Here is a 72,089-nt window from a genome sequence, read left to right as displayed (position 1 = left end):
GCTGCCGTCCCTTGGGACGGACGTATGGGGTGCTAATACCTTCCCCGTGCGTAAATACAACTCCCGAACCTTTCACTTAAAAGTTCGTAGATCGCGTCTTTTCCGGTTTTTCCGACGTTTTCCTCGAATAAACGTTGGTGGCGACTCCGCGCGTATTCCTTTCGTGGAACACGCATCCCGCGAGTCTCGCGTCGCCCTCCCGCCGAAGGGTAGGTTGCGACACCTTGGGTTAGCATATTTCACTTAATATTGGTGAAAGGGAAGAGAAAAAGAGGAAAATCAAGTCTAAAATGTTCCCGTAAGGCTTCCATAACTTTTCCATAAAGTACGAAAAGGTAGGGTGAACTTAGTAATTGGGGTGCGCTCATAAATCTTCCTCTAGAAGCCTCTGGGAGGCAAGCACCTCCCTTTTTCCCTATAAATAGGGGAGGGGGGCTGTTTCAAAAATGTTCATGACCCCTAGGCTATGCATTTCAGCTGTTTTGGGTGAAAAAACGTGTTTTCGTGAAGAAAATCCAAGTTGAGGTGGTGTCGTAATGCTTCCGAGGCGTTTTCGTGAGCAAATCCGTGAAGATTTTCTGCCGTTCTTCACTATTCTTCGTCCATTCTTCGTTCATTCTTCGTTCTTCAACCGGTAAGTGTTCAAATCCAAGACTTTCAATTCATTTCTTGTTTTATTTTCTTTCATCTTCATCTCGTTCACTTTCGATTTTCTTTTCTTCCACTTTTAACGAGCTTTTTTCGTTATCTTGCCTAATAAATGATAAAATGAATTTCAACCGATCATTTGTGTTGTAATCTCGTTTAATCACTATTAAAATAAAATCCAACTGATCGTTCATGCTGTAACCTTGGTTAAATAAAAAAAGGGAAAATAATAATAAAATAATCAAAATATCTTGAAAAAATAATAATAAAATAATCGAAATATCTTTGAATAAAATAATCAAAAAAATCAATCGGACGTTTTTCTTTGGAAGTTTCCTTGAATGAATTGACTAATAACCAAAGTGAAACTAAGACTAAAATCAACTCACAAATCAAGCTTTATCCGCAAAAGTCACTTAAAACCGTTTTAAGGTTCAACGCCTTAAACGGTCCTCTTTGCTTTTATCGGTTAACATAGACCGTTCAAAAGCATAAAATCAACCCATAACTTTACCGCTTTTGCAAGAACTACATAGGTCTGATTTCCTCATCGCAATTGAGGATACGTAAGAGCAAAAGCCCCACTTTTGTCGACCACCCCAAGAGATTGTTAATGGTCCAACGCCTTAACGTTTCTCCCCTTTCAAAAAGCAAGAGATCGTTAATGGTCCAATGCCTTAATGTTTCTCTCCTTTCAAAAACCAAGAGAGCGTTAATGGTCCAATGCCTTAACGTTTCTCTCCTTTCCAAAAAATTAAAAGATCGTTTAACGGTCCAACGCCTTAAATGACTTTTGTTCGGTTAAAATATATCTTGCTAAAAAAGATAAAAACAACTTAACCAACGTTTAGTTCTGAAAGAACTACGTAGGTTTGATTTCCTCATTGCAATTGAGAAATACGTAGGAGCGAGGAAAACACCCTTGTCAACCACAAAAAGATAAAAAATACAAAAAGCCCATTTAAAACATAAAAACATAAAAAAGGGAAAATAAAACAAATCAAAGACATGATATTGCACAGTTGGTTAAAGGCTATCGTCCCTTATGACGGACGCGTGCGGTGCTCATACCTTCCTCGTGCGTAAAAACAACTCTCGAACCTTTCGCAATTAAAGTTCGTAGACTACATCTTTCCGGTTTTTTCGATGCACCAGTGAGTCCCGCGTCGCCCTCCCGCCAAAGGGTAGGTTGCGACACTAATGATAGAAGAAGGAGATGAAGATGCACAAAACAACAAAAAGGACCCCCAATGGTGCATAGATCGTATCCAAATCCTTAAAAACAAAACTAACCAGATGACGAATGAAGAACACTGAATGAAGAACGATGTAGAAGTCGATTGCGGTCGCAATTCGGTAGCGCCTTGACCTCGTTTTTCTCTTCTTTCTTCTTTTTCTCTCTGATTTATCTCAAAATCCTCTTAATATTGAATGTGCAACCCCTTCCTCAACCTCCCTCATGCCTATTTATAGGAAATGAGGGCACTTGGTGGACTTGGAGCTCGCCCAGGCGAGCTGGTTACTTCAACTCTAAGCCATTTGGGGGCCCAGGCTAGCCTGGGCGAGCCAGGGCCTAGAAAATTGCCTGAAATGACCCTTTTGCCCCTCCCCTTGGGTATTTTCCGCATCCTTGACCAAAACATCGAATGATCTTTCATCTTGCACGGTAACTGGTGTCGAACAACTCAATTTGGCTAACGAGAATCAAAATATCCATGAATGTTAGTCCCCAGACGAAATTAGGGTCTGACAATAGGTGAACAGTCTAAAACAAGCATTAAGATAATAATAATAATAATAATGATGATGATGATGATGATGATGATGATGAATAATTATTTTAAGAAAAAGTATTACATGAAACTAGGTCCTACCTTTGCAACCCTGACAAAAGAGGAGATTAATTACTCATAGCTTGATTACAATGGCCAAAAGCAATCCTACAAATGCCTAATCAAACTAAGCCAAGAGCCTTAGGAATGGTTCTATTCTTTGCCAGAAAGCTTATCTCAAAATGCATAATAATGTCCCTTCAATTAGACCTAATGCCTTTTATATTCTGATACGAGCTTCGGCTTGTCATGACCTCCTCGCTTAAGCATAAGTAACATCTTGTTTAAGCAAGACCTTCTGTACTTAAATTCTTTAGCTTTTGACTCTCCTTGCTTCAGCGACGTCTTCGTGTCCCTCCATTGGCTTAATTGCCTCGCTTAAGCACCTTGAGGCTTAGGCTTATGCGAGGACCTCCAGTGAATCTAAAGCTGCTCACTGATTTAGCGTGCTTAGGCACATAGCATGTCATGCTTAAGTGAGCTTAACTTCAACATAAATATTCTAAATTACTCTTTCTCAACAGTTGTGCTTAAGCGAGGCAAGTCACGGTTTCCTTAAATACCCTATGTCTTAGCTCGCTTGAGCGCATAGCAAGCCACGCTTAAGCGAGTAGAACTCCACTTGTCTTTCTAACTCAATTTCCTATAAAAACTCCCACAAAAAATCAAAAAGACCTAAAACTAACAAAACAAAGATCCTAAATGATAATTCCTAATCTACCCTAATTTTTTAGTCAAAACAAGGCTCAATGTATAAAAAATGTTAGATAATTGCCTCAAATTATATGTGAAATTAAATCATATTTGGTGATTATCAAGATACTCAAGACAACCATCATAGGTGATTTGCCTAAGTGCTACTGAATGGTTATGCAAACACTCCTCGTAGGTCACCATCTCATTTGTTGGTAGTGGCTGGATGGTGTTGATATCAGACATGGTGAAATTAAGGAATAGGTTAATTGATGGACGGACGGATGGATGTGTGCATTTACGTTGAGGGAAAGAGGCTTAAATAGAATGGTGGTGGAGGAACATGAGTGTATGTGTCCACTTGGAATATGGTTTTGATGCATGTTGTGATAGATCTCGTTTGAATCCTAAAATGTGTCTTATTAAACCATATTACAATTATAAAATGGATTCTTGAGATGTTAATTTATGAATCAAGGAAAAAAATGGTGCTTCAAATAAATAAATATTAATTAGTTTTACTTTATTTAATGATATTATCTTGAAAATATTTGTCATTTAATTGAAATTCTATTTTTATTGACTTTTCATTTTATTTTTAATATCAAGTTTTAATAAAAAAAATTAATCTAAAAAATTTTATTTTTTAAATGAGATTGGTAAAATTAGCAATGTTAACCAACTTCTTTAATTAATATAGTTTTTTTTTCTTATACTACTTTTCTTCTTTCATATAAGATTCTTTTAACTAATTCATAAGAACTAAGAAAGTTGATTAATATAAATATTAGCATTACATTGATTATGCTGTAAAAAAAATTACATTGATTAATAATTTATGTTATTACTTTTATACATTATCTTTAAGAATTTTAGCATTCATCTTTTTACTCTTATTACCAAATTAATTAATCTGAGTTAATTATCTTCTCTAACCTTCACAAGAGAGAGAATGAGTTTTGCTTAATACTTTATAACACACACACACACACACAAGGATAAAGGATACTTGAGTCTCAAAATCTTAATAAATTTCGAGGTTCATGTAAAATTTCAAGCCAAAAGATAAGGTGCATGCATATTGGGACTAAGGTTTTGGTGACTTAAATGCAAAGTAGAAGATTGCATTTTACTAGACGAAGCTTATTTGAATGGATACATTGAAAGTTGTTTTTGTTTCAATTTTTAAGAGAACTTATTTTTTATAGTTAGTGGCAATCTTCACTATAAATAGAGAAGAAAATTAGTGGAGAAACAACACATGAAGAGAGAGAGTGTGAGAAGAGAGATTGTGAAACAAAGTCACTTTGTTGAGAAAAAAAGTATTTTTGTGTAAGAGGGTTATCATTTCTTGTAACCATTGAGTGGGGTATTCGGGTTTGTAGAGTGATACACTATTTGGAGTGGGTTACAATCTTGTAATCATTTTTGTATAGTATAATACTTTTTGAGACGGTTCTGTGAATGTAGGCAAGAGGTGTCGAATCATGTTAAATTCTTGTGTTTGTTATTATTTTTCTACGGTATAATCTTTGTTGTATTCTCATGATCCTTTGCGGGTGTGGATAATTTTATCTATGAGAGCATTGATTACCCAACTGTTCACAATGAAATTAAGGGTAGAATTGAATTTTACTCATTGAATATATATGCATAGGAGTTGTACTCTAAATTAAGAATAAAATGATTAATCACAATCATATATAATTATTAAGGCTAAATAAACTTAAATTTAGTATTGATTATTCATTTGTAGTTTTAATAATATTTTAGTTTGTGTGTTGTAAAAAACAAATATTTATTTTATATAATTAAAATTTAGAATAAATAGTATTTTTAATATATAAATTATTTTATACTTTAAATTTAGAATAAAAATATTTTGAATGTATTAGTTATATTTTAAAGTTAAATTGTAATATAAAGTTATTTTTTTTATAAGTATTGACATTTTTAAAAGAAAATATTAAAATTTAATTTAAAAATAGAGATAAAAAAGTAGTTTTCAAATATAATTTTTTTTATTATTTGTAGAAATAATATGTGAAATGTACCTCTAAAGGAGAGAGAAGAAAAAATATTAAGAATGTGTAATTGAAAAATAAATAAGAGAGAGTTTGAGTCTTACTTTTTAAGTTGTGTATTTTGATTTATGATATTAGAGTAATGATAAAGAAAAATGTGTTAAAAGATAGTTTATATAAATTTAGCTATAAAATGTGTTAAAAGAAATATGTATTGGTAACATTCCTCTCAAAAGGTAGTTTATATATCTCTCATTTCTCTTCGTGTGTTTATGGTGAAGCTCCACGTTAAAATTGAAATTTGATGATCAAAATATATCTTTTAATTAATGAATTTGGTTTCTTATTTTTATAGTCGTAACCTTTAATAAATGAATTTGGTTTTTCTAAATTGCACGATTTTTTTAAGGAGAAAAAGTAAATGATAGAAGTTGTTGGTGACACAATGGTTTGACAATTAGGTCTCTTAAACAAAGTTTAATTAAAATTAATTATCGATGTTATACAATATATTAAAATATTAATTATTAATTTTATTAATTAAGAGTATTTATTTATTTTATACATCTTAAATTACAAATTATAATATCAAAAGGTTTTAGTTAAGTTAGTTAAACCGTACGCAAGAATTTTTATTTTATCAATAAATATTAATTATTAATTACCTAATGTTTTATCAAAAGGTTTTATTACTTCAGGTTTTTTTATTATGGTGATCGTTAATGGTTACCTAATGCAATATTTTTCATTAAATTATAATTCTTTTCTGTTTTATCGTAACTCCTATAATAATTATTTTTTCATTAAAATAATAAGGTGATAATAATATTTTTTTCATTAATTTTATTCAATTAACTAATGCAGTGAAAAAGTCAAAATTGAAGGTGGAATTGACGGTTATGGTATTTAATATTTTATTTTATGATGGTATATATATATATATATATATATATATATATATATATATATATATATATATATATAAAATTTTATAACTCTTTAATATCTTTTTTAAAACATAAAGAAATACTAAGTTTTATATGGGGCTGTTATAGACCCACTTAAAAACTTAAAAATTAAAAGATGTATAGTAGCATATAACACCCTTTCATTTGGAAAAAAAAAATCATTCTTTACTTGAAGCAGCATAATTTAAAGGACAACTATGTAATTGTCATTTTATTTTATTTTTTCAAATAACTTTAAATCCGTTCTATTCCACGTCTCCTTCTCGATCTCTCTTTTACTGGATCTATCTTTTGTTAATAACATATGCTTAAGGCCAAAAGATCAGAACAACAAAGCTACCTAATAAAAGTAGTTGTTGCTGAATCACAAAAAATGAGACACTAATTAAAGAGAAGGAAACATAATAAAAAATCTCTAAAATTTATTTCAAGGAACATATTCGGCTTCTTCTCTCTGCGTTGTGCAGGGACAGTTCTTTGATTTTTTTTGCAAAAGTTTAGATTTCTCTCGCCTCTCATTTTTGTTTTCAAAATTAATCCAGTGTGCTCTCCCTTTTCTCTTTAATATGCAAAAAATAACATATCACAACGGTTCTTAAGCACATTCAAAGATGATTTTGAAGCGTCAAATTGTTATTGAAGTTAATGTCATTGAAAGTTTTGATTTTCGACGACGGTTTTCAAAAAACCACTTTAGAAAAAGGTGTCATTCTAAGATGATTCTTAGAAGGATACCATCCTAAGACGGTTGTTAGTTAAAAATCGTCTTAAAAGAGTATCATTCTAAGACGATTCTTTGAATAACCGTCTAATAATTTTTTTTTAAAAAAAATAGAGAATTCTAAGACTATTCTTTTTTAAAAAACCGTCTTAGAAATCTAGTTTCTAAGACGATTTTTCAGAGAACCGTCTTAGAATATATTTTTTTAACAACAAAAATAAATTATATATATTATTAAAAAAATATTATTTTTCTTTATATAAGATTCGTACATATCTAGATTTTTTTTGTCCACATATATTTCATGTTTTAACATATATAACTCATTGTATATCAAATGCCTCCAAAATACTAATAATTACAATCAGTACAAAAAAATAAAAAAACACATATACAAATCCTAAAATAAACCACTTTAAGAAATGTGCATCCTATTCAAAGTTTCATTTAAGAAAATAGATCAACTTAAAAATATCAAAATTCATGTAATGATTCTATTCACAAAGCGTACCTGGGTTAATTGTCTAGTTTCATGATTTCCACCTAATAGGGTAATATTAGCTGGGTTAATTGTCATACTGAACCCTTGTGGTGGCGACATGATCAGCCTGAAATAGAACGACACTCAACTTGTTGGTGTTGGGGAGATTCGAGGGGTACACCTATGGACCAAGAGCTACCACATAAGGAGACCTGACACCACACTTTAACCCAAAACCTTAAGGCTCAGGTTTATGGGTCTTCTCCTCACTTATATGGTGTTCAACCTTTCCACTTCTACCCGATGTGGGACTTCACTTCACACTTGTAACCCAACACATCTCCCCCTCAAGTGTGAGTCTCTTCCACATGGTAGTCTCCCCTCGAGCGGAAGTCTTTATCATCCACGAGTATAGCCATGGCCACCTGCGGTACTTGCCCTGCCCGCTTAGCCATTCTGGCCACCCCGCTTCACCTGCGGGGCACGCTGTGCCGCTAGCCATTCTGGCCACCTGCGGCACTTGTATACTCGTCTGAGCCGGTCACCAACTTGAACCATTGGCTCTGATACCAATTGTTGGGGAGATTCGAGGGGTACACCTGTGGACCACGAGCCACCACATAAGGAGACCTGGCACCACACTCTAACCCAAAACCTTAAGGCTCAGGTTTATGGGTCTTCTCCTCACTTATATGGTGCTCAACCTTTCTACTTTTACCCGATGTGGGACTTCACTTCACACTTGTAACCCAACACATCTCCCCCTCAAGTGTGAGTCTCTTCCACATGGTAGTCTCCCCCTCGAGCGGAAGTCTTTATCATCCACGAGTATAGCCATGGCCACCTGCGGTACTTGCCCTGCCCGCTAGCCATTCTGGCCACCCCGCTTCACCTGCGGGGCACGCTGTGCCGCTAGCCATTCTGGCCACCTGCGGTACTTGCATACTCGTCTGAGCCGGTCACCAACTTGAACCATCGGCTCTGATACCAATTGTTGGGGAGATTCGAGGGGTACACCTGTGGACCACGAGCCATCACATATGGAGACTTGACACCACACTCTAACCCAAAACCTTAAGGCTCAGGTTTATGGGTCTTCTCCTCACTTATATGGTGATCAACCTTTCTACTTCTACCCGATGTGGGACTTCACTTCACACTTGTAACCTAACAGTTGGAAGATAAAATAAAATCTCAAAATCAGACTCTTTTGGTTAGTGGTAATACAGCAGTCTTTTAGACAAATTATAAATAATGCAAAAGTAACTAAAACCTTAGCAAATTGTATAACTAATTGGATGATCTTACAAATAAAAAAATGGTAATCATTGCAATTTATTTTTGCTAATATAATCTCCATGTTTCCTGTGATGCGTGTGTTGTCAGCCTGCTGGAATTCATATTTTCAGAGCTATCTAGGTTAAGCTCCCAAAAAGGGATATATGATGTTACATATATATGAGGTAAACACAAAAGGATCTTTCCAATACAGGGGAAAATAGCTTCTTTGCGACGACGTTAAGCAAAGGACATCATGACTTGAGTTAGATTACGATAGAAATAACATGTGATGTGATCCTTACTTGGAGCGGATCGCTTGATACAAGTCACATAGTTTGGATGATGCCACTTCAAGAGAGGGAAGATAAGTCAGGGTAGACGCCACAAGAATTACCTTGATAAGTCTGAGATTGGTTCAACAAGGAACCCAGAGAGAAGCTCTCACAAAATATTCACAAAATGTCAAAAGTCCATTCTATTGAAAACGAGTTCAATACATATAGTGTATATGAGGTGCAACAGGAAAGGCACCAGTTTTATTTAATTTAAAATTAAAACGAAAATAGAAAAAAACTGGCATAGGCCTTCAAATTAGTTTGGGCCATAATGACAACGAAAAAATAGAAATAGAAAAAAAACATATTTGGCATGGGCCTTCAAATTAGTTTGGGCCTTCAGCAATAATCAAGATTCTTGGTAGTGTCTTTGGGCCTTCATCATTCTCCACTTGGGCCTTGTTAAGTATGGCTCATACCATTTGTTGGATGGTATCCTTTGATTGTTTGGTCATACCCCTGGTCATGGGTCCCTGTATTTGGGCAGTTTTAGGATTCTCATCATTCCCTCCTTCTTGGAAAGCATTTGCCCTCAAATCTTCAGAATCATCACCTGCAAGTCTGCAACAAATGGAGTCAAGTCAACAATATTAAATGAAGAACTTACTCCATACTCACCTGGAATATCGATCTTGTAAGCATTGTCATTGATCCTCTCTAGTATTTGGAAATGTCTATTTCCTCTAGGTTGAAGTTTGGACTTCCTTTGTTTAGGGAACCTCTCCTTCCTCATGTGTACCCAAACCCAATCACTTGGTTCAAGTATCACTTTCTTCCTGCTCTTGTTGGTTTGCTTGGCATAGCTTTCATTCTTCTTTGCAATTTGAGCCTTCACTTGCTCATGCAATCTTTCCACATACTCAACTTTAGCTTGTGCATCCTTATGCTTAAAATTAGTAATGTTAGGCAATGGTAACAAATCAAGAGGAGTCAAGGGATTAAAATCATACACTACTTCGAATGGAGAGTGTTGTGTAGTCCTGTGTACATCCTTAGTGTATGCAAAGTCAACATGAAGCAGACATTCTTCTCAACTCTTTATATTATTTTTAATCACAACTCTAAGAAGAGAAGACAAAGTTCTGTTTACTAACTCAGTTTGGCCATCGGTTTGAGGATGGCATGTGGTGGAAAAGAGAAGCTTTGTTCCAACCTTATCCCACAATGTTCTCCAAAAGTGACTAAGGAACTTGGTGTCTCGGTCTGAAATGATGCTTTTTGGTAGTCCGTGGAGACGCACAACTTCCTTGAAAAATAAATCAGCAACATGGCACGCATCATCATTTTTCTTACATGGTATGAAATGTGTCATTCTTTAGAACTTGGCATGTCTGTTGTTCAGTTTGCTTTGGCCCTTAAGATGTGATGTAAGCTCCATTGGAGCTTGTAGGCCTAGGATCTTCTTCATCAATGGATTCCTTTGCTTCTTAGAAGATGAATGACAGTAGAATAGAGAAGGAAAGAGAGAGAGGAGACGCCACTTCAAGGAGAAGATGAGTCTAGAAGAAGCTCGCCACCATAGGAGACCATGGATAAGAGCTTGGAGGAAGAAGGAGATGAATGAAGGGAGAGGAAGAGAAGAGCACAAAATTTTGTGCTCTAAAAGAGCTCTAAAATCTGAAGTTTAATTTTCAAATGATCAAAGTTGAAAAAATGCACACACATGACCTCTATTTATAGCCTAAGTGTCACACAAAATTGGAGGAAAATTTGAATTTCTATTCAAATTTCACTTGAATTTGAATTTGAATTTGTGGAACCAAATTTTGGAGCCAAAATTTCACTAATTATGATTAGTGAATTTTAGCTATGGTTAAGCCCACTAATCCAAGATGAAGTCCAAGATTCTCCACTAAGTGTGCTTAGGTGTCATGAAACATGTAAAACATGAAGGACATGCACAAAGTGTGACTATATGATGTGGCAATGGGGTGTAGCAAGCAAATGCTCACCTCCCACTCTAAAATTTAATTGGATTGGGCTTCTCCCAATTCAATTAAATTTATTTCTCAACACACACACATCAAATATTCACTTAATGCATGTAAAATTACAAAACTATCCCTAATACAAAAACTAGTCCAGGTGCCCTAAAATACAAGGGCTGAAAAATTCTACATTTCTAGGGTACCCTACCTACATTATGGAGCCCTAAATACAAGGCCCAATAATTATGAAATCCTAATCTAATATGTACAAAGATAAGTGGGCTCATACTTAGCCTATGGGCCAAAATCTACCCTAAGGCTCATGAGAACCTTAGGGCCTTTTCTTGCATCTTTGGCCCAATCTTCTTGGAGTCTTTATATCCAATACCCTTGGGGGATAGGATTGCATCAAGATGCTTCAAGGATTCATGGTCACTATGTATGACAAATTGTTTGGGTAGAAGGTAATGTTGCCAATTTTGTAATGCCCTTACCAACGCATACAACTCCTCACCAATAGTTTTGGGAGTTGGCCATTCTTGAATGGCTTTCACCTTTTCTTGATCAACCTGTACTCCCTATGAACTAACAACAAAACCAAGGAAAACTACTTGGTCCATACAGAACACACATTTATCCATGTTAGCATACAAGCTCTCACGCCTAAGGGCCTTTAAAAATCTCCTTAAATGCACAAGATTTTCATCATGGATTTTGTTGTAAATCAAGATATCATCAAAATAAGCCACAACAAATTTTCCTAGAAATTCCCTTAACACATGGTTCATTAATCTCATGAAAGTGCTAAGAGCATTGGCCAGCCCAAAAGGCATAACCAGCCATTCATATAGCCCATACTTAGTTTTGAAAGTTGTTTTCCATTCATACCCCTCTTTAATCCTAATTTGATGGTACCCACTTTTCAAATCAATTTTAGAGAAAACACAAGCTCTATGCAATTCATCCAACATATCGTCTAGCCTAGGAATGGGATGTCTATACTTTACCGTGATGTTGTTGATGGCTCTGTAGTCTATGCACATCTTTCAAGTTTCGTCTTTCTTCGGCACTAGAATAACTGGGACGACACATGAACTCAAGCTTTCTTTCACCCACCCCTTCTGCATGAGGTCTTACACTTGCTTCTTAATCTCCTCAGTCTCTTGGGGATTGCTTTTGTAACCTGGATTGTTAGGCAATGAAGCTCCTGGAAGGAGGTCAATTTGATGTTCTATGCCTCTTAAAGGTGGAATTCCATGTGGAATCTCCTTAGGAAAAACAACTTTAAATTTCTACAATAAGGGTTCAACACTAGGAGAAGCAGAAATAGTTAACTCATTAGAATTATCAGTAGAAACTCCACTGTCTTTGCAGTACAATAGATAAAGCGAATCACGAGCAAGTAACACTTTCCTCACTTTACTCGCCTTTGCTACACGATTAAATTTTCTCTCATGTGTATCACTCTTTCTCTCATGTGTATCACTCTTTCGCTCACGTGTATCACTTTTCTTTTTCCTATTCCTTTTTGGTGTTTCACTCTTTTCTTTATCTTGTTCTCTTTTTTCTCTCATTCTGATTTGGTCATCACACACTTCTCTAGGGGATAGAGGCTTAAGAATAATTTTCTGGTCATGGTGCTGGAAAGAAATCTTGTTGGTGAAGCCATCATGCACTGCTTTGGTGTCATACTGCCATGGTCTTCCTAACACTATATGAGTCACCTCCATTGGAACCACACCACACATCACCCTATCATTGTATCTTCCAATGGTGGACACACCTCAACCTGCTGAGTAACTTTTACCTCTTCATCTTCACTAAGCCACTGAAGTCTGTATGGCCTAGGATGAGGCTTAGTATCCAAATTCACACTAACCTGGAACTTGCAACATTGGTACAACTTCCTTCATCAACAATTAAAAATCAAAACTTACCATTAATTGTACATCTGGTGTGGAAAATATTTTCTCTTTGGGTGTCGTCCAGTGGCTGCATTTGACTTCCCAAGAGCCTTCTCACCATTAGCATATCACCTTGCATAGCTTCCTCCTCAAGCTCTTCTTCCACCTCTTCTTCTTCACTAATTTCATATTCATTGGTGATTTCTCCATCTGCCTTTGTGATCATGGTCCTCCTGGTTGGACAGTCAGAAGAGATGTACCCTCCACTTGAACTGATCCACAAGAGATGTACCCTCTCTTGTTCTCAGTATAACTGTAGAAGCAAAGCTTCATGGTGAATCAAAGGTGATTCAAAGGTGTTTTGATGATAACAAAAGATGATGACAAAGGTGATGACAAAAAGCTTAAAGATCAATCAAAGTCAACTCAAATAAATCAAAGATCAATCAAGAACAATTCAAGAGTTCAAGATAAGAATCAAGAAGAATTCAAGACTCAAGAAGAAAGTCTAGAGACAAGAATCAAGATTCAAGGTTCAAGATCTCAAGAATCAAGATCAAGATTCAAGAATGAAGAGAAGACTCAATCAAGATAAGTATTAAAAAGTTTTTCAAAACTTTGAATAGCACATGAGTTTTTGACAAAACCTTTTACCAAAGAGTTTTTACTCTCTGGTAATCGATTACCAGATTGTTGTAATCGATTACCAGTAGCAAAATTGTTTTGAAAAAGTTTTCAAATTGAATTTACAACGTTCCAATTATTTTCAAAAAGCTGTAATCGATTACAATTTTTGGTAATCGATTACCAGTACCTTTGAACGTTGAAATTCAAATTCAAATATGAAGAGTCACATCCTTTCACACAAAAGCTTTTTGTAATCGATTACTCTAATTTGGTAATCGATTACCAGTGTTGTTTCTGAATAAATCAAAAGATGTAACTCTTCAAAAGGTTTTTGACTTTTTCAAATTAGTTTTAAGTTTTTCTAAAAGTTATAACTCTTCTAAATGGTCTTCTTGACCAGACATGAAGAGTCTATAAAAGCAAGGCTTTGTTTTGCATTTCAAGCATCTTGAATACTTTTCCAATCATTTCATTACAATCCTTTACAAGCCTTGAATCTCTTTGAACTTCTTCTTCTTCTTCTTTGTACCAAAAGCTTTTCAAAGTTTTCTGGTTTTCTAAACCTTGAAAACTTGTGCTATTCATCTTTTCATTCTCTTCTCCCTTTGCCAAAAAGAATTCACCAAGGACTAACCGCCTGAATTCTTTTTGTGTCTTTCTTCTCCCTTTTCCAAAAGAACAAAGGACTAACCGCCTGAATTCTTTTTTGTCTCCCTTCTCCCTTGTCAAAGAATTCAAAATGATACAGTCTGAGAATTCTTTTGATTCTTCCCATTCCCTAATACGTGTTCAAAGGACTAACCGCCTGAGAATTCTTTTGTATCCCCATTCACAAAGTATCAAAGGTTTAACAGCCTGAGATCTTTGTCTTAACACATTGGAGGGTACATCCTTTGTGGTACAAGTAGAGGGTACATCTACTTGGGTTTGACTGAGAACAAGAGAGGGTACATCTCTTGTGGATCAGTTCTAGTGGAAGGTACATCCACTAGGTTCAAAGAGAACAAGGGAGGGTACATCCCTTGTGGATCTTTGCTTGTAAATGGATTTTTACAAGGTTGAAAGAAATCTCAAGGACTGCAGGTCGCTTGAGGACTGGATGTAGGCACGGGTTGTTGCCGAACCAGTATAAAAACTCTTGTGTGTTTGTTTCCTTCTTCCCTACTCTTTTACTTTCTGCTGTGCATTTAATTTCCGCTTTTACTTTCTGTTAAGTTTCTCTTCTACTCCTTATTCTCTTAACAATTTAGTAAAAGCCTTAAAAGAGTAATTTTTTAATTAGTAAAGGTTTATGAATAATTAATTCAACCCCCCTTCTTAATTATTTTGAGGCCACTCGATCCAACAATAACAACCCAAGTAGATGTACCCTCTACTTGTGCCACAAAGGATGTACCTTCCAATGTGTTAGGACAAAGAATTCTTAGGCGGTTAGTCCCTTGAATTCTCTGTGAGGGGGATACAAAAGATATCTCAAGTGGTTAGTCCTTGGAAATATTTTGGATAAAAGGAAAGAGAAAAAGATATCTCAGGAGGTTAGTCCTTTGAAATCTTTTGTAAGAAACAAAAGATATCTCAGGCGGTTAGTCCTTTGAAATCTTTTGTCAAGATGGAGAAGGGAATAAACAAAAGAATTCTCAGGAGGTTAGTCCTTTGAATCTTTTGGCAAGAGAAAGAAGTGAATGAAGAAAAAGAATAGCACAAGTTTTTGGTCAATGAACTTTTCTTGAAAGAGAAAGTATTGAACAAAAACTCTTAGAAAGATGAAGAGAAATGAATGAAATAAATCATTCTTTTTGAATGAAAGGAATCAGTCTTAGTTGTATATGAAATTTGTGCCATGATCACATATTTATAATCATTTGATGACTCAAGTTAAAGTTTGTGACTCTTGGCAATTTCTTTAAAACTAGTCACCTTTTAAAAATTGTGACTCTTTTGAAAACTAGTCACTTTAAAAGTTGTGACTTTTGAAAAACTCTTCAGAAATAAGTCACTTTAAGAATTGTGATTTTTGGTAATTTATTTTTCGAAATCAGTCATTAGTAATCGATTACCATTATAGTGTAATCGATTACACATCAAAAGATGTGACTCTTTATGTTTAAATTTGAAAATCAAAACGTTTAGAAACACTGATAATTGATTACAAGTATTGTGTAATCGATTACACAAGTTTAAAATGATTTGAAAATGTTTTATCACTAGTTGTGACTCTTGAAATTTGAAATCTAACATTTTAAAACATTGGTAATCGATTACATGATTATGGTAATCGATTACATGATTATGGTAATGGATTACAACTTTGTAAATCAGTTTTGAAAACAATGCTGACTACTGGTAATTGATTACTACCTTTTGGTAATCGATTACCAGAGAGTAAAACTCTTTGGTAAAAGATTTTGTGAAAAATTCTTGTGCTACTCAATGTTTTGAAAAACTTTTTTAGTACTTATCTTGATTAAGTCTTCTCTTGATTCTTGAATCTTGAGTCTTGAATCTTGATCTTGATTGTTCTTGAATCTTAATTATTGAAACTGGATTGAATCTTGAGACTTGATTATTCTTGAATCTTGATTCATTGAAACTTGATTCTTGATGCTTTTTGACTCCTGATTCTTTGAAACTTGCTTAACTCTTGATTCTTTGGCATCATCAAAATAATCTTGGAAGGCATTGCTTCCACAAATATGTCCTCTGCCTATGCATTTGAAGCATTTTATGTTTTTGATATCGGTGTTGGATGATGAGGTAGAATTATGCTTGGTTCCACAACTGGGCGTTGCTGACTTTACATATGGAGACTGTGATAGGCTGGACAAGTTGCCTCCCTCCTTTCTTGGATTTGTTGGTCTAGTTCTGGTTGAAGGTGTTGGATGAGTTCCTTCTTGTTGTGCTTTTCCTCTTCAGCTGTTGTTCAACCTAAACTGTCTTATGCATGAAGTAATCCAATTCCACATACTTCTATAATTCAACATCTCTAATGTCAGGATTTAGGCCACTCAGAAAATGAGCCATTGTGTCCTTAGTTTCCTCTTCAATGTTTGCCCTCACTAGTGTCATCTCCATCTCTTTGTAGTACTCCTTCATGGTCAGACTTCCCTAAGACAGCCTCTGGAGTTTCTATCGTATAGTTCTATTGTAGCTAGTTGGAACATACCTCTTTCGCATAACCTTTCTCATCTCAGTCCATGTATCTATCTCCCGCCCTTCCTCTCTCATCATATCTTTTTGATTTTTATTCCACCAAACAAGGGCATAGTTTGAGAATTCAGCTGCTGCTAACTTCACTTTCTGCTCTTCAGTATAATCATTGCAGGAGAATACATGCTTAATCTTCACCTCTCAGTCAAGGTAGGCGTTGGGTCACTCCTGCCTTTGAAAGGAAGTGCATTGAGTTTTACTCCCTCGATTCTATTCGGCCCCTCCATTCTATTTTGCCTGGGTCCATCATTGCCCCTTCTATTCCCACCATAATGTCTTCCAGCATTCTGATTCAGTTGGTTCTCCAATCCTTCAATTTATCCATAGAGCTCTTCATCGTTACGGTTCAGCAAACGTTGCATTTGTGTAGTCATCATGTCCAGTAACAAACGCTGAGATTCGTCCAGTTGATGATATTCACTACCACCATCACTAGTTCCAACCATAATTAAGGAACAAAAAAATTTGCAATAATTTAAACAAAGGTTTCAAGACCTCACCACACTCTACTCATGTGTTTCTCTCTTTGATGGAAGCACACTCGTGTTTGATGCTCTCAATATAGGCTTTTGTGTGATGTTTTCACTCTTGCCTTTTACCACTCACTCCCTCTTAAGTTCCTGGATGAATCAAATTGGACAACAAGGTAATAGAACAAGAAAGACAACTTAATTATCATGAACTCAATAACAGATTTGGATAACAAATTTGGGTAACATATTTGAATAACAAATTTGGATAACAGATTTGGATAACAGATTTGGATAACATATTTGGTAACAAATTTGAATGACATGTAAATTTCAAATGGTCATAACTTTTGCTACGGTTGTTTGTTTGAGGCTCACTATATATCAAAATGCTCAGAATTGAGAGAAGAATCCCTCAATAGTTTCCAAAGGAGATTTGGTCCACGATTTTTTCCAAAAAAAATGCCTTTAATTGCCTCAAATATGCATTCAAAGATCAAACACCCGCTTTTTTTTTTTCAAATTTTTCTTAAACTTTCTGCAACTTTTTTTATAATGCTTTCTTTTCAAATTCGTCTAGGATAATTTAGGCGATTTGTTCAATAGGCAATTAGGAAATTTGATCTCCTAAACCCTAAACCCCAAATTCATCCAGCAAGCAAAATTGTCCCCAAACAGAATTCAAAACAGAATTTGAAATATAATTGAAACAAAATTTTGAAACATGATTTTGGAACAGAATTTTGAAACAAAACGAAGCAAGAACAAGAGTGAAGAAACAACGAAACAAGATCGAAACAAGAACGCAAATAGACACGCAAACAAGAACACAAATTACAAAACAAAACATGAACTTGAGACAAATTAAAATTGGATATGATAGAACCTGTATCAAGAACCGAAGCTCTAATACTAGATGATGTGATCCTTACTAGGAACGGATTGTTTGATACAGGTCACAGAGTTTGGATGACGCCACTTCTAGAGAGAAAAGATAAGTCAGAGTAGATGCCACAAGGATTACCTTGATAAGTCTGAGATTGGTTCAACAAGGAACCTAGAGAGAAGCTCTCACAAAATATTCGCACAATGCCAAAAGTCCCTTCTATTGAAAACGAGTTCAATACATATAGTGTATCTGAGGTGCATCTGGAAAGGCACCAATTTTATTTAATTTAAAATTAAAATGAATATAGAAAAAAATGGCATGAGCCTTCAAATTAGTTTGGGCCTTTAGCAACAATCAAGATTATTGGTAGTGCCTCTAGGCCTTCATCATTCTTCACTTGGGCCTTGTTAAGTATGGCTGGTACCATTTGTTGGAGGGTATCCTTTGACTGTTTGGTCCTACTCCTGGGCATGGGTCCCTGCATTTGGGCAGTTTTAGGATTCTCATCATATATATGAGGTAAACACAAAAGGATCTTTCCAATACATGGGAAAATAGCTTCTCTACGATGATGTTATGCCAAGGACATCATGACTTGAGTTAGATTATGATAGAAACAACATTTCAGCTCTTAGATGAATCTCGTAAGGAGAGAAATCTATGCAAAATTGTGTAAAATATAAGTAATCAACAATTCCATATTAACTGATTGCCCATATTAATTCATAAAATTTTAATAAAAAAAATAACAGCAAGTGATAGATTAGTGCATGGTCAATTTGTAGTAGATTCCCTTTGAGCACCCTAGGGTGCCATAACTATTCAGCAACATATGAGCCAAATTAACTTAATGCAAACATGAAAAGAAAGGAAAAATGATTCTACTACTGAGCACCATTCTCTATATATAACTTCCAAATGCTAAGGTGATAACCAAATTTTTTTAGGCATGTAGAAGGTGAAAAGGTTATGATATTTTATTTCTTGTTGGTTCAAGTTTGATGCATCAAATCTCAAATTCATCTCTAGAAAAAAAAGGGTTGTATAGGCACCAAAAATCATTGAAGTGAAACAGAAAATGCCAATAGCCATTTTAGGACTGGAATTCAACTCGATATCCCTAGAATTATCCCTTTATCCCCATTAGAGCTAAAAGCAGAATCAGACAAGATGCAAGCAAACTTTCAAAGCAAAATGGTGTTTTGCAACACACAAGCAACATCATAATATGCATATTGGTTAGAACATAACCAAGCATAAGATTTGTTGAGGCATTAACTAAATAGAAAGCTTCCTAAGTATTATTAAATCTGATATGTCAGCAATATCACCCAATCTAACTTATTATGATAGTTTCACCACCCAATCTAACTTTGCATTTTTTAGTTATTCAGGCAAGTGATTGAATTTTTATTTAATTTTAATTTCTTCATAATCTAACATACAAGAGATGGCACCACGGTTAATAGTATACTTGTACATACAAATGTTTACAAGTAGAAACTGAATATGATCGAGAGCATATATTGATAAAAGGTATAATCCAAAAATTACAATACCTTGTACTGTGAGACGCTTAGCAAGTAAAGGGCGTATAATCCAAAAATTACAATATCTTACATTGATCATTCTATATCTCGATCATTCAAAAGAATCACAAAATGGTAGATCAAGACGTAAAGGAGTTTATGATTGCATTAATACTCCTATTGATATCTTCTCTATGAGCTCAGATGAAGCTGATCTTTAAATTGAATTAGCTATTAGCAGTGACTCTCCACATACTTCTTTTTACCAAGAAGTTTGTCACATACAAAAATAGTAGTTATGGTGGCCAAAGGAAAAGGATTGTAAAAGGAGTAATACTCATTATCTTAATCATCTTATCAACACTTATTTTTTTCTATTTCTCTTCTTATCAAATCATAAAACCTACTATACTTTTATATATATATATATATATATATATATATATATATATATATATATATATATATATATATATATATTCTTTCTAGATATAGAATAGCATATAAGATATTTATGAAACATTTTTCTTGTGAAAATAAGGTAAACTAGTAATCATAAATTATTATTATTATTATTATTATTATTATTAATTAATTAATTAATTAATTAATTAAAAGATAAAATTTTAGGTGATTTGAAGGGTTAATTGAGATATCAAACCTGCGTCAACAAAGATCTTCGTGTTCATCAGATCCTGCATGTGCTGATCATGGAACACAATAATCCCCTCCAATATAATCAAATCAGAGGCATTCACCTAGGCCAAAAGCACCACATTAACATCCTAGTAAGTAGTAATAAACCAATAACAACAAAACGACGTCGTTCAATTGAAAACCTAGCGAAAATTATCAGAAGAGCCTTGGTGATTCTTGAAGTCATATATAGGAACATGCACGCCTTGACCACTAATGAGCTTCCTCGTGCACTCTAACAATTGCTTCGAGTCAAAAGCATCTACAAAGAAACGAAACTGTAATCATCCTTAACTCAACCACACACACACACACACACAGAGTGAGTTCCATTGAAAATTACCAGGGTGGTCGAAATTGTACTCGTGAGCACATTCCAACTCTTCAGGATTCAACCCGCGATAAAACAAGTCCTATAATTATAAAATATAAATTCAAACAAAAAGTACTATAAATAAATAAATAAATTTAAATTGAAAGAAGAAAAGAAAAAGATACCTGATTTACAAGGACAACGCAATGATCGTGGAGTTGTTGAATGATCATATCGCAGACGGTGGTTTTGTCCAAGGCAGTACCTCCAGAAACTCCTACATACACGTGTGAATCACATTTTTTTTTTAATTTTGGAATTAGAACATTGAAGGAAAGAAAAGCATGAAGACGAAGAAAAAAAATAAGAGTAGTGACTTATGATAATGGGTTGATTGGGAAGGGAATTGAGGGTTAGGCTTGAATCGAGAGTGGAGGACGCGACGGTGGCGGAGGATAGGACTCGACCGTCGAGTCTCAGGGTGGAGAAGTGGGGCCTAGATGCAGCCTCCATTACGTAGTCAATCGACGTCGTTTCTTTCAGCATCATCGCTCTCTCGGTAATGTTGTTTTTCTGTTATGGTCATTGTCATTTCGTATGGGTGTTGCAGACTCTAAATCAAAGCCATTATTGTTCCCAAAAATGCTTTTCCTCCTTCATCGAGCTCCACCATGCGGCCACGCAAGTGCACGATCTCCTCCGTCCTGGCGTTGATTTGGTGCCGGAGGCGTTTCTCCTCCGCCAGCCACACGTTCCAGTGTGAGGCGAAGAACGAGAGGGGGTTGTGGAAGCGCATAAAGAAGAAGGCAGCGACGGTGATGAATGAGGTTAGGGTTTGGAGTAGTTTTGGGGGGGGGGGTGAAATACGGGGTTATTTTAGGAGGAGGCTCTGATGGAGTGTAACCTAAACGACAAGGAGGAAGAAAGAAAGTGAGGTGGCGGTGAAGGAGAAGGAAGACGGTAACAGAGTGAAGGAGAAGGTCTTGTGGAAGGAGAAGTAGTGAATGTGAACAGTCTTTGAATACTTGAAGACTGAGCGTGACAATGAGGATAAGGCTCATGCACGAGAATGACACTAATTTCAAAGACGATTTCAAGAAAATCATCTTTGAACAATCATTTTTAAGACCGTCGTCATATGTATTTTATTATTTACAAAAATGCCATCGTTTTATATATTAAGATGGTTTTTCAGGAACGTCTTAAAAAGTGCGTTGTAAAAAAATTACTTTTTTAGTAGTGTTACCACCATATAACACACATTAATTGAGAAAGTATTGTTGTTGTGTTCCTCTGGACATTGTCACTAACAAAAAAAACAGAAGAGGATGAATAAAGAGAAAGAAATGTAACTTAATTTATTCAAACTAAGATTATGAGAAGGTGAAAAGTAAAAAAGATCTGAAAAGAGAAATTATACGGTTAAGAGATAGAAATGTTGGAAATAGAAATGTGTAATTTGTATTTTTAAAATTAAATTAAAATAAAATTACTTAGTAGTCTTTTAATTTTTGTTGATGTAAAAGAAAGGATGAATGATAGTTTAGTCTACATAAGGTGTTAGTTGTTAATATATACCTTCTAATTTTTGTGTGGGTGTATGTTAGCATTCTTCATATATATACCAGAGATCAGCGGAATAAGATCAAACGGACAAATAGGAAGTAAGAATGCAGTATGATAAATGAAAGCGAAATATAAACTGTAAAGCAGATATCAAGGGCACACCGAAACGACTTACAAACCCAGGTTTTTGAAAACAAAGAAACCAAAGCGGCGGCAGAGCCGCACGGGATCGGTGAGGGGAGAAGGGAGATATAAAAAACAGAACTTGAAATTTATTGAAACCGAAAGAAAAGCTTACAAAGAGTTTTTCCCTAGGCAGAGCTTCTCTCTCTAAAAACCTGATTCTGAGACTATCTGAAGGGTGCCTCACAAAGGGAACGAGGACTCCTTTAAATAGACTCAATTTTTACTGTTTCTACAGTGTCGGTAATGTTTACCGGAACTGTTACAAAACTTTTAAAAATTACATTACTTAAAAGAAATTGACAAATTAGTTACAATAATTCATGATTACTACAACTAATTAATCGTCATCTAATGATATACCGAAACAGTCATCTTCATTCTGGTAGAATGGATCATCTTCTTGGTCATCATTAGTCTCTGATGATTCAGCTTCCTTCTTGGAAGGTTCTTCTTCCACTTCCTGTTGAAGTAGTTGGAGAACTTCTTTGAGATTCTTAGCAAGACTCTCTTTAGATTTTGAGCTTGCTAAGAATGCTGCCAGTTGCGACTTCTGATTCAGGAACAGAGATGTCTCTGGGTCAGCAGGTTTAAGGAACTCAGGATTGCTCTGGAACCAGTTCTTGACTTGATCTGGAGCTGCCTTTGAAGTATCGAATTGTGACCACCATTTTACAAAGGCGTGTCTCTGTAACGGTGGATATTGCTTGCTGTTTTCAGTTTTTCCGTATCTGTATTGCCATGAAAAAATCCATGACAAGGCAAAACTGGAAAAGTATTTTAAATCTGCTAGAATACGTGATTCCTTGCTATTATAGAGCTTGTTGAATTGTTGGAATCCCTGTTGGACTTCTTCTGGGAATATCTGTGGAATTGGTCCGAAGTAGTTCCACCATTGGAGGAACCAATTTGGAAAATTATACACAGTATTATTTTTGAAGTAAATTAGCCATGAATGCTTGAATTTACTATTTTGATGCCAGAACACATTGGTCCAGGCGTCGATGTAATCCCAATAATTATATCCTGCGGGGTCAAATGGAGCAGAAAATTTTTTGGGTTGGTTTAGGTTTGAGCCATAATGTCGTGGCTGCATAACCTTTAGGATTTGGATTGTGGAATGAGTATTTAGATTTGGATCTTTGGGGTCTTTGAAGTGTTTAATAGATACTGAGTTCGTATCTATTAGAATGAATTCATAGAATTTGCGGGTTTTGTTTGTGGCTATTGGCCTGTAATGGAATCCTGGGGGGAATACTTTGGCGGTTGCCTTGAAGGGATTCTTGTCCCTGTATTCTGGTTCCATTTGTAAAACATTGAAAAACTTGTTTTTTGAAATATAACTGTTGCTGGGTTGTGATGTTGATTCTTGTTGAGTCAACGATTGGCTTGGTCTTTGGTTGCAGACAATTTTGGTCTGTTTGGCCTTTTGGATTTGTTTTTGTAGTTCTGTTTCAAAATCATCGTCTGATTCCGAGGCCATTTCTGCCCAGGTCTTTTTGGCCAATTTTGGTATTTTGGTGAGGCCTATATCTTCTAAGGCCAAGAGAGTTTGTATTGACCAGGCATAGTCAGCCACAGTCTGTTTGGTTGTTGTTGGTTTTGGGGATTCCTGAGTTGATCACTCAGGTTTGGCGGTAGTTATCTGGGTCAATGACCCTTCAATCTTTCCTTTCTGGGTTGATGACCCAGTCTGGGTAGGTGACCCAGAAGATGTTGTAGTTGCCTTTTTGGTTATTGGCTCTGGTAGAGCCAGTAGAACCTCTTTTCCTTTTGTACTGGATCTTCCTCCTCTGCCAGAGGAACTGGACACCTTAGGAGGCATCGGGAATTTTCTGTAAAAATTCACGGGTGAGGTAGTCAGGTAGAGAGTTGGAAGAGCCCTTGATATATTCTATATTAAAATCAAAGACACTTAAAATTGCTTGCCATCTTGCAAAAATCTGTTTTGAGGCAAGGAGGTTTTTTACATCTTTCTGTAAAATGTCTTTGGCTGATTTGCAGTCAACCCTTACTAAAATTTTTTGATTTAATAAATCAGATTGAAATTTGGAAATGCATAAAACAATTGCTAAAACTTCTTTTTTAACAGTTGAATACTTTAATTGTGCAGGATTCCAATGTTTTGAAGTATATGCGATGACATGTTCTTGACCATGTATTTGTTGTTTGAGGATACCACCGTCACCGATGTCTGATGCATCAGTTTCGACAACTTTGAATGCCTGTGGAATGGGAAGATACAGACATTTTATGGATTGGACTTTGACTTTGATTTCTTTAACTGTTTGGGTATGGAGGTCAGACCAAGGAGGCGGATTTTTCTTTAGCCTATCATGCAATGGTTTGACAATATTATTTAAGTAGGGGACAAATTCTCCTACGTAATTTAGACAACCTAGAAATCTTTGTAACTGGGTTTTGTCCAAGATTTGGTTGGGAAATTTGCTAGCAAACTCTATTGACCTTTCGATTGGAATGATTGTACCTTGATAAATATTGTGACCAAGGAATCGAATTCGAGTTTGGAAAAGATTGATTTTTGATTTGGAGACTGCCAAACCATTTTGTTTAATGATATGGATGAAGGTTTGGAGATGTTTGAAATGTTGGTCAATGTTTTGGGAAAAGATTAAAACATCATCTATGTAGACAATGACAAATTTTGAATAAGGATTAAAAATATCATTCATAATTTTTTGAAATTCTGAAGGGGCATTCTTCAGTTCGAATGGCATCACATTCCATTCATATTGCCCGAAAGGTACAGTAAACGCTGTTTTGTACCTGTCTGATTCTTGGATTTGGATTTGCCAAAATCCAGATTTCATATCAAATTTTGAAAATATCTTTGCAGAATTTAATCTGTTAAGCAAATCCTTTTTGTTTGGAATAGGATATCTAATCCATTGTAATGCTTGATTTAGTGGTTTGTAATTTATGACTAAGCGGGGTGTTCCACGCTCAATCTCAGATTGTTTGTTGACATAAAAAGTCGCACAAGACCATGGGCTTTTGCTTTTCCGGATTAGGCCTTTATCAAGCAAATCCTTGATTTCTTTTTGACAGTATTGAAGAAGTTCTTCATTCATTTGGATTGGTCTGGCTTTGGTGGGGATTTGTTTTTCCCTAAAGTCTTTCTCATAAGGGAGATCAACAATATGTTTCTTTCTATCCCAAAATGCATGTGGCAATTCAGAACAGACGGTCGATTCAATATGATTTAATAAAGATTAAATTTTTTCTTTTACTTGGGGTTTTCCCAGTTGTATCTGAATATTATTAAATGATACTTCTTCTTTTAAGAAGTTAATTTGATTAATCTTATTTTCTATAAGATTTATATTTCTGGAAATTGGTTTAGTAGAAAAATTAAATATGATTTTTCTTCCTAAATAATTTGTGGTTATTCCTTCATTAGATATTTGGATGGGAAACAGGGCTCTAATGAAGGGCGTTCCTAAGATTACTTCATTCTTAAGGTTTTTTACCAGAAGAAAGTTTGTGTTAATCTTAAGACCTTGGTTTTCAATGATTGCATTTGATAGCTTAAAATTAATTTTTAACTTTGAGTCGTTTGCCGTACTTAATTTTTCTGAGGTTTTCTCAAAGAATTTTGTAGGAATTAATCCTTCTAAAATGCAGTTTGAATCAACCCCTATGTCAGATAGGGCCATTGTTTCTAAAACAAAGTCATTAATAATTATTTTTATGTTTATGTAAAATTTTTGGATTTTAATCTTGTTGATTAATCCCATAAACATATCATCTTCTAAATTTTCTGGTTGGTTTTCCTCACTGTTGCTGGCACTTTCAGGATCACTATCTTCCTCAAGCTGAGAAAGAATGATCTGATGAATTTCTTGTTGTTGGCGAAGTTCTTTTACTTCTCTTTTTGGATTGTTTATCTCTGTTTGGAGATCTTGGATTGTCGTTGGCTTGGTTGAAGAATTTTCTAATCTCTTGAGTATGTTACTTACATCGAATTTGTTGTTTGTGATAAAATCCTTTTGCCTAGGTTTTACCTCTAATGTTTTCTTAAGTTTTTCCAGGAAAACCTTCTTTTCCTGGGGGTCATGTATGGAATTGATTGCTTCAAACAAGAGATCTTGTTCTCTCATTAGAGTATTGATTTGCCCATCATCATCATCTGTTGATGATAGTTGGTCATCCTGTTGGATTAGATTTAGGTTTTCATCGGAAGGCTCGGAGGATGAAGTTTCTGTTTCTTCTTCTGAGGTTTCTATAAGCAAATTGTTTATTTGTTCTTCAATTGCTAGTTCTAGGTTGAGGTTTCTTAACTTCTTTTTTAGTCTACAATATTTGCTGATGTGGCCTTGTTTTCCACAATTGTAGCACGTTATTTTTTATTTTGTTTTTTGTCTAGGATTCTCTATTTCTCTACTGGTTGATGGTTTGTGTGAGTATCTCCTCCTTGGAAATCTCTTTGTATTGACCGGTTTATTCTCATGGATTTCTTTTCTTGAAGATTGTTTTTTCTTTTGCTTTGGACAGGTCGGTAGACCAAATTGTTCGCAGAAAGAACCTAAATCTTTCTTTGTTTGAGCCTTTTCTTTGGCTAATTGCCTCTGAATTTTGTCATCCTGACAAATTTTTAAGGCTACTTTTTGAACGTAAGAAATTAATTGGCCATAGCTTAAACTTTCATATGGAATATCTCCATTGGCAGATTGACTACGGATTTTATCTCTAACCTTGTCTCCTAATGATCTGGGAAGACCGGCTAGAAATTTTTCTTTCCAAAAAGGTTGTTGACTATCTTCTCTTGTGTAAACCCTAGTTAGGAAAGTATCTCTGTACCACCTAAAATCTGCTAAGGTTCTACACTTAAGATTTGATAATAATTCTGCAGACCTATCTTTCCACAAGGATGGGTCTCCAATGAAATGTTGGGCTATTGTAAAAATTAATGTGTTAACAGCGTCAGGAATCTCTTTATCATCGTCATTAGTAATGACTTTTCCATTGAGATCCGTCTTAACTGCGCTGTAAATTTTTTACTTTTCTTCGTTAGTGAGATAATTATCCCACCATCCTTTCAGTTGTCCAGAAAATCCTGCCACTAAGATATCTATAATGGTTTCTTCTGAACATTCATGGGAGGTTTGGTAAGCCGTGGCTACCATGGTCATATGTTGGAGTGTATTCATGATGTTATACTCCGTTTGTGCATCTATGTTCCATTCATAGATGTTGTTTGCACTAAAACTCTTAAAATTGTTTTCACCTCTTTCCTCTAATAGTAGGTCAGGGGCAGTCGGACGTTGATAATATAATTTGGAGGGTGTTTTCCAGTGTTTGGAATTAATTGGACTTATATTCTTTTCTGACACTGATCCTATCTCAGTTGTGTTGTCTGAGTTTAGGTCACTATCTTCATTAATAACATTAATTAATTTGGAGGTACTTCTTGTTACCATTTTGGAAGTATTTTCCGAGGCTTGGGGAGTATCTGGAATGACCTTAAGTAAACTACCAATCTTGTTAAGTAATTCACTATGGTTATCACCTATGCCTTCAATTAAGGATTTAGGTTTTCTAAGTTCCCTAATTTTTCGTTTAGCCTTCTCACTAACTTTGAAAGGTTTGAATAAAGGTTTTTCAATGGGGATACTTGGCGAAGCTTCCTCAATTGATTTTTGTTTAGGAACTACCTTAGTTTTTATGGTTTCTCCTAAAGCTTGTAAATATTTATTGGTATAATTCGCCTGTTCCACTAGGCTCTTGATGTCTTTAGAGGTTACTTCTTCGTTGACATCTTTTGTCTTGAATGGGATTGCCATGACAGGTTTATTGTTACTGTCTTTGATATTTGGTAGTTGATATTGTGTTGCGGGAGGTAATTCCGATTGGATTAACTCACCATCCTTAACTTGCCAATTTGTTATGACATTTGTTGTTGGATCACCTATGACGTCTTGTTTCCAAGGGTAATCTATATCCTTTCTGATGGCATAAGCATGAAACCAATCAAAGAAAAGGACATTAGTTTTGACTTGTTCGAAAAATTCGTAGAACTTGTCTTGGATTTGTTTTCTGTTTGTACCCTTGTAATGTTGGAAAAACCATCTCCTTTGAGGTTCATTCTTCGGAGAATAGAAATCTTTCCTAAGGGTTTCCTTATCAATGCTAAAGTTGTCAGATAACATCATAAGGTTCCATAGAAGAGTATGTTGGGGATTGGATCGACTTTTGGTCGTCCTCTTGTTCTTGGTTGTATGTTGTTCTAGGTATGCTAGAAGTAGTGTCTATTCCTTGGAGGTTTACAGTAGGGAACTGGTTGTGTAACTCAGATCTAGTTAGTCCTACTGGAATTGAACGGGTTCTAGCCGAAAAAGACCTTCTGGCTGACTCATATTCAGACCTAGAGGCTTCTATCCTTGATGAAAAAGAATTTCTCCTATTGAAGGTTATCTCTACCTTTCCGGAGTTATCTTGCTTGATATGTTCTATGGTTGGAGCGGGTCGGGGAATAGACGGTGTTGCCTTATCCATAACCCATCTTTCGGGAAGAGTTACTTCATCCCATTTTATTTTTCTCGGGAGAGAAACGTTAGCCTTTGTCATATCGGTGATAAACAAGGTTGTTTCTCCTTTTTGAGGTTTTAACAGGACTCTAGATGCACAAGTATTCATGACCTTGTACTGGATCCTATAAATTAAGGCTGCTGGGATTGATCCTTCTTTCATGTCAAGGCCATGAAAGTGGATGTTTAAGAACAGAGAGTCAAGAATGTTTCTGTCCATCAGACTCACTGTTTTGTTTGGATAACAGTTAAAATATATTGGACCTTGTCCTAGGCTGGTTTCGACTGTTCCAATTAGGGAGTCTTCAAATTGATTATGCCTAATGTCTCTTAGACACATTAAAACTGCTGCATCTATGCCCATATCAATTAAGGGCTTGATGGCTACTTGTACACAACCGATGTGTAGATATTTATACTTACGGCTATGTTCATAAATTGAATTTTTTGAAAGTAAATGAAATTCTTCCCCTATATCTTGTCCTAGAGGAATATTGTTTTCTACTGTTTTGATTATGTAATCAAAGTTGTGTTTGTCTTTTATTGTTTCAGGAACGTATAGTTGATCTTGAGGGATTTCTAGAATGTTCCAGTCATCCATGTTTTGATTGATATCTTCGAATCAGACTTCCTCATCGAAGAGATTGTGTTTTGGGGCGACCTCTTGGGTCTGGTTATCTTGATCATTTAATAAATTGGAGTTTCTTGAAGAAGATGATGAGGAGGAGTTTGAGCGAAAAGAGATACGGGAAAAAGATCGTAATAGTCTAGACATGATTATAATATTCTCTAATATCTTCGCCCTCATTTGGTTCCATAGAAATATCTCCGTAAGTAAATATGTCACAAAATTTTTCTGGATCTGAATTATTTTTAAGAAAAAGTCTTTTTTTTTTAAAAAAAAAAAAAACAGTTTGAACGGCAATCCTATAGCCACCAGTGTATTATGTCTTGATATTTTGGTTAAACAGTACACCTTAGCCTTACCGCCCTTTATCCAACACGGGTCTTACTGCTACAGTACTATTCAACTAAAATATTAGACTGCTGTACTTCCAGCAAGTACTGTTCAAACACTTACTGTACAAGGAATGTTGTCCGTAAGGACATATGTTAACAAATTTTATGGATCTGGAACTAAAGTCTTGTATAGTACACGTAATATTTTACTTTGATTTGTACAGTAAGTGTTTGAACAGTACTTGCTGGAAGTACAGCAGTCTAATATTTTAGTTGAATAGTACTGTAGCAGTAAGACCCGTGTTGGATAAAGGGCGGTAAGGCTAAGGTGTACTGTTTAACCAAAATATCAAGACATAATACACTGGTGGCTATAGGATTGCCGTTCAAACTGTTTTTTTTTTTTTTAAAAAAAAGAGTTTTTCTTAAAAATAATTCAGATCCAGAAAAATTTTGTGACATATTTACTTACGGAGATATTTCTATGGAACCAAATGAGGGCGAAGATATTAGAGAATATTATAATCATGTCTAGACTATTACGATCTTTTTCCCGTATCTCTTTTCGCTCAAACTCCTCCTCATCATCTTCTTCAAGAAACTCCAATTTATTAAATGATCAAGATAACCAGACCCAAGAGGTCGCCCCAAAACACAATCTCTTCGATGAGGAAGTCTGATTCGAAGATATCAATCAAAACATGGATGACTGGAACATTCCAGAAATCCCTCAAGATCAACTATACGTTCCTGAAACAATAAAAGACAAACACAACTTTGATTACATAATCAAAACAGTAGAAAACAATATTCCTCTAGGACAAGATATAGGGGAAGAATTTCATTTACTTTCAAAAAATTCAATTTATGAACATAGCCGTAAGTATAAATATCTACACATCGGTTGTGTACAAGTAGCCATCAAGCCCTTAATTGATATGGGCATAGATGCAGCAGTTTTAATGTGTCTAAGAGACATTAGGCATAATCAATTTGAAGACTCCCTAATTGGAACAGTCGAAACCAGCCTAGGACAAGGTCCAATATATTTTAACTGTTATCCAAACAAAACAGTGAGTCTGATGGACAGAAACATTCTTGACTCTCTGTTCTTAAACATCCACTTTCATGGCCTTGACATGAAAGAAGGATCAATCCCAGCAGCCTTAATTTATAGGATCCAGTACAAGGTCATGAATACTTGTGCATCTAGAGTCCTGTTAAAACCTCAAAAAGGAGAAACAACCTTGTTTATCACCGATATGACAAAGGCTAACGTTTCTCTCCCGAGAAAAATAAAATGGGATGAAGTAACTCTTCCCGAAAGATGGGTTATGGATAAGGCAACACCGTCTATTCCCCGACCCGCTCCAACCATAGAACATATCAAGCAAGATAACTCCGGAAAGGTAGAGATAACCTTCAATAGGAGAAATTCTTTTTCATCAAGGATAGAAGCCTCTAGGTCTGAATATGAGTCAGCCAGAAGGTCTTTTTCGGCTAGAACCCGTTCAATTCCAGTAGGACTAACTAGATCTGAGTTACACAACCAGTTCCCTACTGTAAACCTCCAAGGAATAGACACTACTTCTAGCATACCTAGAACAACATACAACCAAGAACAAGAGGACGACCAAAAGTCGATCCAATCCCCAACATACTCTTCTATGGAACCTTATGATGTTATCTGACAACTTTAGCATTGATAAGGAAACCCTTAGGAAAGATTTCTATTCTCCGAAGAATGAACCTCAAAGGAGATGGTTTTTCCAACATTACAAGGGTACAAACAGAAAACAAATCCAAGACAAGTTCTACGAATTTGTCGAACAAGTCAAAACTAATGTCCTTTTCTTTGATTGGTTTCATGCTTATGCCATCAGAAAGGATATAGATTACCCTTGGAAACAAGACGTCATAGGTGATCCAACAACAAATGTCATAACAAATTGGCAAGTTAAGGATGGTGAGTTAATCCAATCGGAATTACCTCCCGCAACACAATATCAACTACCAAATATCAAAGACAGTAACAATAAACCTGTCATGGCAATCCCATTCAAGACAAAAGATGTCAACGAAGAAGTAACCTCTAAAGACATCAAGAGCCTAGTGGAACAGGCGAATTATACCAATAAATATTTACAAGCTTTAGGAGAAACCATAAAAACTAAGGTAGTTCCTAAACAAAAATCAATTGAGGAAGCTTCGCCAAGTATCCCCATTGAAAAACCTTTATTCAAACCTTTCAAAGTTAGTGAGAAGGCTAAATGAAAAATTAGGGAACTTAGAAAACCTAAATCCTTAATTGAAGGCGTAGGTGATAACCATAGTGAATTACTTAACAAGATTGGTAGTTTACTTAAGGTCATTCCAGATACTCCCCAAGCCTCGGAAAATACTTCCAAAATGGTAACAATAAGTACCTCCAAATTAATTAATGTTATTAATGAAGATAGTGACCAAAACTCAGACAACACAACTGAGATAGGATCAGTGTCAGAAAAGAATATAAATCCAATTAATTCCAAACACTGGAAAACACCCTCCAAATTATATTATCAACGTCCGACTGCCCCTGACCTACTATTAGAGGAAAGAGGTGAAAACAATTTTAAGAGTTTTAGTGCAAACAACATCTATGAATGGAACATAGATGCACAAACGGAGTATAACATCATGAATACACTCCAACATATGACCATGGTAGCCACGGCTTACCAAACCTCCCATGAATGTTCAGAAGAAACCATTATAGATATCTTAGTGGCAGGATTTTCTGGACAACTGAAAGGATGGTGGGATAATTATCTCACTAACGAAGAAAAGTAAAAAATTTACAGCGCAGTTAAGACGGATCTCAATGGAAAAGTCATTACTAATGACGATGATAAAGAGATTCCTGACGCTGTTAACACATTAATTTTTACAATAGCCCAACATTTCATTGGAGACCCATCCTTGTGGAAAGATAGGTCTGCAGAATTATTATCAAATCTTAAGTGTAGAACCTTAGCAGATTTTAGGTGGTACAGAGATACTTTCCTAACTAGGGTTTACACAAGAGAAGATAGTCAACAACCTTTTTGGAAAGAAAAATTTCTAGCCGGTCTTCCCAGATCATTAGGAGACAAGGTTAGAGATAAAATCCGTAGTCAATCTGCCAATGGAGATATTCCATATGAAAGTTTAAGCTATGGAGGAAGCTTCGCCAAGTATCCCCATTGAAAAACCTTTATTCAAACCTTTCAAAGTTAGTGAGAAGGCTAAACGAAAAATTAGGGAACTTAGAAAACCTAAATCCTTAATTGAAGGCATAGGTGATAACCATAGTGAATTACTTAACAAGATTGGTAGTTTACTTAAGGTCATTCCAGATACTCCCCAAGCCTCGGAAAATACTTCCAAAATGGTAACAAGAAGTACCTCCAAATTAATTAATGTTATTAATGAAGATAGTGACCTAAACTCAGACAACACAACTGAGATAGGATCAGTGTCAGAAAAGAATATAAGTCCAATTAATTCCAAACACTGGAAAACACCCTCCAAATTATATTATCAACGTCCGACTGCCCCTGACCTACTATTAGAGGAAAGAGGTGAAAACAATTTTAAGAGTTTTAGTGCAAACAACATCTATGAATGGAACATAGATGCACAAACGGAGTATAACATCATGAATACACTCCAACATATGACCATGGTAGCCACGGCTTACCAAACCTCCCATGAATGTTCAGAAGAAACCATTATAGATATCTTAGTGGCAGGATTTTCTGGACAACTGAAAGGATGGTGGGATAATTATCTCACTAACGAAGAAAAGTAAAAAATTTACAGCGCAGTTAAGACGGATCTCAATGGAAAAGTCATTACTAATGACGATGATAAAGAGATTCCTGACGCTGTTAACACATTAATTTTTACAATAGCCCAACATTTCATTGGAGACCCATCCTTGTGGAAAGATAGGTCTGCAGAATTATTATCAAATCTTAAGTGTAGAACCTTAGCAGATTTTAGGTGGTACAGAGATACTTTCCTAACTAGGGTTTACACAAGAGAAGATAGTCAACAACCTTTTTGGAAAGAAAAATTTCTAGCCGGTCTTCCCAGATCATTAGGAGACAAGGTTAGAGATAAAATCCGTAGTCAATCTGCCAATGGAGATATTCCATATGAAAGTTTAAGCTATGGCCAATTAATTTCTTACGTTCAAAAAGTAGCCTTAAAAATTTGTCAGGATGACAAAATTCAGAGGCAATTAGCCAAAGAAAAGGCTCAAACAAAGAAAGATTTAGGTTCTTTCTGCGAACAATTTGGTCTACCGACCTGTCCAAAGCAAAAGAAAAAACAATCTTCAAGAAAAGAAATCCATGAGAATAAACCGGTCAATACAAAGAGATTTCCAAGGAGGAGATACTCACACAAACCATCAACCAGTAGAGAAATAGAGAATCCTAGACAAAAAACAAAATAAAAAATAACGTGCTACAATTGTGGAAAACAAGGCCACATCAGCAAATATTGTAGACTAAAAAAGAAGTTAAGAAACCTCAACCTAGAACTAGCAATTGAAGAACAAATAAACAATTTGCTTATAGAAACCTCAGAAGAAGAAACAGAAACTTCATCCTCCGAGCCTTCCGATGAAAACCTAAATCTAATCCAACAGGATGACCAACTATCATCAACAGATGATGATGATGGGCAAATCAATACTCTAATGAGAGAACAAGATCTCTTGTTTGAAGCAATCAATTCCATACATGACCCCCAGGAAAAGAAGGTTTTCCTGGAAAAACTTAAGAAAACATTAGAGGTAAAACCTAGGCAAAAGGATTTTATCACAAACAACAAATTCGATGTAAGTAACATACTCAAGAGATTAGAAAATTCTTCAACCAAGCCAACGACAATCCAAGATCTCCAAACAGAGATAAACAATCCAAAAAGAGAAGTAAAAGAACTTCGCCAACAACAAGAAATTCATCAGATCATTCTTTCTCAGCTTGAGGAAGATAGTGATCCTGAAAGTGCCAGCAACAGTGAGGAAAACCAACCAGAAAATTTAGAAGATGATATGTTTATGGGATTAATCAACAAGATTAAAATCCAAAAATTTTACATAAACATAAAAATAATTATTAATGACTTTGTTTTAGAAACAATGGCCCTATCTGACATAGGGGTTGATTCAAACTGCATTTTAGAAGGATTAATTCCTACAAAATTCTTTGAGAAAACCTCAGAAAAATTAAGTACGGCAAACGACTCAAAGTTAAAAATTAATTTTAAGCTATCAAATGCAATCATTGAAAACCAAGGTCTTAAGATTAACACAAACTTTCTTCTGGTAAAAAACCTTAAGAATGAAGTAATCTTAGGAACGCCCTTCATTAGAGCCCTGTTTCCCATCCAAATATCTAATGAAGGAATAACCACAAATTATTTAGGAAGAAAAATCATATTTAATTTTTCTACTAAACCAATTTCCAGAAATATAAATCTTATAGAAAATAAGATTAATCAAATTAACTTCTTAAAAGAAGAAGTATCATTTAATAATATTCAGATACAACTGGGAAAACCCCAAGTAAAAGAAAAAATTTAATCTTTATTAAATCATATTGAATCGACCGTCTGTTCTGAATTGCCACATGCATTTTGGGATAGAAAGAAACATATTGTTGATCTCCCTTATGAGAAAGACTTTAGGGAAAAACAAATCCCCACCAAAGCCAGACCAATCCAAATGAATGAAGAACTTCTTCAATACTGTCAAAAAGAAATCAAGGATTTGCTTGATAAAGGCCTAATCCGGAAAAGCAAAAGCCCATGGTCTTGTGCGACTTTTTATGTCAACAAACAATCTGAGATTGAGCGTGGAACACCCCGCTTAGTCATAAATTACAAACCACTAAATCAAGCATTACAATGGATTAGATATCCTATTCCAAACAAAAAGGATTTGCTTAACAGATTAAATTCTGCAAAGATATTTTCAAAATTTGATATGAAATCTGGATTTTGGCAAATCCAAATCCAAGAATCAGACAGGTACAAAACAGCGTTTACTGTACCTTTCGGGCAATATGAATGGAATGTGATGCCATTCGAACTGAAGAATGCCCTTCAGAATTTCAAAAAATTATGAATGATATTTTTAATCCTTATTCAAAATTTGTCATTGTCTACATAGATGATGTTTTAATCTTTTCCCAAAACATTGACCAACATTTCAAACATCTCCAAACCTTCATCCATATCATTAAACAAAATGGTTTGGCAGTCTCCAAATCAAAAATCAATCTTTTCCAAACTCGAATTCGATTCCTTGGTCACAATATTTATCAAGGTACAATCATTCCAATCGAAAGGTCAATAGAGTTTGCTAGCAAATTTCCCAACCAAATCTTGGACAAAACCCAGTTACAAAGATTTCTAGGTTGTCTAAATTACGTAGGAGAATTTGTCCCCTACTTAAATAATATTGTCAAACCATTGCATGATAGGCTAAAGAAAAATCCGCCTCCTTGGTCTGACCTCCATACCCAAACAGTTAAAGAAATCAAAGTCAAAGTCCAATCCATAAAATGTCTGTATCTTCCCATTCCACAGGCATTCAAAGTTGTCGAAACTGATGCATCAGACATCGGTGACGGTGGTATCCTCAAACAACAAATACATGGTCAAGAACATGTCATCGCATATACTTCAAAACATTGGAATCCTGCACAATTAAAGTATTCAACTGTTAAAAAAGAAGTTTTAGCAATTGTTTTATGCATTTCCAAATTTCAATCTGATTTATTAAATCAAAAATTTTTAGTAAGGGTTGACTGCAAATCAGCCAAAGACATTTTACAGAAAGATGTAAAAAACCTCCTTGCCTCAAAACAGATTTTTGCAAGATGGCAAGCAATTTTAAGTGTCTTTGATTTTAATATAGAATATATCAAGGGCTCTTCCAACTCTCTACCTGACTACCTCACCCGTGAATTTTTACAGAAAATTCCCGATGCCTCCTAAGGTGTCCAGTTCCTCTGGCAGAGGAGGAAGATCCAGTACAAAAGGAAAAGAGGTTCTACTGGCTCTACCAGAGCCAATAACCAAAAAGGAAACTACAACATCTTCTGGGTCACCTACCCAGACTGGGTCATCAACCCAGAAAGGAAAGATTGAAGGGTCATTGACCCAGATAACTACCGCCAAACCTGAGTGATCAACTCAGGAATCCCCAAAACCAACAACAACCAAACAGACTGTGGCTGACTATGCCTGGTCAATACAAACTCTCTTGGCCTTAGAAGATATAGGCCTCACCAAAATACCAAAATTGGCCAAAAAGACCTGGGCAGAAATGGCCTCGGAATCAGACGATGATTTTGAAACAGATATGCAAAAACAAATCCAAAAGGCCAAACAGACAAAAACTGTCTACAACCAAAGACCAAGCCAATCGTTGACTCAACAAGAATCAACATCACAACCCAGCAACAGTTATATTTCAAAAAACAAGTTTTTCAATGTTTTACAAATGGAACCAGAATACTGGGACAAGAATCCCTTCAAGGCAACCGCCAAAGTATTCCCCCCAGGATTCCATTACAGGCCAATAGCCACAAACAAAACCCGCAAATTCTATGAATTCATTCTAATAGATACGAACTCAGTATCTATTAAACACTTCAAAGACCCCAAAGATCCAAATCTAAATACTCATTCCACAATCCAAATCCTAAAGGTTATGCAGCCACGACATTATGGCTCAAACCTAAACCAACCCAAAAAATTTTCTGCTCCATTTGACCCCGCAGGATATAATTATTGGGATTACATCGACGCCTGGACCAATGTGTTCTGGCATCAAAATAGTAAATTCAAGCATTCATGGCTAATTTACTTCAAAAATAATACTGTGTATAATTTTCCAAATTGGTTCCTCCAATGGTGGAACTACTTCAGACCAATTCCACAGATATTCCCAGAAGAAGTCCAACAGGGATTCCAACAATTCAACAAGCTCTATAATAGCAAGGAATCACGTATTCTAGCAGATTTAAAATACTTTTCCAGTTTTGCCTTGTCATGGATTTTTTCATGGCAATACAGATACGGAAAAACTGAAAACAACAAGCAATATCCACCGTTACAGAGACACGCCTTTGTAAAATGGTGGTCACAATTCAATACTTCAAAGGCAGCTCCAGATCAAGTCAAGAACTGGTTCCAGAGCAATCCTGAGTTCCTTAAACTTGCTGACCCAGAGACATCTCTGTTCCTGAATCAGAAGTCGCAACTGGCAGCATTCTTAGCAAGCTCAAAATCTAAAGAGAGTCTTGCTCAGAATCTCAAAGAAGTTCTCCAACTACTTCAACAGGAAGTGGAAGAAGAACCTTCCAAGAAGGAAGCTGAATCATCAGAGACTAATGATGACCAAGAAGATGATCCATTCTACCAGAATGAAGATGACTGTTTCGGTATATCATTAGATGACGATTAATTAGTTGTAGTAATCATGAATTATTGTAACTAATTTGTCAATTTCTTTTAAGTAATGTAATTTTTAAAAGTTTTGTAACAGTTCCGGTAAACATTACCGACACTGTAGAAACAGTAAAAATTGAGTACAACAACTTAGACTGAAAATTAAACATGCTCACAGTCCGTTTGCCATGAATGCTTACTAAGTTTGTCTTCTACACCACTATTTCTAATCGTTCGAAAAGGGTTTGTTCGGAGGGTTTAGGGTAGGAAAAATGTTGATCTACTTGGGTGGGTTCGAAGCGGACCCTAAGGGGTTATTTCCACGGAAAAAGGGATACTTTAGAATTTCATTTTGAGAGGGATTCTTGGGAGGGTGCTGGGTAGGAAAATGGGTGATCTTTCGGGGTGGGTTTGAAGCAAACCATATTTTCACGGAGAAAGGAATATTCAGTGTGGGGTTATATTTCAAGCATGTTGTTAACACATGCCCTTAGGTCATTCATTAAGGAACTAAAAGAAAAAGTATTAATTATGGAAATCATAAGAGAGTGTAAAAAAAATGTCATTACTTCCATGTGACTTTAAAAAATAAGTCACATGGGTCTGTATGTATTTTGTATAGTCTAATCATGTAATGTTAGTGGATTACATAGTTACATCATCCAAATAATTTTTTTTTTGCAATTCAAATCTGAGGACCTAATAGCAAATTTTATAATTTTTTTATTTTGGTTTTTAATTTAATGTTTTATTAAAAGATCGACCACTTTATCCCTTATCTTCCTAATTCAATCCCTAATTTCCTAGAATGCTAGCCGCCTTGTCGCTGTGTAACTTGGAATCGTAGCCTTCAACTCTCATTGCGTCCATAGTCACGGATACATTCACCGTCCCGCTTCCGTACCATGACTCTTACCTCACTATCGTCTAGTGGCGAAAATGGGAGAAAAAAAGGCGATTGGTGCATAGATTGGGTTAAATTCTTTGTTGAGAATGAGAACATGTTGGGTGGCTTTATATCTAAGTATGGTTGTTTGATTAAACGATGCGTAGATTACAACTCTTTGATTGATGTTTTCGATTTGAAGAATTGAGTTGTTTGGCTTAAATATTATCAGACTTCTGATGAAGTATGCTTTTGAATGATGTTTTTGGGTATTTGTGGATTTTAACTTTTGAAATCATTGAAGGAGAAAATGGATTTTAAGTAGCTTATCTTTAAGCTGATTAGAATTCACTACTAGAAAAATGGCTTTTTATGACGGTTGTTAAGTGCTTTTAACGACAGTTGTAAACCGTCATTGTATATAACGTCGTTGAAGCGAAAGTGCTTTTTACGATAGTTATTATAATAACCGTCTTTGAAAGGTAGAAAAATTCAAAGACGGTTATTATCGAAAAATTGTCTTTGAATGGTATGTCTGCTTGGACATTCAAAGACGATTATTACTTAATAACCGTCTTTGAATGTTGCGTCTGCTTGTACATTCAAAGACGGTTATTACTTAATAACCGTCTTTGAATGTGGCATCTGCTTGGGCATTCATAGACGGTCATTAGATAATAACCGTCTTTGAATGTTGCGTCTGCTTCGGCATTCAAAGACGGCCATTACATAATAACCGTCTTTGAATGTTATGTATACTTTGACATTCAAAGACGGTTATTATCTAATAACCGTATTTAAATACTGCATCTGCTTGGACATTCAAAGACGGTCATTAGATAATAACCATCTTTGAATGCTGCGTCTGCATTGACATTCAAAGACGGTCATTACATAATAACTGTCTTTGAATGTTGTGTATACTTTGACATTCAAAGATGGTTATTATCTAATAACCGTCTTTAAATATTGCATCTGCTTGGACATTCAAAGACGGTCATTAGATAATAATCGTCTTTGAATGTTGTGTATACTTTGACATTCAAAGACGGTTATTATCTAATAACCGTATTTAAATACTGCATCTGCTTGGACATTCAAAGACGGTCATTATTTAATAATCATCTTTGAATGCTGCGTCTGCATTGACATTCAAAGACGGTCATTACATAATAACTGTCTTTGAATGTTGTGTATACTTTGACATTCAAAGATGGTTATTATCTAATAATCATCTTTAAATATTGCATCTGCTTGGACATTCAAAGACGGTCATTAGATAATAACCGTCTTTGAATGTTGTGTCTACTTTGACATTCAAAGACGGTCGCTAGATAATAATCGTCTTTAAATTCTTTGTCTGCTTCAACATTCAAAGACGGTTGTTATGTAATAACCGACTTTGAATGCAGTGTCTTCAATGATATAGTTGCTATTTTTAGATAATTCGGTATCTGAATTTCCCACGGAATCACTCCATGACTTGGCAAACAATAAAATAAATGAAACCAAACTAACACTATTAAAGCCATGGCACGAAATTGAAGTCAATTTTGGGGGAAATTGATTTAATATGTTCTTGAATGATATAATTTAATTTTGATGTCAACTAAAGAATAAAAAATCATAAGTCATCCAAACTAAATAAATAATTTAGATCATCAATGATTAATAAACTTAGGAAAGAATCCTAAACAAATACATGAAACAATGCTTACAATTAGTCATAACGACTAAACAACAATGTTTCCAAATGAAAAACAAGGTGATAAATAACACTCAAAACAGAGCCGTTGTTGGGAGCAATTAATTTATCTTGCATTGCAGACCAATAATTAATTAAACACCAACTCAATCATTGGAAACCAAGAATCATGAGTGTTAAACATGCAAACCAAAAACCAACACTATCAAATGGTGAACAAATCTCCATAAGCACTTATGCGAGAAATCAATAAGAAGAAAAACCGAGTTTATGCACAAGTTAAAAATCAGCTTCTGGAGAAACTAAAATGAGAAAAGTTTTACAAATTCACTTATGCATATTCTTCTTATGATAACACATGATCATATGATTCATACCCCAAAAGAGCAAGAAAGGAAAAAAAAAGTATATATTAAGTCGTAAAATTATAATTTAGGAAAATCTACAATAATGGCATTTAGAATTATGTAAGTTACTAGTCAAATTCAAATCTTATAAAATGTAACCAAACATAACTAAAGAAAATACAAGATTGAAAATGTCTTCCGCCCTCAGAGACTGCTTTTAATTTTTTATCGAAAAGAAGTTTTTTTTAGGACAAAGTATCTTTTTTATACTGTCTTTAAATTATACTAGATCCGGATAAGAGAAACTTAATTGAATATTTCTAAGGAGATATGATTTGTCAAGTTATTGGTATTCAATATAATCATGTGCATTCATATTCCTAATAAATGTAGCAAAGACCAAGAAACATGCCAAAACTCTGCATCCTCACCACAACAGCCAATAGGGCAGCAACAAAAGTAAAATACCTCCCGCAGCTAACTCTCAGTCATGTTGAAGTGAAGATTCCCCACATATAATTTTCGGTCCACAGCTCCATAGGGGCCAGTTACACCGGCTGCTCCACTAGAAGCATTAGATTGAACAAGGTTCTTTTCAGCTTCAGAAGGTTTCACCATTACAAGTTGTCCAAGAAGAAGTTGGCAACATAAGTCAATAAAGTTCCAATGGAGAAAAAATAGTTCAATAGGCAAGTCATCACAGTTCCAATGGCAAAAGTATATCAAATTTAAAAGCAACTGACCTTGCCAGCTTTTGAAAAGAACTCATACACATCTGTCTCTGTTGCTTTTAGCGGCATCTGAGATCATCACCGAACAAATAGTCAATCATCAGAACAAGACACCAAATATCCAAATATGTAGAACTTATGAATTCATATAATTTAAAACAAACAAAAATAGGAACTTCCAATAAACCTGGTAGGCAAAAACAGTTCTCTGATCCCTTGCTGGGTCTGCCTCAGGTTCTGCAACCTCTTTTTTATCCCTAAATCTCCTGCAACTCAAATTAAAATAAAGTTATTAAAAAAATAATAAAAGAAGTTCATATTAATTAATTTTGATGATCAGAAGGTATAATTTATAGCATAATTCCAAATATACACCATTAACATTACAGTCCAAAATTGCACCTAATTTAAGAGGGAGTGATGTCTCATTCTATCCGTATAATCCAAAGTATATTTTGTTAGCATATCATCCACCAAATCATCACTTAATAATCCTTACAATATTATGCATATACTTCAGGACCTATGGTCAGGATTTCCTTACTTTATTATTCTTTGAATTAATAAAGCCAAAATTGCACCAGGAACCTATCATAAACCAACCTAGCAGGATCCATTAAATAAATCAATGATATAAAATACTAATACCTGGAAATATATAATAACATAATACCTACATCATGAATCCGGCTAAATCTAAGAGTCAGAGTAGCCAAATGAATGCCTAAGGCCCCAAGGTAAGGTGTCCGAAGAGGTGTCACCACCTATTGGGATCATATGAGTATCTTTCTGGTTCAAAAGAGAAATAGAAATACCTTTACATCTTATTCATAAATCATAACATTAGAAAAAGCCTAGCCAACTAACTTTACACTGAGATACTAAAGGGTGTATAATAGTTATCATATTAAAAGAATAACTATTTTTTGGGACTCTTAGCAGTAAGGAACTTAGCATACAGTGAGTTGCACACATCATAATCTTTTATTTTTAGAATTAATGTAACATCACAAAGGGATTTCAATGCCTTGAGGCGATAGGCGCTTAAAACATAATAGTATACACCTTAGTAAAGAAAACAGAGTTTTGTTAATGCCTTGTGGCAATATAGCAATGATATGATTGATATACATTCTCAGGCCACCTCAAGGTCACTAATGGTATGCAAGTTGCAAAACAAAATCTTATAAGAAATATATAACACGAAGAAGCTAAAATGCATAAAATCTACCCTCAAATAATACAAATCCAGTCACATTTTATTAAAGAAAATAAAGCTATATTCCCAACTCAGTCCCCCCTTTCACCAGAAAAAAAGGACAAAACTCCAATTGTGATTAGTTAAAGTTCTTCAGGTGCTTTTGGGATTGTTCTCCAATCAAAATTGGTGTTTCACACTTTCACTGCATTAATCCGCATAGTAAAGGTTTCCATTAAAGGTTGACAAAGATTACCAACATAAAACTTCAATTCTGATTACAGAATCGAAAGTGCCTACGACACTGTATATAAGTTCAGTCCTTGCATAGAATTATAGCCGCACCATTAGCCTTACCGCCATAGACAACTCTTTAAAAAGAATTCTGGATCTGGAAACGGATTTCAAGTAAACTAGTAGCTGACTAGTGAGTACTGAAAAGTAACAACTACATAGCACATAATAAGAAAAACACCAACGCAGCACAAATGAATAAATGCATATCTCATCACCAATGCACACTTATTTCTGTTTTCTTTTTTGTTTTTATTTCACCTTACTCATGACCATCCATTCAAACCATTTGCAAGGACAATTGATGAATTGAACCAACGCTAAACTAAAAAATTAACCCTAGTTCACAAACAAATTGCACAAAACACAAAGAAAAGATCAATTACCGGGCATCGCGCATATCAAAATCTCGCTCCCTGTCTCTGTCCCTCTCGGAGCGACTCCTGCTCCTTGTGGATCTCTCCCTCTCCGCTCTTTCCCTCTCTCGCTCCCTATCCTTCTCTCTTCTCTCGTGCTCCCTGTCCCTATCACGGTCTATCCTATCCTTATCTCTATCCCTCCTCTTTCTATCCTTATCCATGTCTTTCCTCTCTTCGTCTCTCTCTCTCGCTCCTGTGACGACCAGAGGAACGTTCGCAGTCACGGTCTCCCTCTCGCTCTTTCTGTCATCAGCGTCGAGATCGTCGTCGACATCATGGGGCTCTCGGCAACTCCTCTCGCTCTTTAGAGTTGCTAATTCTAAAAATCCATTTTTTATTTTTTCTAGCCACGAGGGGATAAGGATGAAATGAAATTTTCTTTTTGACTTTTACCTACACTATGACAAACAATTGTAGGTATAAGTATTTTTTTGACTTTTACCTACACTAATTTATGTGTGTAGGCAAAAGTCTCTGTAGGTATATGCCATCTCTTTGTAGTGCTCTCCACGTAGAGAATCCAAACTCAACAAAATGAAAATAATTTTATATACTATTAAATATAATGTTAATTATTTACAGTTCAAAATAATGAAGTAGTTTAAGAAATCGAACAAGTAAACTTTGGCAACTAGCACATTTCCTATGGGATTCAAATGACATATTTTATCTATGATACTGATATTTAGACATTTAAACGTACAATATTACAAATTTAATTAATCTAATTGAGGTAAATGGGATTGTGGTAACATAATTACATTTTTAACTTAATCATTAATTAAGTGAAAAGTTAAAGCAACTCATGCCTCTCAGGTCAATATTCTTTTTTCACTTGCCAGCAAAGACTATTTGCAGAAGATTTTGAGAATAAGCTTAAAGTTAGACCAGGTAAATGCGTGATTTGGGGGCCAAACTCTACATTACCGATCCCAACTTGACATTCTCAGACATGTATGTATGGGATGGGAGAGTCAAATTTGTGACGTTGAAGCATCTAATTTAACAGGAAATTGGGCCTTGTAAAAGCCTCTCCTAAATATATGTGCTTAAGTCGACCATCAAGTCAACTCATTGAGAAATTGACATTGCTATCCTTTATGATTTTGTTATATTTTACTACTATTTATTTTTATAAAAAATAATCAAAGTTAGACTTAAAGCCAATCTTTAATAAACAATATTATTTTAATATCTTTAAAATAATTAACAATTATATATATTTAACAAGAAATACATTATTTCAACAAATTTAAAATAAATTTAATTTTGATGTCAACTAGGGACCTGCACTTCCAGACAACCATCCTAATCCAGAATGGGACCGAATGACTAACCGCTAATCTTTAACGGAATGCAGGACACGTGCCAATTTCGTCCTAGTTTTGTTTTACTTTATGCCCTTTCATTTGGGCAGAAAAAGGAAAATAATAATAATTAAAATCAAAAGAAAACATTAATGCAATAATAAAGTATAGCCATACAAACCAAAGCTTCTTATGCCTCCCCGCTCCTAAAGTCTTAACTCCAAACCCACTATTCCTTTTCAATTTTTTGTTCCCTTCTTCCACGCTAACCATGTGGACGCCTTCTACTCAAACCATCATTTTCGTCCCCACTTTCTTTATTTATTTATTTTTTAATGCAACTTCAAACTATCCTTCCATTTATCTCAATTTAAAATAAAATTTTCAAAATAAATGTCCATCGAAAAAAATAATCTGCTGCATTTCGGCCGTATTCCAGATATATATCTTTTTAGTTATATGACACAAACTCAATTATGAAGAGATTTTGATTTTATTTATTCTTTTCATAAAATCAAAATATTGGACAATTTTTTTTTTAAAAAAATAGTCCTGACCTTTATTAAGACATTTTGATTTTATTTATCCTCTCTCTCATCCTACCTAATCCAAGCACAAAAAAATAACAAACACTGGTTACTTTTTGCTACAAAGCCTAGAAGAACTCTTTACTTTTCAAAACTATGTTTTCTTGTCCGACTAATCTTCTATTATTTTTTTAAGAATAATCTTGTAATTTTTTTAAAAAATAAACTACTGGCACATTTATAACGACAATAATTACATAAATAGTAGAAGTTTGTTTGGCCTCACCTTAGACTGAGAGCCGTTAAGGATGAGGCGATACTCGTGCATGATCCAATCAGTTCTGGATCCATAAGGAGGCTTGCCTCTGCAGAAAACAAGTGTCTTATTCATTTCGAAAACTTGGTTGTTCCCTTTTGAAGTAACAATTTGTTTGTCCAAACCAGTTGCCTTCCAATAACCCGAATTTGTGGCTCTGTTGGAGCGATTTCCGTTGGGATATTTGGCCACTTTGGTGCTAAAGAAGTATCTCTCTTGCTCCAAATCACCTAAAAATGGGGGCATGGAATTGAAATTAGAGAAAGAGAAAGGGGATGATGGGTGTGAATGGAAAATAGAAAGGAACCTGGCAAATCCCAAGGATCAGACTTGCAAACATGAAGCTCAGGAATGATAGAGGCTGGCAAAGGGCAGGAGAAGACCTTGCGCTTCAAGTATTGCAGAACCAGCTCCATACTAATAATATTTTTTGTGTAGAGGGGGGGGGGAAGACAGAGGGAAAATGGAGTTATTATTATTGGATAAAGAAACCTAAAGGGTATGGAGAAGGATGCAGTGTGGCTTCTTTTATAGTAATGGGTCTGACAAGAAGGACAGGAATAAGAAGACACATTTGGCGTAAACTAGACTCAACCTTTCTTTTACTTTAACAACTACAGTTTTTATTTTGGTTTTGGTTTTGGTTTTCGCTTGTGTCGAAACTGCTGCTAGCCTAGTTCCGCTAATCCATGATGGGACCTACACTAACAGGGTGAAAATGTAAAATAAAAGAAATTAACTATAGAGAAGCCTGGCTAGCTGGTGCCACTGGAGCTTCCAGAGAAGGAGCATTGCTACCTCAAAATCTGATGTGTTCAACTTTGTGATTGTTGTGTTGGAGGTGGTTTCTGGATGAAGGGCTATTGATGTCACATACTCTGATGTGAAAATCATGTTGCTTGATTGGATCAGAAGGCTAAATCATGAAGGAAGGCTTGTTGCTGCTGTGTACACAAGGGTAAAAGATGCAACCTACCAATATTTTTCTCTTCTCTCCACATATACATGAAAGAGAAGTAACTTAGAAAATGAATGAGTAAGTAGTAGTCTATCAATGCAAACTTGACCTGTAATCCAATCTTACCAACCTCAGTCACAAGCTTAGCAGCAGTTACCAACCAATGACCAGGAGCATCGTGCGGGCCCCTCACAACCTCACTTGTATCCACATTTTTAAGCATTTTGCAGGAATGAGTTATACAACATAAGATTGTGATTTTGAATTTTACACGGTACTTTAGATACTCTTTTGAAAGTTAGGTTCTCGACCTTTGAGCAAATACAAAAGTTAGCAACCATGAAAATGGACAGTGAATATCCTACTGTAAGTTTCCATGATGGTAATATTATTATAAAAATTGCATATTTATATATGCATTAAATAAAGAGACTTAATTATCAATTCTTGCATTAAGAGATTAGTAGATCCTTTGAAGTTGCATACAAGTACATAATTACATGTTCATAAGATAGACATAATGGCATTCATATAAATCTTAAATAACTAAACATATCAACTAATTTAAGCTTTTGCAGTTTTGCTAATTAAGAGGGAAGCCACTATCAATTATCAATGATGAAAGAAGTACATTAAATGCTTATAGAAAACACAATCAATTTAATGATTAAATTGCAGTTAAAAATCACATTGGTCTTAACTCTCAAATGACAAGCTTGAGAAAATTTTAAGAAAATAAGTACTAGCTCAAATGGTTAATAGTTTCTATAATTTTGAAAAGTATAATGTACATTAACATTAGTGATAAAATAGTAAACGGAGTAGAGTTATACCCGATCCAAGAAATATTTAGCAACATTGGGAAGATTATGTAATTCCTTTTTTGTCTTGTATGTTTCCTGAACAGCAGGATCTCTCCAGATTTCATCTACCATAGGAGCATACTCACGCGTTGCAGCAGGGAAGAAGGCCTCCAAATCTCCGGTGGCCATAATATCCAGTAATCAGTCAGAAAAGTGCTTGAATCTTTGATTGATAGAGTAAACACTCACCTTGTTTTCATCAGTTGCTGTCTCTGCTAAATTTATTTTACAATTAGATTCATTCACAGAACTCTAGCCTTCACTTTTTATTATACAATTAGAGACAAAAATTAAGGCACAATATATATATATATATATATATATATATATTGTAAATGTAAAATCCAGAAATTATAAATGTAAAATCTATTAAAGACAAAATTACCCATGATTGGATTTCTTCTTATCATTTTTTCATGGTCATTATTCAAACTAAAATAGAATGAAACAAAATTAAGGCACAATATATATATATATATATATATATATATATATATATATATATATATATATATATACACTTTATCATTACAACCTTTATCATTCGATATGGAGAATAAGCAAGGCAACTTTATTCCTTAAGGAATTTCTACTCCAATTGTAGCAATCTGCAGCAGGTAGCCAACTAAGACAGACCAAAAGCTTCTTTCATATCTATATTTTGTGTCCTTTTTTTTTCCTCGTTGACAAAGCACCTAAAATTTTTAGAGTGAATTCCATATGCAAAAACTATAGATTTTGAAAATAGATGATATCAGAAGGATACCTAGGAAGGCCATACAAAACAAGTATGGCTGTCACTTCACAACGACGGACCAGCCTAAAAGGCTCAGTTATCATATCTATGAGCTGGTATCCTGCTCCTATCCTTGGTCTCCTTAAAATCTGGAATTACAAAGAAACAAATAAAAGCCACTGCTTTATCAACAGAGATATTTTATATGAGAATTAAAATCATCAATAAGACTGAAATTCACAAGAGATCCCTACAGTGGGAACATTTTGCTCTTCGGACAAGCAAAGTCCTCTGGTTTCAGGTAAGTGATGATGACCCTACATTCAAAAGCAATGCAAAATTAGAACAATGGAAGGGGTATGATGTAAAGAAGAGAAATAAAAGGCAAAACATAGAATGAAAGTTGAAAACATTAACATTTACATTCTTCTCTCCCTCCATAGCCTCGTTCAGTGCTTGTCTCTCAACCAAAAGCATCAGAACTTGCTGCTCCATCTTCATATGTAAACCCTCATAAAACTCTTGTATTTCGACATAGAGAGGTTGGCATTCATGAGTATCCATGATAGCTAAGTCAAGACACTCCAGGCACAGCTTTCGACCATCGTCAAGCAACAGATATTTGGTATCCACTGACTGAAATGATCGGAAAGTTTCATACGGAAAGGAAAAAGACAAAAACAAAGAAAGGAGTGAGAGATGGGATACATCAGTATCTGCTTGTTGGTAACAAAATTTATGAAAAAAATTTGTGATCTGATATAACTGACCTCCAATCTTTGACAGCTACAACAGCGAGGAGTACCATCACGCTCATGCGATGGACAATATTTTTGTAGCCAGAAAGGATGTGCTCTATACTCAATGAGACCAGCTGAATTTGGTGGAATCTGCAATGAACAAAAATCAATCATTCAATTGTACTTTATATCTATAACTAGAAAAAGTTGAAAGAACAAAATAAAGTGGACAATTCTAATTCAAAAAAGGAGGGAAGGAAAGGATAACATGTTCACCCTGGTGATGAATTAGAGGGGTTTCACTTGTACTTTTCTGAATTTTGATTTTATTTTATTTCACTTACACTCCTTGTGATTAAAGGCTCTGGGTAAAATACAATTTCATTAATCAAATACTAGCAAACTACTTCAATCGACATTTCAAGGAATTCCAAAATAGCATTGTCCCACCAATTGATAGTAGCATTTGTAGGAAATGAAAAAATGTTTGACCTAGATTAGAAAACAGAATGGTTTCATTTGCAATTTTCTTGATGTATGAATGTATCATTTTAACATCTTTCTAGTCTCTCTTATTATGTTGGATGACTGAGTATATGCCATAGCTCAAGAACAGGCTTATTTTTGCCATGCAACATATTGATATGAACTTAAACATGCATAGCCAAAAAATCTTAGATCTCAGAGCAATTTTGAACAAAGTGTAAAATGATTTTAACTTGGAGTAGCTGTTCCACAATTTCTTAAAAATCATAAGCCAATTATTAAAATTTAAGAAGTAATCAAACATTCAAACTTATATCTGAGCCATCAAGGGCATGCATGGCACGATATACCTCAGCAGAACATTCTCAAGTACTATTCTGATTTCTGGACTTATTAAGTATATTTGAGAACAACTCAATATCAATGGCGTCCTTGAAAATATATGTTGTTGTGAAATTTGTAATGCACATCAAAATTTATTGAAACCATTGATCAAAGTCAAGCACAATAAATTGATTATAAATCTGTAAGCAAAAACTGGCTGCTAGTACTTACAAAGTTCTTGCAAACATCACATCTTGGATGACGCAACTCCTTATAGCAGGATTTATGATAACGACGATTTCCAGACATAGAAAACTGTGAATGACTATGGATTTGAGCATTATATACAATCATATTGACCTCAAAAAATTAAGAAAAAGGAAGTTAAAGATCTTCATTTATAAATTCCAGAAGAATGTTTAAAGCGTGTTATAATATTGAGTTTCATGAAGCATGTAGCAATCAACACAAGACTCTAACCTCATAATCAGTGATTGGAAGTTTGCAAGCATGGCAACAAAAGCATTCCGGATGCCAATAACCTCCCATGCAACTCAAAAATCTTCCATGGCTAATCTCAGCATTACAGCCAGCACAGATTCTGCAAGAACATTTTGCAAGAACCAGGTTTAACCTCTGTTTTTATAAGTAAAATTCAAGAATTTATGAAAAGAAAACATTATAGATGTCTTCTATCTTGATCCATGCTTTTTTCACTAAGGTAAATATTTCAATTTTCTTAGGGTGAGCACATAAAAACTCTTATGATGGCAAGATATTTATTATATTCACAAGTGTTAGCAAGTTACCATAAATATGACACAAATTGACCCCATTATCAAATGTTTTAAAGGGCTCTCCTTGCATCATTTTCATTTAATTGAAATGAAGGCAAAAAGTCAACAATCTTTAGTCTACATATCTACATTTTTGACATCAACTTAGCATAATTCAGAAATTCTTGACAATAAGTTTGGAAACATTTTCTGTCTGGACAGACTTTTTTTCCCACAAGCATTCCATCAAAGCAATTTTACTTATGAGGACAATCATTTGTCTCCCTTTATTTATAACAATTAGTGAAGTTTAGCATCAGTGTCAGATTGAGGAGAAGAACTAATGTTCTATAGAAAGATGTCAACTTTCCCACAGGTACCTGTATACAGGTGGAAATAAGTGTGCTAAAGGTTGAAATAAAGAATCAGTCTCAGATCGAGGAGGAGAACTAATGCTCAAACTTTCTTGAATTGCCCTGGCAAGTTGTTCATCTTCCTCAAGTTGAACTTCATCAAGATGTTTGTCTTCATCCTGTTGAATTGTAGCATGATGGTCATCTTCATCTTGCTGAACTTCACCAACAGATTCAGCTTCCTCGTCGCTAAGTGGACACAGTTCATCATCTTCAGATTCAGAGTCGTCCTCTTGGGTTTTGTGAGGCAAAAACTTAAGGCCTTTTTAAATACTTTAGCAGGGGGGAAATTGAGAATCCATTTCAAAACACATGTTTACCAAATGGAATTTCAGAATTTCTTTAATGGACTCTAACCATATGAAAAATATATTTAGTACTTTGATTTTCAACTAATGCAAAGCACCAGAATCAACAAATCCTGATAATTCTGGTGAACAAATTAAGATTGGGGTTTATTCGAGAGACTTGATCAGTGACACCATAGTAAATCATTATTTTATTAAATAAGAATGAAGAAGACACTAAGATAGACATAAAAAGAAAGGCCTGTATGTAAGAAATTAAATCATATGCATTTTTCTTAGAATATACATTTTAGTACCACATAAACTGAAATCCTGATTGTACCAAAAAGTTACATAAAGCAGCATATGAACTTTAACCACCCATCAGAAAAAGCATAAATCTCACCAATAACTTTTTTCCCTTTCTTATCTGCCTCTGAAAGAGAGAGTGCTATTGCCCGACCAATTTCTTCTTTCTCAATATCCGTCAAATCATCTTGCACTCAGTTTAGCACTATTTCAATTCATAACTTCAGACCAAGTCTGAAAGGAACTAGTACTATGTTGGGTTCATGATACTATCATGCTAGAAAATGACATGATAAGTTGTAAGAATGGTAAAAAAAAAATTGGTATAACCAGGAGGTGTAATCCTCCTCCTACCGGATTGGCCCATTTTTGGGGTAAAGTGATACCTCCTCTTGTCACTCCATGTCCAAGCCGGGAATCAAATCCCAGACCTTGGTTAGGGATCCAAGTACCAAACTACTTGTGTCAACAACTTTTGGTACTGGTCAATTTTTTACTAGAAGAAGAAAGTGTGATTACCGCTGAACAATCAAGATTGTCCGATATTCTGTCATCTTCATATTTCCCATGATATCTTCCTCCTGAGGATTTACGATTGGATCCCTTAAGCAACTTAGTAAACCAACCCATGCAATATTATTTGCTGCAGGTTGGGGTTGGCAAAACCTCTTGCTGAATTAAAGCCCCAAGGAGGTAAGTAAATATACTACAAATTATGCAGAACGAAATTCTGCAGATTAATTAAGCATATTTAAAACTAATACACAAATAAATGTACCAGAAAAACATGTCGTGATCCCAAAAGTGTTACAATCCAGTGCTATTTGAGGTACTACATATAAGCTTTGCAAGGCAAGAAATAGGCAACATGAACAACAGACATATCAGGGAATATAAAGACCATATCACCTCTTATTTTGGGAATCACGTGTTACCCAGTTTCTCAGGTCCTCAACATTCAGATACATCAGATAAAATGAAAAAAAAAAACGAAAAGGATATGTAAAAGACTAAATGATGTTCTTCTGAAGACAAATTGAAAACGCAAGGAAGGATATTTATGAGTATCAATGATCAAATAATGTTAAAGTTTCTTTCATTAGCAGAATCAACCAACCGATTCTGAAAATAAGGAAATAAGAAAAACATTGAATTTCACATCAAACGTACGAGTTAAGCTCAAATATCTTCAGTTCCGTAGCACCCAATAAGCTCTTTCTTTGTTTTGTGTCATTTTTTCCCTTGAAGCAACGCCCTATATGGTTTGATAAATCAATGGACTCTAACTGAATTGCTTCAAGAGAAATTCAAATTATTCCACATGCATGAAAAGAAACACCTTCCACCAACCCCCACCACCTATATTGTAGATTGTAGATTGAAAACACCGCAAGCATAAAGCTAATGTATCATTAAGCATATCAAGATTTCGCTTTGTCTGTAGCAGAGGAATAGCTATAAATTATTCAAAAGATGTAAGAAACACGATTCAGAATGAAAGTACCATTTTGGTGTATCTTGATAAGTTTTGCTAAGGCATCACTACATGTTGGATCCTTCTTCAACATATCCTGAAAGCAGCTACGAAGCAGGAGATAGTTGTTTCCATCAAAACGCTCCAAGAGAGCAGCCGTTACTCTGCAAGTGCGTACATTAGTAAATTTACTAAACATAAGAAAAAAGCATTCAGTAAAATATAGAATCCTACTCAAGCATAAATGGGATATATATATATATATATATATATATATATATATATATATATATATATATATACCTTATTGGGAGTACAAAGGCTGAATTACAGCATTGCTTCTCAAGTGTATTTAGAGGCTCATTAACATGACCTCCAATCAGAAACAACTGGCAAAAAAAAAAGTGAAGCTAGTGTTAGATGCAAAATATACATGTGCATGTGCATCCAGAGACAACAGCTGTTTGGAGCCAATTGTATAATAAATCTAATTGTAAAAAATAAAAGTGAAGCTAGTGTTATTGCATGACTAACATAGCCACTTCCAGGAATTCCTGTGACAAGTGAGGAAATAGGTACAAACTTCAAGAGGAATGGTTCAGGATTAGAAGCCACTGTTTGGAGCCAATTTCAGTGACTTTGCTTGAACACATCCCCTCCTCTTTTTGAATAAATGATAGTGAGGCCCTGTTCTAATATAAAAGTAAGATATTAACAGGTTGGGAAATATATTCACTTATCTCAGTTCAATTTTCAAATGACAAATATTTCTGTTTTTGTTTGTGACTTACATCTTTGCTTGATGCTTCTGAAATACTGGGGAACTGCGTTGTACTTGGTTGCATCACACGATTAAAAACCTCAGGAACCTACATGAATAGAGATATTGCATCAACGGATAAGCATCAAATATCCAAAAAATTGCTACTAGAAAGGAAATTGCTACTACCACTAGCAATCATACTAGTTCCAATTCCAAATTTGTCACAGCCACAGGAGACACTATATTTGTAACTGCTGAAGTTGAACACAGAAACAGTCAAACTAGCTCTTCTAAGAGTAGCAAGAGAGTGATGCATCATCAACCATCATTTGTTGAAACACCCAGGGAGATACCATACAACGATTGGTGTATTTTTCTGCAAAATCATCAGGACTTATTCTATACTTTTTAGTTATTATATATACATATTTAGACACATCCCTATAGGTTATAGGTTAATATATGTGGTCAAACAAGCTTCATTCAATGAAGATCAAAATCATACATAGTTATTGTTGTTCAGTTAGGAGCTCTTATTCTTTGTCAATATCTCCTCTTTGCTTATTGTTTCTAGTGTGTAATATGTATGTGCAAATGTTTGCAATAGAATTGATTCTCTCCATCATCAGCTTCCAACAAAAGTCATTTTCTTAAGTAAATTTTAACATATCTTAAACACAAGTATCTTAATTATATTCTTTGTCTTGAATCATAGTGTGATAATATCTTTTTTTATTCATAAGAATTGAACTCAAGTACCAAAGAGTTATCTTTATAAGTGGTTTACGAAGAGCAATAACAAATAAATAACACCATGAATTTTTAATATGAAATATTCCTCAACTTGAGAAGGAAAAATTGCAGTAGCTCCTAATTCAAATAAAAGCCTCAACAATATACTGATCATTACATTCAATCAAGAAATTTTCTCACAACTTACATCTGCTGAAACAAAACACATTCAATTAGATAGTTTAATTATAATTTATAAAGCAAGTGATATGTGCAAAGCAAATATTATTTCTCAATCACAAAACTGTGTCTTATTACTTGTTAGTGAATATATATTGTTTCTCTCTGCAGGTATAGAGCAGAGAATGCTGGGAAATTCCCAAAAATATCACATACCCAGAAACAAGTTGGTGGCAGTTATTATGTTATCCGGGAAATCGTTTTGGAGCTAGAATATGAGTCTAAAATGAATTCTTCAAACAGTGTGGATAAGTTTTTTGTGGGAAAGAAATTTGATGAGAGTAAACTACTTACCACTGAATCTGTGAATGTTCCATCTGGTAATATTGAGATTGAAAAAGAAAGCCCTGTCAAAGATGATTCTCAATCGGTAGTTTTAGATGACAATGAGAGTGTTAACACTGGATATGAGCATCTTGAAGAAAACAGACAGCAACAGACTTCCTATTTGGAGAGGAGGTTGTCTGACAAACTTGAAATTATGTCTACACCAGTAATCATTGCATTAGCATCACTTTTAGTTATGAATATAGTAAATATAGTAGTTACAGATAAGCAGTGATCCTAGGTCTACTTGATCAGAGTATATTTTTGTTATGTTTGATTCTTGTTTGGTTGTAAATATCTTAACTGTAGTTCAAAGGCCAAAAGAGAAAAGTAAAATCATTATAAATTATATTTTTGCAGTTTTTTGTTCAAATGCAAATACATTACTGATACAAAAGATGTTCTTAATGTCTATAGCCTAATGCTTTTAATATTTGATATTTAATTCTAGTATGAAATTTGAACATATTATTTGTTCTAGTTTACTCTAATAGGGTCTGTTCTTCTGGTGGAAAACACTTTATTTGTGAATACATTTTCACTCTTATTTCTAACTTGTACTAAACTCAACTGATCATAAATTTGGAAAGCTTCAAACTTAAAGCCACACCGTATCTGCATAACCTTATCTTCATCCTCTACCAAACATCAAAATAGGTAGTGTGCTTATAAATTATGATTTTTTTAATGATAATAAATGCATTCTATTAGGAAGTCATGTACAAACAAATGCAGATGAATGATAATTGTTCTAAATCTGTCTTAAAAAAATGTTCTAAATCTAGTTGATCTACTCTGGCAAAATTGCATATATTTTTTTTATGTTGTATTGTTGTTAGTCTGTAGTTTCACCATTTGGTTCTGGTCCCTAAACCATCACTGTTATTAATTTTATTTTTAATAATATTAATTGAATAATATGTTTTATTATCTTAAGAAAATAAGTTGTTATCTTGTAATACTTATAATTTTCCTTCTGTTATAATGACAGAGTAATCATTGTATTTCACGCCTATATATATCACCAACTGGCACACTCTGTTTTTATCAAATTTGTTATATTTTCTTTTTGATGCTCAAGAAATTCGTTCACAGCCTTTGAAGTTGACAGAGTCACTAGCTGCTGCTGATTTAACTTCATTTTTGCCTAAGAGAGAGCAGAGTTTTTATTTTTTTTTATTTTTGCATTAAATCAGGAATAAATCTAAACATGTTGGAATTTATGTTGCCTGATTGGCCTGAAAATGATGCAACTTGCAACCAATACCTGTATTTCTAATAGGTTGGCTCCATAAAGTTGCCTTCCTTGTTCCTCAAACAAGGATTGAGGTATATCAACTTGTACAGTCTAAAAATGACAAGATGCATTATCAGTGTAATACAGTTACTTAATGTAATGTTACCTTAGAAATCTGATCTAAGATAGCATTATCAGTGACTTGTTCTCTAGCTGTTTGCTCCACCTCTTGGCATTTCTGTAACGACAAGTCTTTTACTCTAAATTCAACACAAAATAATTCCTTAATTACTTGACAATCATACTTAAGGGTCAAAAAGTCACCTGCTCCGCTGTGGTGCATCCAAGGAGAAGCTTATCAGCAATAGAATCATCCAACTCTGGTAAATGTCTGTAAAAAAATTCTTTGCATTCAACCTGTTATGCATAAAAGGTATTTACAATAATCAAAATCATACAGAATAGGTGAAAACTTCACTTGCTTGCCTCAATCGACCTATAGTTGCTGAGATGTGCGCAATCTGGTTTAAGAACTGAAAAGGATTACTAGCTTGACTAGCAAACTGGATGAAATTCTGAAGATCATCTAGATTATTAGAAATATAGATATTCAAACAAAGATTTATAACTTTATTATTATTTTTATATTACCAAGCAAAAACCTCAACAAGGAAAAATTAAACTCATTGACAAATAAATAAAAAATGTAAAATTACCATGCTGTGTTGGGGCCACATGTGGTTTCCTCTCAACATGCTATGTCACCGTGTTACCAAAAACAAGAAGAGCTCAGTAAGACAACTAAAAAGCATTTTCAGTGCTGCCACTATTGTAATTTATATTCAACTATTCAACATCTAATTTCCCCTACAATAGCTAAAACCTTTTTATACAAATCAAACATCATCCCCACTCTCAACTCTTGATCGGAGTCAATTGGTCTTGGAAGAGTTGTGTAGTTGTCCACCCCATGCTTCACTCTAAATCTGATAGAGATAAAGAGATCTCATGCATTTGCAATAAGATGCATTGCTTCTTTACAGTAAAAAAAGAATAACTATGTACAGGAGTTAGAAATTTGTGAATTTTATGTCTGCTGTCTAATTAAAAAAAAGAATCAGCGGTATAGCAAAAATGTAATTAATGAAAACCTTAGGGTCTTCCCTTGCTTGATATCCTTCCATCTGCCCTTAATGACAAGAAATTAAAAGAACAAGTTCCATTCTCTCAGCCCAACAATTTTGTAGAGACAACAAAACACAAAGTATCATATATATATTTCCAAATAGATACAGGCCAATATAGTGACATTTGTCTCTGTAATGTGCACAATAACCAAAAAATTTCCTATGTCAACTAAGACTTCGACCATTGATTGCTTTGAACTTTAAGAAAACATGCTACCCATTTCTGGCGAATCATTGTAATTGTTTCGTTGTCTAACGCCGTTCCATCATGAAACCACTACAAAATATGAAGAATACATAGGGTGTATTTAATGAAGATGTAAAATGAATGCAAATACTATTGAAATAGTAATTTAAAGTTGTTAAACCGAACATACCATGTTCCAATTATTCTTTAAACCCCCAGTGATGATGTTCCACATCCAATGCATCACGTAGTAGCCACACTCACACCCTCCGCTTTGAACATGGTTCTACATCCAATATAAATAATAATTCGATCTAACAATTGTATTAAAGTCTGATTTTGAAGATCAATTTTGGAAAATAATGATTAATTGCATCACTAACCTTGACTTCAATCCACTTAGGCGTTGCTGGATTATTTGTACCATCCATAGTTGTGTTTGCTGACTTCATTACACTACTTATAATAATAGCATGATAAACATCTATACGACGATAACAAATGGTTGACAAAAAATATTACACTGCATGATATGAGGGACAATACAAAACTTTACTTGTTAATTGAAGTTTTGATATGACTATCAGGCTTCTTACGTAACGAACAAAACCATGCCACAACATTGGTCGCAGGACACAGTACGACCAGTTGCCAATGGCCCCTACAAGAAACAAGTATTAGGTACATAGAACTTCAACATTATTTATAACCATTTGAATTAATATTACTTACTGATTTAAGTAAGCTCCTAGGTACACCTCTCGTTGAGATTCTTTGAGCCATGCTTGTAAGTAATGCTCACATTCAGCACGTCGGTCCTTTGCATAGTGTATTGATTGTGGCTCAAGGAATCCATACACGGAAGCATGACCCAAAGTTGAGCTCCACTCATCCAAAAACCTGCTTTGATAAAATATACATAAAACATTGATACTCATGCATACCATACAGAATACTACTTATCAATGAATCATATTAAATTTACTTACAGCATCCATAACTGTAGTATAGATATGTTTAAACATTTATATCCTGCTACTATTTCATTTACATCAGAGAATGTTAAGAAGAATGAAGCATCAACATTTGGAAGCCCAAATTTGCTGGCATCCCACTTCAACTCAACGGGTGTGTCGTACATGTAATATAGGCTCTTAATCAGTTGACGCAACAGATCATGTTCAAAATCATTCGTCCCCCTTTCATCTATTTCAACAAGTTTCTTTCAACTAGTATCGACTCCTAAATGTGTAATGAAAAGAGCAATTTAGATAATGTCACAAAGTAACATATATTCATGTAAACATGTGATGCAACAAATATAATAACACCAAATTTACCTCATGTGACACTTTTTTCACAAGATTTGTTGGCCATGCAATGAATGTTTGGAGAGCCTGCCTGACATATTGAATCTATGACGTCGGGAAGGGCACTTCGGCATCACCTTCTATAACTTTGTCAACACTCACCCTTACAACATCATCAGCATAAGTGACATTGTGAATGGCAGATCCCCCCTCACATATTTTCCCCAAGGCCACCAACACCGTAGTATGTTGTCGTTGCACGTATAACCCCATAGTGGGTTTGAAAGTCACATTTTTGTCGCCTGATGGGTCAACATCAGCAGTTTCTACATTACTTCCTTTAGTGCTAAGACGTGCAGCCAATGCCTGTAAATCCACCTCAATAAGGGGAGAGTATTATGATCCCATCTGACTCAACTGAATGAAGATCTAACTGGACAACTCCTTCTTAAATTCCTCCAGACTCCTCTTGTGTTGTTCTTCATATTCATTCCTTACTTGTTCCTTTATGTTTCCAATAATGTCAACCCACTGTTGCTGCATTAGTGTTGCTGAGGAACTACTCGACGTACGTGCTGCCCTACCATAAAATTGAGTATGGGTCATACCAGATCCTGCTGCACGAACTCGACCTGGATGTTCCGGTTTGCTAATGGTCGTATTCAAGATGTCATCCCGACCATGGGGAACAAAACTACCTTGTGTCGTCTGCTCTTCTAACGAGTCCTATAAGAAGCACAACATATTGAAAGAGTTAATGAGGTAGTAATTATAAAGCAAACAAAAATTAGTTCCAAATTGATTATAAACATGCTACAACTGACAATTCTATCTGAAATTTCTTGTGCCGCCTTTGATGTCATCTGCCCATATCGTTTGGTTCGAGCCATTTTCCACTTGACGTGCCTTTTAATGGGAGATGGCGGCTCCTCGAGATCAAACAATGGATTCTCAGTCAAAAGTGCCTGCTGTTGTCTTTGCTTTGTTTTCTCATCTAACATTTTTTTCTCAAGCAAGTCATAACCCCCCCGAGATAGTACGTGGGGGCAGTCATTGTATTTTTGACTGTCCTTTGCCTTTTTCTGAATTTGCTGTCATTGACAATATATTATTTGCATGTATTTAATTGTTAAAAATGTACATTTGTAAACAAATTTAAACTAAATTGAACAAACATGTTACCTGCCAATCCGGGGTCGTGCGACTTGCAACGAATTCGTCCTAAGTTTGTTTATCCATACCATATTTTACTGAAGGATTTTCTTCGTGTCTGGCTTGTGTGTCAGCATAGACAAATTTAGTGGTTAGTGAAGACTTAAATTGCCTCCATCTAGTGGCCACCGTGGACATTACCTTTTTCTTGGCCTTTTCGGCTTCTGGGATATCAAATTTAGCCTACATTACATATTCATCATGTCAATTTTAGTGCATGTAAACATTTTTTCCAAAATAAACTCAATGTTTCAATACATTAAACTGTTAATGTGACTTACCAAAATGTCCCCCCATACCATGTCCTTAAGAGTTTATGGCACATTTTTCCAATTACTGTGGACAATCGGGATCTTTTCTCGAGCTACAACCCCTAAAAAATTGTGGAACTTTTGCTTTTGTGGGCCTGATGCTCTTCCAGTTGCAGGATCCACAGTAACTGTTGGTCTAGGTTGATCTAAACTTCTTAAAGTCAACCTTCTAAGACGTGTGCTTACATATAAGTCAATAACAAATAAAATAATATTGTAACATTACATTGATACAAGGTGGATAAGGAGCAATGTTCTCCCATAAACCTTTAGCATGATCATGATGAATCGCATGTACGTCATCCACCTCTGCTTGTTCACATATTGAAGGCATTTTTGTGCAAAAATGAGGAGTCTCACAAATGTCAAGGGATGCATCATGAATTTGTTCCCTAACACCAATTGGCCTTCCTTGTAGAACCACTGATAATCTACAATTATTTGGATCTTGGATGTAAAACACTTGCCTAGCTTGTTCTGGCATAATGAATGGTTCCTCCTTGTAACCTTCCTTGTTAAGGTCTACTAAAGTGAATCCCATTTCATCTCTATGAACACCGGTATTTCCATTTACCCATTTACATTTAAATACTGGCACTCTGAATTGATTATAATCAAGCTCCCAGATTTCTTCAATAACGCCGAAGTAAGGCATTGAGGCTTCAATTGGGTTGTTATCAGATGCTCTAGAAAAGTGCTCAGAATGAGCCTCCACAATCACCCCACTATTCTGCACACTACTTTTATCATCTTGTGACTTTGTATAGAATGAATAATTGTTTATGTCATACCCCTTCCAAGTGGGGACATTTAGATTCGGACCAATAGCCAACAATCTTAATGTTTTGGAAGCATTGTCATCACTCATAATTGTTTCTTTAAACCAATTAATGATAGTTCTATTATGCTCTTGCAACAATTTCATCATGTTCAATTTTGGGTTAATAGATGTCAGATATTGTTTGTGAGTTTGTATGTATGGAACGACCTCCTGTGTGTTATGCAAGATATACAAATGCGCTTGTGACACATCTTGTCGACTCATGGTAACAACATTGAAGCCTCGTGTACCTTGACCTCCTCGTGTCCGGTCATGACGACTTTTCGGTACCCCCACAGCTTCAACTGTTTCCATGTACTGTGAACAAAACTCAATAGCTTCTTCAACAACATACCTTTCTACAATGGAAGCTTCTGGTCGGTATTGATTTTTGGTATATCCCTTCAACACTTTCATGTAGCGTTCAATTGGATACATCCACCACAAAAAACTGGACCACACAACCGAATTTCCCTCACAAGATGAACAATTAGGTGAACCATGATGTCAAAAAATGATGGTGGGAAATACATCTCCAACTGACAAATGACAATGGCAGCCTCATTCTCTAAGTCATCCAATTGATGAGGATTAATGACTTTACTACATATGGCATTAAAAAGAAAGCACAAACGGGTTATGGCAACCCTAACTTTGTTAGGCAAGATGCCGCGAATCGCAACAGGCAATAATTGTCGCATAAAGACATGGCAATCATGAGACTTCAAGCCAACCAACTTAAGATCATTGAGGGCAACAAGGCTCTTGATATTTGAACAGTATCCTTGTGGAACTTAGACATTCCGCAGACATTGACAAAAACTTTTCTTCTCTGCTGTTGACAGTGTGTGGCATGCTGGGGGTAAATATGTTCGCCGACCTTGTGATATGGGATGCAACTGCTCTCGTATTCCCATGTCAACCAAGTCTTGACGAAATTTCAAACCATCCTTTTTCTTCCCTTTAATGTTAAGAAGAGTACAAATTAAACTATCACACACATTTTTCTCCACATGCATAACATCTAGACAGTGACGCACATATAGATCAGACCAGTATGGAAGATCAAAGAATATTGAGCGTTTCTTCCACATGTTGTTGGGAGATGATGTCTTCTTCTGGGACTTCCCAAACACGGTTACAATGTCCTTTACGCGATCATGAACTTGGTTTCCAGTTAATGGTTCTGGGGGGCCTTCATTCCCCTGACTTCCATTAAAAGCTTTTTTCAATCGTCGATAAGGGTGAAAAGCTTTTAGAAATCTTCGGTGTCTGGTATATACTTTTTTCTTTCCATGCTTGAGTTGGATGAAGCTTGTATTTTTCTCACAGATAGGACACTCATGATGCCTTTTCACACTGTATCCACTTAAATTTCCATATGCTGGAAAATCATTAACAGTACAAAACACCATTGTGCGTAACCTGAACGTCTGCTGCACATTTGCATCCCACACATCTACCCCTTCTTCCCACAATTTTTTCAAGTCTTCGATTAACGGCGTAAGATACACATCAATATCATTCCATGGCTGCCTTGGACCCGCGATCATCATACACAGGATAATGTATTTACGCAAAATGCACAACCACGGGGGAAGGTTGTAAATCATCAGTAAAATAGGCCACGAACTGTGGTTGCTACTTAAGCTACCATAAGGATTCATTCCATCAGAAGCAAGAGCAAGCCTTAGGTTCCTTGGCTCATCCCCAAACTCTGGATACAAACGATCAATTGTCTTCCACTGCGGAGAATCGGCAGGATGTCGCAGTAATCCATCAGATTTTTTGGTCATCTGAATGCCATGAAAGGTTTTTTTGCATCATCTACATTAGCAAACAATCGCTTAAACCTTGGTATTATTGGAAGATACCAGCACACCTTGGCAGGACGAAAATTTTTGGTTCTTGCATCATCAGTTAATTCATCATGCTGCACTTTGTATCGTGATACCCCACACATGGGGCATTGCCGCAGTTCTGCATACTCATTTCTATACAATATGCAATCATTAGGGCATGCATGGATCTTCTTGTACTCCATTCCCACTGGACACAAAATCTTTTTGGCCTCGTAGTGATTTTTCGGCAAAGTGTTTTGTTCAGGAAGCATGTTCTTCAATAACACCAGCAATTCAGTGAAACTTTTATCACTCCACCCAAATCTTGCCTTCAAGTTTACCAAAGCTAACACTGCTGACAACCGCGTGAAAGATGTGCACCCCTCATACAATGGCGTGTTGGAATCACGTTCTATTGTATCATACAGAGGTGCATGCACTTGCTCAAAAGTCTCTTGTCCAAGATCATAGATCATTTCCTCTATACGTTCTCCGTTGTCTTCGTCTACCACTTGAGACTGAGAAACAATTGGAATGTCGACCGATTCCCCATGCCATATCCATTTTGTGTAATTCAGAATAATGCCGTAACATATCAGATGTGATCGGATTTCATCAACTGACTGGCGTCTACCATTAAGACATTTAACACATGGGCAGAAATAATTGCCCCTCAAACTTTCAGCATTAAGTTGCGTAAACTGTAGAAATTGTTCCACCCCATTCTCATACTCGTCACTGATGCGTTTTGCTTTCATCCAACTTCGATCCATGTTTTGTCTTTGCTATTCATGACAATCAATAAGTTATCTGTCATGCATGCTAAACTCACTTTTTTGCATTAAAGATGTGGCCCTATCCCATTCAGGAAGATATTTTTTATAGTTGAATCAAACGTACAGGTAAAATCTCTTTCGAGTGATTTGATGAAATTTCGGCAGCATTTCGCATTGGTCTTTAGGTACACAAGATGAAAGCGGTGAATGTATGAACAATCACCGCAATCAAATATGCACCCGAAGAACAATGTGAAATGCAGTATACCGAAATTTCTTCAAATCATTCAAAAGATAATTTACCTCTATGTATCATTCAACTATAAAAATATGTCATCCAAAACTGTCCAAACGGACAATTCAAGAATCAATACATCGATTAATTCAAACTATTCGTATTAATCGATGTATCGAATCTCGAACGGGCAACTAAGGTTCACTCATAATGCAACTAACTAGTAACATGAAACAATATCGATATTGGAACAACGACATGCTACAATCATACCATTTTTAAAAAAAGAGACATACCTCGAAAGATGCTCAGTGTCAACGACAACGAGTGCGGGGGTGCAGTTACAGCGAAAACACTAACACAAATGTTGTGACGACGACATATAATCTGTACCATTAATGGGGGAAACTATCAGCTGGATCAATCATACTCAAATAACAATGCATCATGTTTAAGGTTTATAAAATAGTACAACCAATAAAGAGGTTTATTTTAAGTTAAATAAGGATAATTTAAATATTTTTTAAAATGGAAACAAATTAACTTTTGGCTAACATCGCTACTTGACCAGAACAGGGAAAAGCATACTCATTTTTTCTTTAACATGTTGAGGGCAACAATCTTCTTTCACATGATAATAATACCATGCCAGAGTTGCTATGTGCCCACTAATTTAATTACATTGAATTAGAGCTTCAATTAGACAAAAATATTACTTCAATCAGTACAACATCCATTAACCAAGGCCCGATTTTGTAGGTAATTATGTACAGAAGTGAAGTAATTAATTTCTCTGTACGTAAGGGCATTCATGAGTGAGATGAGGCTCGTTTGTGTTGTTATTGTCTTTGAAAATTATTATATCTTTTGTTCATTTGTTTTCCATTATTTATGATTGCTCCATTTTTGGTTGCCTAGCTGGCTAGCTTTTCGATCAAGGGAAATGGTGGGTCGATTTTAAAGGGTAAAGGCCTAGTGAAGCACTATATTATTCTAAAAGTTTTATTCACCTTGGATCACCACACTCATCACAACCACTCTTAATTTCTCTCTGTCTCGTTTACACATCTCTCCAACCTTTCACTTTCGTTTGTCATTTTTATTCGAATCCCTCTCTCAATGTCCTTTCAAAATGGCCAGCGTTGAGGTAATTCAAAGACACAGTTTCATTATTTATAATTTTGCCTCAGCTGGTTTTGTACATTCCTTTATTACTCCAACGTGTGTACCAGTAGTAGTAGTTTATATGGTTCCTATGTGCACACGGTGAAACTCAACACTTTAGTTGTTAATTTCTCTAAAGCTCAAAAACCAACATATCCCAGCTAGTTGTTGAAGCTAATTAAGTCCCCCGTAGCCACGTTGAACTTCTTCAAGCTTAAAACTTAAAAGAAAATTAGAACAATTAATTATACCACCGTGTAACTGTCAAATAGGTTTTAATTGGGTGTGCAAAAGTCATTTTAGTTATCTTATAACACATTGTGCTAGTGCTGATTATGTGATGTTTCACTTGTGTGTCTCTATAGTCTATACCATCAAGTTATTTGTTTCTCATGTTTACAAATCCACCTTTGTTTAAGCTTGGCACTAGAAGACTTTGCTAAATAAAATTAGAAATCTCATAGGTTGCACAACAAACACCAACAACCAAGGTAAGCAAGACCCAGGAAACAACCCCAGTCACTAAGGCTCCTGCAACAGAACAACCAGCAGCTGAGATTCCTGCAACAGAACAACCACCCGCTGAGGCTCCTGCCCCAGAATTAACCACCCAAGCACCAAAGGAAGAAACCATCGAGGCACCAACAGAAACAGTAGAGAAAACAACTACAGAAGTAGCCCCAGAGGAGCCTAAAGAAGTTCCAGTTGAGACCGAGGAGGTGGTGGCAAAGGAGACAGAGGAAGAGAAGCCAGCAGAAGAGAAATCAGAGGAGAAAACTGAAGAAGTGAAAGAAGAAGCAGAGGAGCCTAAGGAAACTACTGAAACAGAATCAGCAGCAGTAGCACCACCAGCAACCACAGAGGAAGAGAACAAACCAGCTAAGTCAGTTGAAACCCCAGTAGAGGTTCGTGTTGAGAAGACTGAAGCTTAGACCTATGGACAGTGTGAGTGAGAAAAACAAGTTTAAAAATGGTCCTAGTTGTGGGGATCAGGTCTACCATTTTGCATGCCATGTTGAAAAGCTTCTTTTTTTTCTTTAGTTTACTTTATTAATATTATTATATGATGCTTAAGTCTTTGGTTGTATTATGGAGGGTACACCTACGTGTAAGCACAACACTTGGCTCCACATCAGCGTGCTTGCCACGTGGTGAGATGAGAAATTCTAGGAGTTGTGTATTGAAGTGAGCAAGCTGCTGGTTCTGGAGTTTAGGGGTGATGGTTTATTGGCAGGGTTACATGTTTGTGATGGTGTGTTATTGTGTTTCTTTAGGTTTGAATAAATGATATTTACTTTGTAATTCATATTGTTGTTTGTGCAAAAGAATATTTCGTTTCTAAACTTGCTTTCTTCCACATGACACTTTTAATATTGCAAAGTTATTCATGTTATAATTATATATTTTCTATTAATTGAACATGAACCAGTAGACTAACCAGGTATTAATGAAAACTACCTAAGAATTTTCTGTTTCCTAGCGGCCTCACATGTTTCAAAAACACAATAGTACACAAATATCTACTTCTTATTGTTAAATATTTCATCAATATTTTTTATTTTTTTCTTTTTTATTACATCATAAATTTTGTAACACCTATATTTTTTATTTTCTCTCTCAAGAAAAGATGGAATTGACTTGAAGAAAGAGACATATCTGCGCAAGTCATACTGCAGATTCTTGTCTCAGTGTGAGTTTGGTGTGAGACTTAAAGATGGATTTAGGCATGAGACTTAAAGTGTGAGTTTGGTACTAGCCTGCTGATATTATTATAAAAATTTAATTATTACTTTATAGATTCACATACTTGCTGTGTTTGGATATATATGTACGTCGTCAATCTCTAAAATGGATATATATGTACGTCGTCTTTAACCATGTGTTTAGGCTTATTAAATTAGATTGATGATGTACATTTTTTAAGCATAACAGTAGAGACATCTGCTTAGGCAGCTTTGAGCTTTATCCAGTAGCTATCTTTATATAGAAGTTAAGATACATATTATAATGAAAATATATAGAGAAGTTAAGATACATATTATAATGAAAATATATAGAGATACATATTATAATCAAAACAAGGGAAGAAGGAAAGTCATCATCCTCAAATCTCTAAATTTTCTTTACGAGAAAAGCCATTATTTCTGACTCAGACCACATGTTAGGGTAACCTTGTAGATACTATTTTTCCCTACATATGTAAAACACTGGCGTAGAATCTTTCAATTTCTTCAAGTAATTGAGAGTCATATGTTAGTCATGAAATCAGAAGAAATTGCGTACAAATGCAAAGTTTGTATTTAAGCACCAATTACTAACTAATTGCAATTTAGCAGCTAGCAATAATAAGTATAGTTCCTCTGATCTTAGCTCCATAATTTTGTTTCCTCTTGTTTAAAATAAGACAATTTTAATATAAAATATAAACATTTTCGAAGGTTTAGCTTTTATATAATGTATAAGATCTATAAAAATTAGCAAACAAGCTCATGCAAAACCTTGTGGCTTCCTCTGACGAATTGGAAGTTATTTTGCAATTTTGAATAAATCAAAATCAATTTTTTAGTAATATTACATCGTCATGACTCACGCCAAAATTATTTACCAGCAGAAATAGAAAATATTTTAGTTGAAGAACCTGCTATATAAACTGCAGCCCCCTCAGCTAATAGGAAATATTTTAGTTGAAAATATTTTATCTTTCTGCCTCCTGGAATCTTTAGTGGAGGAGTCAAGGTTCTTGGATTCAAAACCCAATCAATTAACAAACAAAAATGAGTAATTAATCTTAAACAAATGTTGTTGAGTTCGTATGTGTGACATCTCTATCCTTGCAACATGCTATTACTAGTTGCAAAATACTTTGGCACAAGGATTATATCAAAACAAAAAATGACACTAGTAAATAATATGCTGAGAGCAACAAGACAACTTGACCATTTGTATGATTAGCATTGGTCGATAACCCTTCTCAGAAAAATCCCTCCTATCAAAGAGGTTGTACTGAGTATCTGAATAAAATTGTTTACGGTTTAGGCTTGTGTAATAGTCTTTTGGGTGGACTTCAGCTGTTAAGTACTTCAGCGTGTTATTGAGGTGCCTTTTTGTTTAACCACTGTTTTATAAGAAATATTTTTTTAAATAAACTAAAATCTGCTGGAATGTTGTTCATATGAAAACTGGACAAAGCAAGTTAAGTGCAACTTGTAAATTCCATCATCCACAACCTGCGGGTGTCCAAATTCTAGTGCAGTAAAAGAAATCTTTACCACATTCCTCTGTACACATATTTTATTATTGGCTAAAATATATTGAAGAAATTCATTAAATTAGATTTAAAATCCAATTAATTTTATAATTTCTAACAAATTTCAACCATTAAGAGATGATGTGGTAAAAAAAGTGTGAACTAGCATTTTTCATAAATTAATAAATTTGTATCTTAAACAAAATTTATTTTTCTTTTTTGATTTAAGTATTACTTTTAGTGTCAAGTATTACTTTTTATAGAGCCTACACAATAGTTGCTTTTAAAACCCAGCATGAGCCAATTTTAGGAAAACTTTAATTGGGTGGTCCATAGAATTGAATAAAATTTTTAAAAATATATGTATTTACAGTTATTCATTAATAAATAGGTTTATATAAGTGTAGCCTGTAGTTTCTTGGCCAAAAGGTTAATTAATCTAAACATCTTAGGCTTTTAAGTTATTATTAGCACGACGATCAGAAAGGACAGCCAAGAAATATTTTAATCTAACCCAAATATTTGTGTATAAAGAAACAAACAAAAAATAATTTATGTAACGATCATCTTTGCACCCGTGCGCCGGTAGTTGGTGTTATTTTAAAGAATTAATATTTGTAAGGGTTATCTTTCTTTTTAGAATGTCCAAGGGAGCAAAAGTTTAAAGCTATTCATTCATTTTCTGAATAACGATACGACAATACTTTTCTCAGAAAAAGGAAAAAAAATCATACTCAGAATTTCAATCTTTGTGACTTTTGCATTTGTATTTTTCTTCAAAAGAGACAAAGGAAAAAAAGAGAAATAAGTTGACCCTACTCAACTCAATGGCAAGGTTCATGGCTACCCACTTGGACAATTTAAGAGATTTTCTTCGATTGATAGATAGCTCGGAAGACTAAATAGAATATTCATGGGTACCATAGAGTGCAGTAGTAATTATTATATTTAAATGCTAGATTTTCCTAAAGATGGTCAAAGATTCAGCATTAATTTTCACAAGGAATATAGTTCAAGCTGCAACATTTGATTTGGCTTCCGTGGCCACCACAATAATAATCAACTAACCATAGTTGTTATTTAATCCTGCCTAGGTTAGCTTTGCTATTCTTAGCCGGTCCCAAGCCCGGATAAAAGGAGAGGGTTGTGTTAGGCTTTCGACAGCCAACGTAAAACTTTGTCGAATCTCTATGACATGGATCAATTACGTAATAATGTGAATGCTAGGTCGTTGCCCGGAAGCAACGCGCTGTATGGCTCGAGTACAGTGTCAAAAGAGTAAGGGCCGCTGCATCGCCGCCCGGATGTAGTGAAAAGTAAGCAAGGGTTCCCACATTTTCGTGAACGGGTGTGGGTAAAGAAGCTAGTTCATGACAGGAGGATTCGCTTTGGTACATGGAATATAGGCACACTTACTGGAAAATCTATGGAAATAGTGGATGTTATGGTGAGGAGGAAGATCAATTTTATGTGCCTACAAGAAACTAAGTGGACAGGTGAAAAAGCGAAAGAATTAGACAACTCGGGATTTAAGCTGTGGTATACGGGAAAAATCAGATCAAGAAATGGGGTAGGGATTATTGTGGACAAGGAGTGGAAGAAGGATGTCGTAGATGTAAGAAGAGTAGGAGATCGTATCATAGCCTTAAAATTGGTAGTGGGACAGGACACCTTTAATGTTATTAGTGGGTACGCACCTCAGGTTGGGTTAGCAGAACACTTTAAGGTAAAATTTTGGGAGGATCTAGAAGGGGTACTTCAGGATATACCCCAAGGAGAGAAAGTTTTCCTAGGAGGGGATCTCAATGGACATGTAGGTAGCGTGGATAGAGGTTTTGAGGGGGTGCATGGGGGTTTTGGCCTAGGGGAGATGAATGGGGAGGGTAAATCCATCTTGGAGTTTTCGGAGGCTTTGGATCTTTCTATAGCCAACACATGGTTTAAGAAAAGAGAGGAACATCTTATCACTTACAAAAGTGGAGGGACATGTTCTAAGATAGATTTCTTCCTTATCAGGAAGTCTGATAGGAAGTATTGCTTGAACTGTAAAGTTATCCCGGGAGAGAGCTTGACTACCCAACATAGAGTTTTGGTTATGGATGTAAGAATTAGAGATAGGGCAAAGAGAAGAAGTCCTATGGTAGCACCAAGGATCAAATGGTGGCACTTGAAGGGTGAGAAACAAGGAATCTTCCAACAAAAGATATGGGAGGGATGGTGTGGACAATCACAAGGAAGTGCAAATGATATGTGGAACAAGACGTCCCAAGAGATTATTAAAGTGGCTAAAGAGACGTTGGGTGAATCTAGAGGTTTTGGACCTAGGGGTAAAGAATCGTGGTGGTGGAATGAAAGTGTTCAGAGCAAAGTTAGAGTAAAAAAGGAGTGTTTCAAGGAGTGGTCTAGGTGTAGAAATTCTGAAACTTGGGATAAGTATAAGATAGCTAGAAATGAAACCAAAAAGGCGGTGAGTGAGGCAAGAGCCCAAGCTTTTGACGGACTATACCAAGCTCTAGGAACCAGGGACGGAGAAAGATCTATATATAGGCTTGCTAAGGGTAGAGAGAGGAAGACTAGAGATTTGGATCACGTAAAGTGTGTTAAGGATGAAGAAGGCAAAGTCTTAGTGCATGAAAAAGATATCATGGAAAGGTGGAAGGTGTATTTCCACAACTTATTTAATGATGGATATGGATATGACTCTAGCAGTCTAGACACAAGAGAAGAGGACCGGAACTATAAGTATTATCGTCGGATTCAGAAATAGGAAGTAAAGGAAGCGTTGAAAAGAATGAGTAACGGTAAGGCGGTGGGGCCAGACAACATACCTATTGAAGTGTGGAAAACTCTTGGAGATAGAGGTCTTGAGTGGCTCACCAAACTCTTTAATGAAATTATGAGGTCAAAACGCATGCCGGAGGAATGGAGGAGAAGCACGTTAGTGCCAATCTATAAGAACAAGGGGGATATACAAAATTGTGCAAATTATAGGGGAATCAAGCTCATGAGTCATACCATGAAATTATGGGAAAGAGTGATCGAACGGAGATTAAGAAAGGAGACTCAAGTTACTGAGAATCAATTTGGTTTCATGCCGGGAAGGTCGAC

The 72,089-nt window shown here is 35.2% G+C and overlaps 5 protein-coding genes and 2 pseudogenes across 5 annotated transcripts; 2 read left to right on the top strand and 5 right to left on the bottom strand.

Annotated features, from left to right (window-relative positions):
- Nucleotides 1–20,203: 20,203 nt before the first annotated feature.
- LOC112998565 (uridine kinase-like protein 1, chloroplastic) lies at nucleotides 20,204–21,095 on the bottom strand (annotated as a pseudogene).
- Nucleotides 21,096–41,596: 20,501 nt separating this feature from the next.
- Nucleotides 41,597–44,037, bottom strand: LOC106795326 (probable RNA-binding protein 23; annotated as a pseudogene).
- Nucleotides 44,038–45,963: 1,926 nt separating this feature from the next.
- Nucleotides 45,964–46,442, bottom strand: NAC173 (NAC domain-containing protein 173). Its single transcript, XM_003535108.3, has 2 exons — nucleotides 46,334–46,442; nucleotides 45,964–46,256 (listed from the first exon to the last, which is right to left on the bottom strand). The coding sequence occupies exons 1-2, from the start codon at nucleotides 46,440–46,442 to the stop codon at nucleotides 45,964–45,966; spliced, it is 402 nt and encodes a 133-aa protein (XP_003535156.1).
- A 2,134-nt stretch (nucleotides 46,443–48,576) lies between these two features.
- On the bottom strand, nucleotides 48,577–52,548 carry LOC100792521 (protein DA1-related 1). Its single transcript, XM_014764750.3, has 9 exons — nucleotides 52,438–52,548; nucleotides 52,016–52,106; nucleotides 51,290–51,554; nucleotides 50,614–50,734; nucleotides 50,365–50,448; nucleotides 49,354–49,473; nucleotides 49,007–49,219; nucleotides 48,838–48,900; nucleotides 48,577–48,732 (listed from the first exon to the last, which is right to left on the bottom strand). Exons 1-9 carry the CDS (start codon nucleotides 52,546–52,548, stop codon nucleotides 48,577–48,579), a joined length of 1,224 nt encoding a protein of 407 aa, XP_014620236.1.
- Nucleotides 52,549–53,464: 916 nt separating this feature from the next.
- Nucleotides 53,465–55,689, top strand: LOC102665497 (uncharacterized). The gene is made up of 2 exons (XM_006593098.1): nucleotides 53,465–53,562; nucleotides 55,239–55,689. The coding sequence occupies exons 1-2, from the start codon at nucleotides 53,465–53,467 to the stop codon at nucleotides 55,687–55,689; spliced, it is 549 nt and encodes a 182-aa protein (XP_006593161.1).
- A 7,821-nt stretch (nucleotides 55,690–63,510) lies between these two features.
- On the bottom strand, nucleotides 63,511–64,332 carry LOC112998564 (uncharacterized). The gene has a single exon (XM_026124679.1). The coding sequence runs from the start codon at nucleotides 64,330–64,332 to the stop codon at nucleotides 63,511–63,513; it is 822 nt and encodes a 273-aa protein (XP_025980464.1).
- Nucleotides 64,333–65,567: 1,235 nt separating this feature from the next.
- Nucleotides 65,568–67,077, top strand: LOC100797807 (major latex allergen Hev b 5). Its single transcript, XM_006592480.4, has 2 exons — nucleotides 65,568–65,717; nucleotides 66,199–67,077. Exons 1-2 carry the CDS (start codon nucleotides 65,703–65,705, stop codon nucleotides 66,664–66,666), a joined length of 483 nt encoding a protein of 160 aa, XP_006592543.1. The 5' UTR covers nucleotides 65,568–65,702; the 3' UTR covers nucleotides 66,667–67,077.
- Nucleotides 67,078–72,089: the final 5,012 nt, after the last annotated feature.

This window comes from Glycine max, chromosome 12 (genome assembly GCF_000004515.6).
Source record: "Glycine max cultivar Williams 82 chromosome 12, Glycine_max_v4.0, whole genome shotgun sequence".
Lineage (NCBI taxonomy): Eukaryota > Viridiplantae > Streptophyta > Magnoliopsida > Fabales > Fabaceae > Glycine > Glycine max.
Note: the sequence above shows the minus strand (reverse complement) of the source record. Positions and strands in the feature narration are given on the sequence as shown.

What these genes read in the sequence shown, in the direction of transcription:
- NAC173 (XM_003535108.3), bottom strand. Translation starts at nt 46,442, where the DNA reads ATGGAGCTGGTTCTGCAATACTTGAAGCGCAAGGTCTTCTCCTGCCCT. An exon ending in TGATCCTTGGGATTTGCCAG is followed by an intron (nt 46,257 to 46,333) that starts GTTCCTTTCTAT and finishes CCCCATTTTTAG; the next exon opens with GTGATTTGGAGCAAGAGAGA.
- LOC100792521 (XM_014764750.3), bottom strand. Translation starts at nt 52,548, where the DNA reads ATGGGTTGGTTTACTAAGTTGCTTAAGGGATCCAATCGTAAATCCTCA. An exon ending in GAAAGGGAAAAAAGTTATTG is followed by an intron (nt 51,555 to 52,015) that starts GTGAGATTTATG and finishes ACAAAACCCAAG; the next exon opens with AGGACGACTCTGAATCTGAA. An exon ending in AAGAGCAAAATGTTCCCACT is followed by an intron (nt 48,733 to 48,837) that starts GTAGGGATCTCT and finishes TTGTAATTCCAG; the next exon opens with ATTTTAAGGAGACCAAGGAT.
- LOC102665497 (XM_006593098.1), top strand. Translation starts at nt 53,465, where the DNA reads ATGTTGGATCCTTCTTCAACATATCCTGAAAGCAGCTACGAAGCAGGA. An exon ending in GAGCAGCCGTTACTCTGCAA is followed by an intron (nt 53,563 to 55,238) that starts GTGCGTACATTA and finishes TTCTCTCTGCAG; the next exon opens with GTATAGAGCAGAGAATGCTG.
- LOC112998564 (XM_026124679.1), bottom strand. Translation starts at nt 64,332, where the DNA reads ATGGATCGAAGTTGGATGAAAGCAAAACGCATCAGTGACGAGTATGAG.